Genomic DNA, 72,089 nt, shown 5'->3' on the forward strand with positions numbered 1-72,089 from the left:
TATCCTAACTTGGCACTTTGTTTTTATATGCCTACAGTTTTTTACACATGTAAACAGCACTTTTTATAGTTGTAGTTTCACTTGCCAGAACAAGGAATGTTTGTTTTTAGGGGCAAAGATGCTCCTTGCACTATACTGTTTGTGTGTTTACCTGTAAATGTTAATATGTTTACAACAAAGTTTTTTACATGTTTTAGCGTGTGTTGAAGTACACAATTTTAAACGGGTACACTGCTTGAACCAGAATAAACCTGTTTTAATATTTAAACCACAACTTTGTATTTGCATTTATGTTGACAGGAGTGAAGGAAGATTCATCATTAGAGCAGAGCGGATCTGTTCTGCATTCCCGCTATCATCCCCAACAAACTCTGCGGCATCCACAGAGGAGTACTCAAGTGGAGAGTCCTGTACAGCCCACTCAGGGAGAAATTGCTCATTACGAGCCTCACATATGTTGTGCAGTACACAACACGCTGCGACAACATCAGGCATAATCATAAGATCCACATAATTTTGCTTCATGACGCAGCGCCAACATCCTTTTAATCTGCCAAACGCATTCTCCACCACCATCCTAGCAGAGCTCAAGGTGTGGGTGAAGGCAATCTGTTCAGGGCTCAACTGCACATGTTGCGTGAATCCCTTCATCAACCAGTGGCGTAAAGGGTAGGCCGCATCTCCAATAATATGCACTGGTATCTCAACCCCATCAATAATCTTTGATTTCTGTAAACAAAGAGGAAAAGATAAGTATTTGTAACGTGTTAAAATTGCCTACACCACTGGTTCTTAACCTCGGTACTCAAGGACCCCCAACAGTGCATGTTGGGGGCCCTTGAGGACTGAGGTTGTGAACCACTGGCCTACACCATTGTTACCCTTCAGATGTTGGTGATCTACACATACAAGCATTCCTTGCACCACTTGTAGTATGACCTAATGTAAGGCAAAGCATGGCAGTATGTGTAGTTCATCAGCAGGTGGAGGTCCGCATTCGGCTCACTTCTGGTCTCCCCCACAACTTGACAAACGTGTAATTTCTTACCTCTCTTGGGAACAGCCAGCCACCTTGCTTTTCCTCCGCTAGTTGGAAGAGGTCAGAATTGGCGAGGACTCTGGAGTCATGTGCTCGGCCTGGCCACCCAATGAAGACATCAGTGAAGCTAAAAGGAATGTATGTTTAGTTTTGAAAAATGGTCTAAATGCACATAACATCAGACACACACTGCAAAAAACTAACTTACCAGTACTGGTGATCCACGACTGCTTGTAAAACGATGGAATGCCACCCCTTCCTGTTGTAATAGTCTGCTGGGCTGTCACGGGGTGCAATAATAGGGATATGTGTCCCATCAAGGGCCCCAGCACACTGTGGATACCCCCGCCTGCGGAAACCTTCGATGGTGTCCTCTAGGCGCTGTCCCTTTGGAAGGGAGATGGACCGCTGGTAGAGAGTATCCAGTATTGCCCGTGTGACTTGGTAGACTATGCTGCAGACTGTAGAGATCCCAACTCCAAACAAGCAGGACAGTGGCCCTTATTCAGATCTGATCGCAGTACAAATTTGTTCTGAAAATGGGAAAAACCATGTGCACTGCAGGTGGGGCAGATGTAACATGTGCAGAGAGAGTTCAATTTGGGTGGGGTGTGTTGAAACTGAAATCTAAATTGCAGTTTAAAATAATGCAGCCAATATTTACCCTGCACAGAAACAAAATAACTCATCCAAATCTAACTCTCTCTCTCTATACATGTTACATCTTCCCCACCTGCAGCGCACATGGTTTTGCCCATTTTGAGAACAAATTTGTACTGCGATCAGATCTGAATAAGGGCCAGTGTGCGGTACTCCCCAGGTGTAGCATACCACCACAAGGCGATGGCTAGCCTCCTGCTTGGCTCAATGGGTCTCCTGTAGTTGGTGGTCTTCATAGTGAGTGCAGGGGTCAGTACATCCAGGAGGTGTTTAAACGTGCCACCAGGGCCGGTGCTAGGGTGTTTGGCGCCCTCCTGCAAACTTTACATTTGAAAATGAGCCATCCACTGTTCATCTTGGAAAGCTTCCACAGCTAGCATGAAAGCTTGCCCATGACTCCGGTCTCTGGCCCACAATGTTCTGGCTGATGCTGTGTTCAGGTGTAGTGCGGTCGACATCGTAGACTAAATAAATGCTCTCCTCCTGCGCAAATAAAGGCGTCGCTCTTTGTTCATCTCTGCCCAGAACTGTGCACTTTTCCTCAGCATGAAATAAGTGTACAGCATGTTGCACAGTGTGACACTCTGCTGCATGCTAACACCTGAATCACACAGAATCAAAGCACGAACATCCATGAGGTCAGAGAAGTCTGCCATGCTGCTGCTGCTTCTGCTGCTGCAATGCTGTGAACTATCTCCGCCCCTTACTTTTATTTCCTTTGTGACATCATTATTGTGAGCCAGAAAAAAAGTCAATTTTTAATGACACACATAGGTTTTGCAGGCCGGACACGGGTTCAGTGTGTAAGCACCAATCCTAAGAAAACCCGGGTTGAAGTGCAGTGTGAAAGGGGTGTTTTAAGAGTCTGACACGGCTCTTCACAAGGACAAACCCGTGTTTAAAATGCAGGGTTTGACACGGGTTTGCGGTCTGAAAGTAGTATTAATGGTGCCGTGTCGACTAGTTGATCCAGTAGCAAACTCAAAGCGGGGGTGTTTGGCCCCCGAACACCGTCACGGTACCTTGAACATGTGGAGTCTGTAGGCCCTAGTGGGCATATGCGTAGTGTGATTAGGTTGTCACACCTTGTTGTCCTATTCGGTAAATACTAATAGTGCCAGTTCATAGTCATAACTATTGTTACTTGTTAATGTGCCTTAAGTCCCAAGTGCTGCTGTGCCGTGAGGGTCAGTGGGCATCGGTCGTCTTTATCCCATAATAAACCTGAGTTGTACTGCAGACCGTGTCTTCCGTCATTGAAGTGTCTCTCTTCGGTCCACCGGATAACAGAGAAGTGGACGAACCTGAGTCACCCTGAAGAGGCAAGGAAAGGGGAACCCGTTCCCTTCGTGCACCGGCCACCACACATACAGTACAGTACTGTGAATACAAAATTTTATGCAACAGTGCAATGAGCGACTTACTGTAGTCCATTTCAACAGTACCGTATATGCCTCCAATACACATTTCCTGCGGGCAAAAATGTACATTGCTGTAAAAATGACATTTGCAGTACAGTACAAGGAGTTTTGTTTTTTACAATGCTAAATATGGCAAGATAAAGGAAAGGTGTACAGTACTGTATGTGGACACATCTGTTCTATACTGTATGCACTAAATTCCAAATGCTAATTAAACTTGTTCAAATTCTGACTTCTCTGATCATCCTTTGAAAAACAAAGGATTTGTTTAACTTTGTTTTTGTTTTTTGGTTTCTTTAATAGGAGGCCCCTCCCTATTCTGTCAGTCTCGGGCCCCTCAATTTCTGATGACAGCCCTGAATATAAACTTCAATGAAAACTCATTGTTACGGTGTGATTCTTGCCATACAATACTACAATTATAACGTATAATTATTTCTAGTTATTATACTTTATACATAGTAATGTACTGTGTATAAAAGGGGAGAATATAGCAATGCGCTTATACATTACTGCTGGGTATATGTTTATGCTATGTATTTTTAGACGTACAGCTGTAAATAATAAGCTGCCGGTCATTACTTCTCCTTAACAGTGTGGACTCTCTGGGTGATAAATAAGTAATGGTGTTTATGGCTGCTGTTAGTTAAACCGGTATAATGTTATGCTGATCCTTCCTAATGGAAGCCAATTACTGGGGTCAGTGCTGCAGCTGCCACTTATAGATCATTGTGTTTTGTTACTTTCTGTAAACAAGCCTAGAAAAATATTTTAAGAAAAAAGTTTCCTTCAAAAATGAATGTCATATCCCCAATACACGTGTGCTATACAAACTTACTGGTTCTTTATACAGTATATTGGGATTACTATGGAAAAAAGAGGGCACATAGGAGAGAGACTTCCTTTCTTTTCTAAAAAGTCGTTGTTATATCATGGAACAAATGTAAGCGGGCATTGGGCCTTATTTTGGTTCATTCTTTCTGACAAAATCCTTCTTAGATGGGCAAAACCATGTGCACTGCAGGTGGGGCAGATGTAACATGTGCAGAGAGAATTAGATTTGGGTGGGGTTTTACTTCAAAGTGAGATCTATATTGCAGTCAGTATTTTCCCTGCACAGAAACAAAATTACTCACCCAAATCTAATTCTCTCTGCACATGTTACATCTGCCCCCCCTGCAGTGCACATGGTTTTGCCCATCTAAGAAGGATTTTGTCAGAAAGAATGAACCAAAATAAGGCCCATTGTGACATGTGTGACAAAGGTAAGTGTCCCTTTTGTATTCCTCCTTCCATTCAAGATGACTGTTTGTATTCTACAATGGACGATAAAGATGCAGCAATTTGAATCCATAATTAGCACAAAGCACATTTGTTGTATCATAAGTAGGTCCCTTAGGAGGCTAATCATGATGAAAAACTGTTGCATGAACTCATTGTAAGTATTGGAGGCATTAATCCCACATCTTTTACTTATCACTTCTGTAAAACTATACTTTCTATGGAGACAGCTCATTGGAGGTATGAGCTAGTTCCACTCTCCTGAGCTCCCTCCTCACCAGTGGTGTATTTATAATGGGTGCACTTAATTCTCCACGATTCTCTCTTTATTTATTATTTATTTATCAACAGTTTCTTATATAGCGCACACATATTCCGCAGCACTGCATACCTCCCAACTTTGGCAATTCAGCAGGCGGGACGCTGCCGCTGCGCGCCGGAGGCGTCCAGAAATTTTAGGGGGCGTGGTCTAATTTGGGGCGTGGCCTATACTCGCGGCTCTTCTGCGAGGGCACGCCCCCATTTTGCCGCTATGGGGGCATGACCCAGAGGCTCTGTGAGCCTCTAGCCATGCCCCCAGCCCCCTGGCTGCGGGAATAGACGCTGTGCGCATGCGCACAGCGTTTATTCCCCGCTGCTTAGCAGCTGACAGGGGGGACTCCCAACAGCCCCCCCACACCGCGGGACACTGCCGCCCGCGGGTGGGACAGCGGGACAGGCCCTGACAATCGGGACTGTCCCGATAAAATCGGGACTGTTGGGAGGTAAGGCACTGCACAGAGAATATTACCAGTTATTTATATAGCGCACACATATTAAGCAGCGCTGTACAGAGAATAGTTGAACATTCACATCAGTCCCTGCCCCAGTGGAGCTTACAATCTATATTCCCTACCACATGTACACGCGCACACAGACATTCTAGGGTTAGTTTTTGTTGGGAGACAATTAGCCTTCCAGTATATTTTTGGATTGTTGGAGGAAACCGGAGTACCCGGAGGAAACTATGCATTCATATCATCCTTTCCTCTGCTAGCAGGTCACTTCGATACCAGGATGAAATAACCGATGGGATACATACCATTAAATTCCCTACTTAGGGAGCCATCTAATGCCGTCCGCCAGGCAAACGAATGCCCAACCAACGCCACCATGTGAACATCCCTGCCGCATTGTGAATGGATGTTTAGCATAAAAATCCATTCTCACGGGATTGTACGGGGGTGAAATCATTCGATGGCCGCCGACGAGTCGTTCTCCCAGTATTTTCCTGGGCGCACCCACCATTTCTGTCCCCATGCGACTGCCCCCTCCCCCCCCCCCCCCCCATAAAAATGACTTGGCAACTGTGCATGTCGCCGAAGGCGTCCGCACACATGCGCATATGAGAATATATACGCATGCGCAGAGGCAAAACATCAGTCCACTGTGCCAATACACCAGGGAACGAGCGTTACTGAATCAGGCCCCATATTGGGCACAACACCAATACTCCTACTGTATGGCAAGGTACCCAACCCTGCACATATTTCATCTATTCCTCTCACCAGCCATCATTTATTGATTCATTCACACATTTCCTTCTAGGTTAATTAACTAATATATTTGCTTAAAATTGTGTTTTAATAAATACAGCAAATGTGACAGGATATCTATCCATACCATTGCAATCACCAATAACAGCTGTGCTCTTACAAACCTATATTTGACCTTCACATCAATCACAATCCTAAAACTCTTGCAGGTTAAGGTTCTGAGATCACTGTGGAATGCTTTGACACGGTACATCTTATAAGACATACCTCCAACATTGATGACCTGGGAGGCGTAGGAGCGTGCCCAAATTTACTGGGGGTGTGGCCTCACAGCAAGGGGGTATAGCCTATTTCCGCAAGGTCACACCCTCATTTTCGCCGCTGCGGTGACATGGCTAGTGGCTCTTGGAGCTGCTGGCTACTATGACCCCAGGCTGTGGGGCTGCATGCGCACAGCGTCTATTCACAGGGGACAGGGGGGACTCCCAGCTGACACCCCCCCCCCCCCCCACCACGGGACACTGCTGGCCACGGGAGGGACGCGAGAATGTCCCAAAAAAATGGGATGTTCCCACGATAAGCTGGACAGTTGGGAGTAGGGATGCCAATCCTGGGGTCGGAGGGATCTGCTGTCCATGATGGAACTTTACTTATACTTTCTATGCTGACTGTCCTGCATTCTGAGGAGGGGTTAAGTATGACAAACTACTTGTTTATGGACCTTGTACCGCACATGTTTGCTGGTTTTGAGTGCAGTCTCCTATATGGACCAGCACTCTCATTTTTTTAAAGGTGGCACTCTGCGACTTGGTCAAATTCAAGTTGTACTAATATAATGGCACACCTACGTTTCCGGGCACAGTCACCCCTGTCAAAGTTCACTTTTCTTTACGTTACTTTTTCATTCAGTGTAAGCTCTGTGTATACACTCACACTGGCTGACCAACATATACTGACTATTACCCCCTCCTCCCTCACTAGTTTCAAAATAAAAAAATTAAGTACAGTATAATGGCAAAAAAAAAAAAAATCACCTGGCCAAATCTGCCCATCGGTCTTGCAAGGCTATCATGCTAGCAGGGGCTGGCTGGCAACTTTCAGCCTGGGGGGCTACACAAGCAAGTGGCCCACCACCATCGCCATCATTTTACCACCCTACCCTCTCACTTCAAGTATGCAGCAAGGATTAACAATCATTTTCCCACACACACACATATACACCAGAAATGGGGACAGTGAGCACGGATGGCGTGGTGCAAAAATTTACAATGTAATGCCCATTACACATAATGCCAACAACGTAATGCCTATTAAACATAATTTTACACACTGTAATGTCAATTAAATATAATGCCACACACCATAATGCCCATTAGACATAATGCCAACTCCGTAATGCCCATTACACAAAATGCCACACACTGTAATGCCAATTAGATATAATGCCAGACACTGTAATGCCCATTCCACATAATGCCAACATCGTAATGCCCGTTCCACATAGTACCAACACCGTAATGTCCATTACACATAATGCCAACAACGTAATGTCCATTACACATAATGCCAACACCGTAATGCCCATTACACATAATGCCAACACTATAATGCCCATTACACATAATGCCAACACCGTAATGCCCATTACACATAATGCCACACACCGTAATGCCAACACCGTAATGCCCATTACACATAATGCCACACACCGTAATGCCTAATACACATAATACCAACAATGTAATGCCCGTAAAAAATGACACTCGCTGTACTGCCCATTACACAGAATGCCAACACCGTGATACCCATTAAACATAATAATGCCTATTACATATTATACCATTTAACTGCTGCTTACCTGCATGCTCATTATTAGATGAATAGCGCTCGTTGCCAGGGGTGACATGCTTCTTGCCAGGGGTTTCATTTGTTGCCATGGGGGATTTACATCCTAATTGCTAGTGGAAATGACATGCTGTTGCTATGGAGTGTTACATGCTTTTTGCTGGAGGAAGGGGCATGTAATGCTCCATAGGGTAAGTGCTGTTGCCATGGGGAGTGATATTATTTGTCAGGTGGGAGACAGGGTACTTGCTCGTTGTCAAGGGGTTCCATGCTTTCATCTAGTCTCTCTACCTTTAAATAGCGTGCCAGCGCTACCCGAATCCGCACTTCCGGGTAACGCTGGCTGCGCTGTTCTCATCTTACAGACACTAGAGGTATGGCAGTACCTCTAGTGTCTGTCTCCATCAAGGCGGCGGCCATTTTTGCAGGGGCCGTCGCCTTACATTCGGGCGGCCGGGAAGCACAGTGCGGCAGTGGACATGGAGCCTGGAGGAGGCGGCTGCGGCAGCAGGGGACAGCCCACCGGCCCGGGTCCAGCCAGTACATACCAGCCTGGGGGGCATGTGGCACCCTGCCCCCTGGCCCAGCCTGCCCCTCCATGCAAGTGAGCATGATATGAGCAGGATCTTTTACCTTAGGCTCGTGCCCCCACACACCTGTCCATTCCCCAACGACTAATCCTTGACCAAGTACTTTGCAGCCAAAAAATCTTCCAGCATTGTTGCTATGCTCAGAGCCATCCTTAGCTAATTTGGTCCCCTAGGCTAGCTAGTTCCACCCCTGACCTTTATTCACAATGTATTACACCATATTGTTCCTTATATACATTATACCACACTGTATTGCTCCTTATTTACAATGTGCCACACAGTAGTGCCCTTTATACACGTTATGCCTCACCATAGTGCACCTTATACACATAATGCCACAAAATAATAGAAAAGTAATTCCCCTTACACATTATGCCCCACATTAGTAATGTCCTTATACACATAAGGCCACACAGTAATGCTGCTTACACATATGCCACACATTATTACAACACAAACCTTGCCCCTTGCACACCCTGCACAGCACTCACCCGGTCTTGACTCTGCAGATATTGGTCTGGGCTGGCTGAAGGTAGTCAGTCTGTTGGACTCCACAAAGGCCAATCGGAGGAGGAGCTGCTGGGGCTGGGCATGCACAGCAGCCCTCCTCCAAGGAAGGTGGCCATTTTTATTACTTCGCACTACTGTCTCCTCTGGCTCAGCTCCCCGCACTGGCACTCCTGTCGCAGCTGGTTCTGTTGTAATGCCCGTCCTCAGCCTAGTATGCCTATGCCTAGTCCTGGCTCTGGTTATGCTGGAGGTATAACATTTTCTCTTTGTTATAGCATATTAATGATAGTGTAATTTACAGTGCAGCCTGAAAAACATTTCCTTTCATTAATGCTCCATCTGTTCTACTTAACACACTATAACTAAACTCACACCAAGCCGCTCACTGAACTCCTGTGTAAATCTATCACTTGCATCATTAACCGAGTGTGTATAGTACAATGTTCCGTTAAATTGCCGCAGCGTTAGATAAGTAGCAGCCATTAAAACATGATTGGCGCCGTTGGCAGGTGGCTTTGTTACCGTGTCACTTTGTTCCTGTAGATTTGGAAGGGATTTTATTTCAGTGTTCGATAAAAGAACCTCTCCGTTTTTTATTTTTTTTTCATACCTTTAGATGTTTTTAATCCACTTTCTTTCATCACAGACCTTACAGATATCATTACGTTTTAGGTGGGGAGAGGACAGGGTACTGGCGAGTAAATTAAGCTACACCGCGACTAATGAATTGCTTGGCCTCTTTATTCAACTAATAAAGAGGCCCTCTTCATGTTCCCAGATGAAGGCAAATCTTATTGAGTTTAATTAATTAAAGCATCTCCATGCTGGGAGTAGGGGCGGAGGTGGCTGCAGAAGTAAAAACTGCTCTCTTTAATGCTTAAATTCATTTTATATACTTTTTGCTACTTTCAGTTTTATTTCTTTTTATTTAACATTTTGGCAAAAAAGGTGGTTTTGAAGATACATATAAAAATACAATAACAGAAGCTGATTAGTTGGTAACAGTGGGCGTATCAATGGCTCTGCAGCCCAAGTGGTGGCTTGAGGGAGCCGGCGCTGTGGTGGGGCATGGTGGGTGAGTCATGTCGACCATATTGTGGCAACTTATTGACTGTCAACATAGACATTGTCTGACAGCCATCCAGCTTCCTAAAAACTTCCACCTCCGCTGTAGTACATAGTCCCAAAGAGGCTCATGTACTAAGCCTTGGAGAGAGATACAGTGGCCAGAGCTAAAGTACAAACCAGTCAGCCCCCAACTGTCATTTTTCAAATCCAGGATGTATTATGAAAATTAGGAGCTGATTGGTTGGTTCTTTATCTCTGGCCACTTTATCTCTGTTAAAGGATTAGTAGATAGTACATAGCTTAGTACATAGGAGTAAATTTACTAAGATGAGAGTTCTATTGGCGATGGAAGTTACCTATAGCAGCCAATCGGATTCTATCTATTATCTTCTTTAAGATGTTAAACATATAAGAAGTAGAATCTGATTGGTTGTTATGGGCAACATTCCATCTTTAATAGTACTCTGAATTTAGTAATTGCTCCCCATAGTGTTATACTGAATATTATTGCTCTCACAAGGGAATATTTCATTCCAAATTCTAGACACGACTCCCAGTGACAATATCACAGGGAACACTATCAATTATCTGATGTCATTTGTGAAAGGCAGGTAATGCATTAACAATATACAGCTGTGTCCTCATACGCCTCCTCATTCTGCTCTATACAGTGCGAGATGGAGCGGGCCTCGCTCTTGCTGGTGAATCGCCAGATTGTCTCCGCTGGCGATCTGCCAACGGGGCGGGGCGACGGGAACCATGTCCGTCTCCGCTTCAGGGAGATGGACAGGGTTAACAGGGTTAGGTGGGAGAGCGGGGAGGCGGCGGGGACCCCGGGTGACCGCCGGCAAGCTGGCGGGGACCAGGGCGAAACGCCATCAGAAGGGGATGCGCGCGCATCTCGTGCGCGCGCGCCCCCTTTCGCAGATTAGATGGCGGCTGGCGGGGGATGGCGGATGGCGAATCTTCCGCCATCCCCTGCAAGAGCGAGGCCCGCTCCATCTGTACAAATTAAATTACCGGACATCCATGCGGTTTCCCCAGATAAGCATCTTATTCACATCGTGCCTGCACACAAATCTGCCATAACAAACAGGATAGTTTGTCCCGGTCTTAAGTTTTAATGACTTCTCTGGAAAACTCCAGTCAAAGACAAGGATAAGTCTCCCCATAGCCTACACACACACACACACAGTCACACATACAAGAGAACCTCATGGGTGTGACTAATGCAGGGGTGGGCAATAACCGGCCTCTAGCTGTTGATGAGCTGCACATCCCAGCATGCCTTGCAAATGTTTCAGCATGGTAAAAAAGCGAAACTAAGGCAAGGCATGCTGAGATGTGTAGTTCATCAACAGCTGAGGGACCTTTTTTGCCCATCTATGAATTAGAGGGTAGTGCTTGGGTAGGTGGTTTAAATAGTCTACTCTTTGGGTCAGTGTGACCAATGCTGGACCAGCTGACCAGTGACTATTGTATCTAGGTGTCCAGTGTATAGTCAGTGACAGGGTGGTAGTTTGCTGATGTGACTGCTGGAACCACATTACCTGTTGGAGCCTCTCCAGTGAATGTCCCGGAACATATCGGATGAAATCACAGAAATGCGGTTTCGGCGACATGTCTCCATGAAGAAACTTTTTATTTGTTGTTCGTGTTCTAGGCCTTCTGGGATTGATCTTCATATCTTCAAATTAGGTTTACGGCCACTGAGACCCTCCAATTCAGACCCCGTTTGCACAAAAATGGGTCCGGCCACTATACAAAATGGGTCAGGGAAGCAAGATATCGCAAAGCTGCATAACATACAGGCGGCAGAGGACATGGTTTAAGAAAGCAAATGTGGCCAGATGCGGGAAACCGACCACAGAGATGTGTAAGCCGGGCACACAGTGGGCATGGGTAGCATGTTCAGTGCCTTCCGCTAGACGGATATGGACTTCAGAGAGGGATGGCAAATTGTCTGGGATGCCTACTGAAGTAACCAGGAGACTGTCCCTTGTCAAGATGGTGTACGCAGGGCAGACCTTTCACCCAAGGAGCGTGTTCTGTGCCTTCCACTAAATGGATTTCGATCAAAATGTCACAGACGGATGGCAAATGGCCTGGGATGCCTAACTGAGTGCTTGGGTTCCTGGTGTGACTTCCTGTTGGTTGAAGCCATGTAGAAAAATGACCAGTGGAGCCTGTTATGGACCTTTAGATGAAAACTTCACAGAGGGGTGGCAATTGATTTGGGAAGCAAAATTGGGAGGGTTAGGGGTTCAAGTGAGCTACAATGCCTCCTAAACGAAATCAGTCTCTGGGCAGAGTGTCCTCTGATGCTAAAAGACAAGGCAACAGCAAGAGCAACTGAGACTTGCTGATTCCTAAAATAATTTTAAAAAGTTCCAAAAATACCCCAAAAAATTACAAAATATGCATTGCCCCTCCCCCAGACCGGGTGCTTCCCTGCCCGTCTCCGCTTCAGGGAGACAGGCAGGGAGCGGCCAGGGGCGGATCCAGGATAAAATGACGGGGGGCACCATGATAAAAGAGGGTTTGGGTGGGGGAGGGGCGGTGTTAGTGGTGCCAGTGTACATGCTAAGAGAGCGGCAGAGAGAGGGTGGGAATGGGATTAAAAATAGACCCTGGCATTTAAAGTATGCAGGCCCACCATGGCGACAAAAGTGAAGGATGTAGTTGTGCGCGCGCTGAAGGCGCGCTCCAGAAAAGGGGGTGTGGCCACTCAACAGGGGGCGTGTCCTTGAGTGTAGTGTACCACACCATATACAACTTCTACACATTATGCAACAAAATACTAGACCCCATTATACTTGCCCCTTACTCATGATATTAATGAAAGGAAGAAAAAAGTACTCTCCTTTGTTTGGGGGCACGCTTAGAGAAAAAGATTTCTTAGATTTATGTAATGGGTTTAAAACATAACTTTTATTATTTATCTATAAAAAACTTGTTTTTTGACTGACTGACAAACAACACAAAAACAATTAAATGTGGAGTGCATCTAGGAAAATCTCAAATGAGTTCATTCAGCATTGGGTAGCTGATAGTAGTTAGAGATGCACCCTGCTACCACCTCAAATCTGAGATAATGAGTACTGTATAAATTTAGCCCGTAAATTTGGGTATTGGTACAGAGGTCTTCTCAGTTGGTGATAGCAGATTGAACACTGTTAAGTCTCAAAACATTAGCGAAATGTTAAACTTGTAATATGGTCACATCAGAAATTCTTATAATGGTATGTGGGTTAGACCTCAACACCTATTGTGGAGGTCGGCGTTACACAGTGCAGACAAAATGTAGCAGCTGCAGCCTATGTCGATTATAGAGGAAATTAAGAAATTTGAAAAGCAAGAAGAAAAAGCCCAGTTATATTTGCTCAGGTTGTAGTGACCCTCTAATAAGACAATGGGTAAAAATTACACACAATATTGAGTAAGTGCTACTTGTGCGCGGGTTCTCCACCCCAGTCCCCTTTCCCCACCCTTACACATGATGCCAAATAGAATGAGCCAAAATTCACATAATGCCACATGGATTGAGCAAAAATTCACATAATGCCACATGGATTGAGCCAAAATTCACATAATGCCACACGGATTGAGCCAGAAATCACATAATGCCACACGGATTGAGCCAGAAATCACATAATGCCACACAGATTAAGCCAAAATTCACAATACGCTTCATTAACAGGGACATTGTCCACCAAAGGCGCGCATTAAACATTTACACCAGACATGTCCATTACACGTTAAGTTACACGCCATTATGTCCATTATGTATTATGCCAAACACCATAATGCCTATTAAAAATTATGCTACATAAGTGCTGCTTCTCTACATGCTCATTGCCAAGGGTTCCATGCTCATTGCCAGAGGTTCCATGCTCGTTGCCATGTGGGATTACATGCTCATTGCCAAGGGGAAATACATGCTCGTGGTAAATGGGGGACAGCCGCTGCCAGGCAGAAGTGATAGCCACTGACAGTGGCAGAGTCAGGCCGTATTCAGGTCCCGGCTATTTGAAATAATACCCCTTTCACACCAGAAAATGCATTCCCAGGTTGGCCCCTTTTACACCAGCCTAGTCCCTGCATTTTATGGTGTGAGGGGGAGAGAAAACCACCCCTCCCCCCTTTAACCATTTATCTAATTTAACCGGTTATATCTTCGGAACCAACTGACCCATTTACATGAGACAAGTATCATATTGAAGAACTTTTGAGTGGGCTTTGAATGATTTTGGTCCAGTGAAACTAGAACATTTGGTTCCAGAGTAATCTGCCCTCAAAGAACATGAACAGCCTTGACATTACATTTCAAAAATAAAAAAATTGGTTTATCCGCAATATCTCTGGAACCGATTGACCAATATGGACCAGCCTGGTATTAAATTGAAGGCCCAGCGATTTGAAATTGAACAAGCTTCTGTGATGCCAGGAGAGGAACTGGCAGCCATCGGAACCGGGTGGGGGTCGGAATTAACGGGTCCCATATTATCCTATGGGGAAAAACATTACAGCTTTGCCAGGCGATATCTCGGGGGCTAGAGACACGGGGCTGGGCTCGTTGGAAAGCCCTGGTCCTCAGCTACAAAAGAAATGACAGGGGGGGCACGTGCCCAGGTGCCCCCCCCCCCCTGAATCCGCCATTGGGAGCGGCAGCGAGTGGGGAAGACCGCCAGCCGGATGCAGGGATTCCTACAGAATGGAGCGCGGGAGCGTCCTGTGCCCGCGCCCCCCATTTTGTCCGACTCTAATGAGAGCGGCTCCATCTGTAAGAACATTAACATCATTCAACATTCAATGCAGACCATTTTTGAATTAAATGCAAAAAAAAATTTTGGGACAGCAAAAGGTTAAACCTCACCCATTTTTAGGGGTACTCCACCTTATCCATTACTTATTATTCCTCTTGAACACTGAGAAATGAAAGCATTCAGAGATACAGTACGGCTTATATATATATATATATATTTTACCCTTTGAGTGCCAACATCTCTGTGAGAGATTTGCAAAATATCCGCTAAAATTGCCAGCGTCGCTCACATTTGTTATATAAATTCAAATACATGTATTTTTTATTTTTCCTATATAAGGTAATCGTTACAGGTCATTGAATGATGAAGAAGAATGTTTGTTTGACATCTTTCACTCCTATTTTGACAATTCGCTTGGCACTCAAAGGGTTAAAGTGGATATCAGGAACTTGTTGATAAGTCTCATACGATGGATCAATTTAAAATGGGAACTTTTATTACAGGGTAGCATTGAGGGCGTTGAGGTTAGCATACCTGCCTCATGGCACCTAGGGCAAGAGTTTAATTGGCCAGTCATTGGGCCAATTAAGCTGAACTCCATTAAGCTTCAAAAGTGATACAATGGAGAGTGAAAAACAACCAGCCAATCAGCTCCTATCTGACATTTTTCAAACACAGTCTGTGACATGGCAGGTATGAGCTGATTGGCTGGCTGTATATCACTCTTCATTTTATCACTTTTGAAGCTTAGAGATTCTGGCCCATGGTGTGGAGTTTATAGATTGTAGCCAGCAGTAGGAATCCCCACGCAAATCGCACATAATGCTTTGGTATAAAGCTGTTCCTATGGAAAGCATTGCTCGCAGCCGAATTACTGAACAAAGGAAAAATGCAGAAATGAGAATTTATTGAAAGTAGGAATGAATGGCTGAATAGACTCTATGCATTGGTATCAGACTTGTAATGCTTGAGTGTGCGGGCCGAGGGATCAGTGGCCTGGATCCAGCGGGGCATCCAGTAATGAGACAACCAATCAGCACGTCCTGGGTAGTACTTCTCAAAGATCTGCCGGTAGAAGTAGCCTTCCTTTGTCTTGGGAGGATTAAAGGGGAACGTGTCAGCAGCCTTCTCCAGCATACTGTCATCTACCTGCAGATTAAGGTTCGGTACACAATGGGAGGTCAATCAGTAACAGATACATCAATGTCCGTTCACTTAAATTCAATGCCCGGACAATGGATTTTCCCAGAGAGCACTCATACAGAACATTACAGATTATATGAAGAAAGCATCAGCAGCAATAGGCTGGTTCCCACAATCCACATAGCTGCATGGTTATTTCAGAAGACGCACAATATTACAGGTGGAATATCCCTTATACAAAATGCTCAAAACCAGAAGTATTTTGGATAACGGATTATTCACTATTTCTGAATATTTTTATATTTCAATGAGGGATCTTGCATTTATGTTGTATAAACACATCAAACACATGAAATGCACCAAATATATTTTATTTGTGCACGAAACAAGGTATCAAAACATGAAACTTTGTGTACAATCTCAGGCACTGACTTTGAGTGCCAAGTAATCATTTTCTTTATTATTATTATTATTATTATTCTTTAGTAGTTCCAGATACAGATGTCCCCAGTAGTGTCAGTTATAGATGTCCCCAGTAGTGTCAGCTGCAGATGTCGTCAGTAGTGCCAGATACAGATGTCCCCAGTAATGCCAGGTACAGATGTCCCCAGTAATGCCAGGTACAGATGTCCCCAGTAATGCCAGGTACAGATGTCCCCAGTAATGCCAGATACAGATGTCCCCAGTAATGCCAGATACAGATGTCCCCAGTAGTGCCAGTTACATACAGTATCATGTCCCCAGCAGTGTCAGATACAGATGTCCCCAGTAATGCCAGGTACAGATATCCCCAGTAGTGCCAGTTACATACAGTATCATGTCCCCAGCAGTGTCAGATACAGATATCCCTAGTAGTGCCAGTCCCTGACCCACATTGTAGCTGCAGGACCCCTTTTTTTGGCCCCCGGGTGTTAGTTGCTGTGAACTAATTGTGGATCCAATCAATGTCCTCTACCCCTCTGTGTTATGCAACTTTGCCACATGTTGCTTCACTGACCCACTCTGTGTTTGGGCCCCCGGGATCCCAGTGGGGGTGTGGTATGATTCACCGACAGTCGGGATCCCGACAGTCATTATCCCGACGTCGGGATCCCGACTGCCTGGTCTCAGACAGCGTAGCCAGCGCAACAAAGCCCCTTGCGGGCTTGCTGCACTCGCCACGCTGCGGGCACGGTTCTATTCTATTCTCCCTCTATGGGGGTCGTGGACCCCCACGAGGGAAAATAGCCGACGGCCGTCGGGAACCCGGCCGTCAGTGTTTTAACAGTCAGGATCCCGACGTCGGGTTAATGACTGTCGGGATCCCGACTGTCGGGACCCCGTCCGGCAGTCCCCAGTGGTGGGTGTTAGTGGCTGTGAGCCTAAACCGGAGCCAATTAATGTCCTCTCCACTCCTCTATGTTATGCAACTTTGCCATATCACGTTCCCCCCCCCACACACACACACACACAAATAGATTTGCGATTTGCTGACGATACCATGGTAGCGGGTCTGTTTAATTGTTAATTATTCTTAAATAGTTAAAAAGGCTACAGAGGTGGTAATAGATTTTAGAAGATTGCATGTCCAAACTATGGTCCTCCAGCTGTGAAACTACCAGTCCATTCATGCCTTGCCACAGTTTTGCTATTAGGGAATGCTAAAACTAAGGCAAGGCATGCTGGGATGTGTAGTTTCACAACAGCTGGAGTGCCACAGTTTGGCCACGCCTTATATAGGAGATCCACCATTGTTTCTGAATGGAGAGGAGGTAAAGAGGGTTAGTAGCATTATGTTTTTAGAGATGACCTTTACTGAGAATCTATCTGACATGTCCTCACATACCTCAATTGCGGTTGCGAAGGCTCAACAACGTATTTTCTTTGTGCGGAGACTCTGTGCAGCAGGGCTACTCAAGCCCACGCTTGTGTATTTCTATTGCTGTGTGAATGAGAGACTTTTGACCTACTGTATGCTGTTACGGTGTGGCATGGGAAATTAAGGTGTTCAGACCATGACCACCTAGTTAAGGCTGTGGAGAGAATCACTGGCCAATCTCTGCCTAGGATGAATGACATTTTTGCTAGGAGGAGTAAAGCTACGGCTAATAAGATCATTTCAGATCCAAGTCATCCTTGCTATTCTCTTTTTCCACCCTGTTTTCTTCTAAGAAACGTTACAGGTGCTTAGGATGCCGCACTGGCCAATTGCAGAATTTTTAATATCATTGTGTGATTTTTGAGTATTTATGCTTATGCATTGTCTCTAATGTTGTAGTGACAATAAATTATTTTACTTGACTTTAAATATTTCCAAAGAATATATCAGGGTTGCCTACATGACCCTCTCCTTTAGGGAGAAAATGCTCTGTTCCTGGTCTTCCCTGGTAATGTAGGATTGCCATCACCTGTGGTGAAACGCCTTTCTTATTAATTACCTAGCTCCCCACAGGTGATGGCAATCCTACATTACCAGGGAAGTCCAGGAACAGAGCATTTTCTCCCTGAAGGAGGGGGTCAGGTAGACAACCCTGTAATATATTAAGTTTGTTATTTTGGGATCTCTGACAGTGAGGGACACGCACATGTGAGTCACTGTGTGGTTGTGATGCTCAGGTAATAGATGGTAGTATACATAACAATGACAGGAAGCTTAGAAGACTGACCTAGTAAAACACGTGAAAAAATATCACAATGCAACATCTCCCCCTAGTGGTGTTCTTGAGTATTTCTCACCAGCAATACTGGATGATATGAGTATATCTTCTGTAGAAATATTAACTTAAATTTACACTTTAGGGCACAATTGCCCAGGTTCCTCTGGCGTATATGCCCTAATGTGTTCTAGGTAGAATTCTCCCTGCCATGTTTGCTCCATAAAGACATTTCTCTTCTTATACATTTAGACTGTAAGCCAGGCTTGCCTACCTGACCCTCTCCTTCAGGGAGAACACGCTCTGTTCCTGGGCTTCCCTGGTAATGTATGATTGCCATCACCTGTGGGGAAACACCTTTCTTATTCATTACCTAGCTCCCCACAGGTGATGGCAATCATACATTACCAGGGAAGTCCACATAGCATTTTCTCCCTGAAGGAGAGGGTCAGGTAGGCAACCCTGCTGTAAGCTCATTGGAGCAGGGCCCTCTTCCCTTCTGATCTCACAGCCCTCTTCTTGCATTTTAATTACAGCTCTATTAGGGGCTTATTAACTAACACTATTTTTAGTAAAATAATGTGAAAAAGTGTGTTTCCACACCCTTTTCACATTATTTTAGTTTCACCTGAATATAGTTAAGAGCTTTTGGAGCAGTTTTCGTAAAAAATTGCTCCAAACCCTTCAATTGTTTTTAGTAAGTAGATCGCGTTTCCAATACTTATAAGGGGAAATGTGATCTGGCCAAATTAACAACAAAAAAATGTGAAAAATGTTGCATTTGGCCCTGTGATAATAACGCAGGGTTGCTTACCTGACCCTCTCCTTCAGGGAGAAAATGCGGTACTTATGTAGTATCTGGGCGCCCGATTTTGAAGTCGGGACGATCGCATCGCATCCGACCAAATCGCATGCGATGCAATGCGATGGACCCGATTTTCCATAGGATTCAATGTAAAAATGATCCTGTTCATTTCCCTACTATCCAAGTGGGCATGGAGTTGGATATAAACCTGTGGCGAGTGAAGCGAGCCACCGAGCCCGAAGCGTGGCGAGCGGACGCGGATTATTTTGGTGACATGGAATACATTTTAAATAATCTGCGTGCGCTCGCCACGTTTCGGGCTCGGTGGCTCGCTTCGCTCGCCACAGGTTTATACAATCAAAAAATCGGGCGCCCAGATACTACATAAGTACCGAAAATGCTTTGTTCCTGGACTTCCCTGGTAATGTAGGATTTCCATCACCTGTGGGGAGCTAGGTAATTGATAAGAAAGGTGTCATCACAGGTGATGGCAATCATACATTACCAGGGAAGTCCAGGGACAAAGCATTTTCTCCCTGAAGGAGAGGGTCATGTAGGCAACCCTGTAATAAGCTGGTGAATCACAGGGCTCAGTTGCAAATTGGAAGCTTCTGCACAGCTTTCTCTGCTCCTAGGCAGAGTAAGCTGCACGGAGAAGGGGCCAGGGTGATCAGCTGTGTGTGTCTGACTATGTAAAAAAAAAAAATCATACTCACCTCCCCAGGGTCCAGGGTTCGCTGGTCCAGTTTCATGGAAAATACCCCAATAGTGCTGCTTTTCTCTATTCCACTTATAACATGCAACGTAAACCTTGCTCACTAATATTTGGCAACGTTTCAGCTTGAAATCAGCCTTGTCGTTACACCCCATGCCCCCACCCCAGGAATCCTGGGATGCAATCTTGGCCTTCGCTAGGGTTACCACATAGTCCCTTTAATTCCGGACACATATTAATTACACAGGTTCTGTGGCTGGCTGACTTCAAGACTCCACTTCACCTGATTTTAAACTGCCACAGAACCTGTGTAATTAACATGTGTCCGGAATTAAAGGTCCTAGGTGGTAACCCTAGCCTTCGCACAGACACTGTGTTTCCAGAAAGCGATATGTCAGCGAATTCTCTCTATAGAGACACTATTCATCAGAAAGTGACACATGCAGCATTCCTGGCATCAATAGGGCACCCAGCCTGGTATCTCACACTGGGGCAGATGTATTAAGCCTTAACTAAATATAAACGCAAGTGTGGTAAGGAGAGATAAACGTCCATCCAATCAGCTCCTTACTGACTTTTTTCAAACACAGCCTGTAACATGGCAGTTAGCAGGTGATTGGCTGGACGTTTATCTCTCTTTGGGGCAGATGTATTATCCGTCGTTATGGGGGAGAAGGGTATCAGCGCACGTTATGTGCACTGATACCGCTTCTCCCCCATGTATGATAGAGCCGGGATGCGGTAATGGACAGGGGTGCTATGCTCCCCTGTCCATATCGGCGCTGCTATCAAAATGATAGCAGGCCGAATGTATGAATGGTCAGCATCGCTGACCGTTCCGCACGAAGCCTGCTTTGGCTTCGCCAGCATCATGCTGGCGAAGCCCTATCTAAACAGCAGGGACAGAGCTGTCCCTGCTGTTAGGTCTGGGCTGCGCTGGGGATCTCGCGTGAACAGCGAGATCCCGCGCATGCCCAGTGCGGCTGGCCAGGGGACAGGAGATAGCGCATCAGTATTAACTGATGCGCTATCTCCAGAAAGGGACATCGCCGGAGGGGGGAGTTAGCGCTCTCCCGCTTCGGCAGACAAGATGTTAATACATCTTGTCGATGTCCCTTCCTGCTTCGCCTCGCTATTGAGGCGAAGCAGGAAGTATTATAGCGGCGCTTATCGCGCCGCTATGATACATCTGCCCCATTATCACCCTCACATTTATCTCTGGTTAAGGCTTAATACATCTGCCCCAGTGTGCGAGCCCAGTATCAATAGGGCACCAGGCCTTGTATCTAAGAGGTATTAATGATAATTTAATATAAATCATGCAGATTGTTTGTGGGGATGTTGGTGGACGCGGTGATGACTTATTAGTCAGTGTACCCCAGTACCAGGAGCTGGTTATGTGCATCCACCATGTAATGTATGGTTACCACTTGCTAGGGCCAAGGAGTGCCAAGGGGCAGATGTATGAAGCAGTGATAAGGGAGGAGAAGTGATAAAGTGCCTGGTACTTTATCACCGGCCAATCAGCTCCTGACTGTCCCTTTTTAAACCCAGCCTGTAACTTAACAGTCAGGAGCTGATTGGCCGGTGATAAAGTACCAGTCACTTTATCACTTCTCCTCTGTTATCACTGCGTCATACATCTACCCCTCAGTTACCAATACTGCGCCCAAGACGCCCCCAGGTCCCATGTTATCTACAAACATCAGATTTCATTAAAGCAATGGGATACGGTCACAAGGTCGCGCTATTTAGGTTGACATGCACTGGGTCGACACTGAAGGGCGACAGGGCTTAGGTCAACACCTGAAATAAACATGGATAAGGTCGACCGGGTTGGATGGTCGACACAAGCATTCGGTCGACAATGGCAAGGTCGACAGTCAAAATGTCAACATGAGTTTTCCCTTTCTTTCGTGCCGACATGTGCCGACAGGCGTTATTTCATACCCTACCATCCACTAGGGCGTGGTGGGAGAATCAAATAGTGCCTGAAGCATGGCGAGCGCAGCGGTACACTTTGATGGTGACCATGTCGACATTCGTGACCAAAAAACATGAAAACCGCATGTCGACCTTTTGTCTGTCGACCTTCTCATTGTCGACCTAATGCATGTGTCGATCTTCCAACTCTGACGACCTGTTTCATATGTCAACGTAAGCCCACGTACCTGATGTTCTATGTGGTCCTGCAGAATTGAAAACCAGGATTTTTTAACAGATGTCAGGCCGTCACTGAACGCCTCCTTAGGTCTCCACAGGATTTCTGTGGGTAGGAGGTTGGAGCTCTCGAACGCCTCTCTCAGGAGGTATTTTTCTATTCCATTCTGTGCGGAGGCAGAGGATAATGGAACCAGTCAGAATATAACAACACTATGGAGAGCATTATTAAGTACAGGTACATTTGTGGAGTTTATACCACACCTTGGGAATTCGGAGTTCTGGAGGCAGAGATAGATAGTAGGCCGTAAAGCGGTGATCAAGGAAAGGCACTCGGAGCTCTAGGCTTGTAGGGACACAAGGAGAAATGTTTCATTCCAACACACCATGGTAGAGATCTACCCTTCCTCATGTACCATTTGCCCCTCTCATTCCTCTTCCTCATATCACTTGTCTCTGCTTATGAGCCTTCACCCATACATTTCACTGGATCTCTGTGCTTCATCAGCTTCATCGCACCCTTAGTGTCCTACCTACCATTCACCTTCATCACCCTTCCTCTTTCCTTTTGCCCTTATCTCTTTCACTCTCTCTTGTGTACTCCGATACCATTCACCTTGGTCACCCTTCATATTTCCCTTTGCCCTTCTCTCTCTCTCTCTCTCTCTCATGTACTCACCAACCATTCACCTTGGTCATCCTTCCTCTTTCCTTTTGCCCTTCTCTCTCGTGTACTCCTCTACCATTCACCTTGGTCATCCTTTTCTTTTGCCCCCCCCCCCCCCCCTCTCTCTCTCTCTCTCCCTGGGGTCCTTCCTACCATTCACCCTGGTCACACTTCCCGCTTCTTTTTGCCCATCTCTGTCTCTCTCTCTCTCTTTGCCCCACCTCCCACCTTCCTTTTCCTTGCCCTCTTTCTCTCTTCCCTCTTACCATGCCCCCCACCCCCATGATGTAAACCTAACGTCCTACCCACCAATAACCCTTACATTTTTCTCTTGTATACTCTGAAAAACCATAGATATCATAGATACAGATAGCTATGGTTTTTCAAAGTAAACTAACCAAAGATGTGGGTGAGTTGGAAGGGTTGTTGGTGGGTAGGGAGTTAGGTTTACATCTCGTGTATTCTCCAACCATTCACCTTGTTCATCCTTCCTCTTTCCTTTTGCCCTTCTCTCTCTCTAAAAAAACATAGATATCTGTAATAAAATTTCCTCCAACCACAATCTCTTCATCTACAACTTATCAGACACCTTCTAAGTCTATCCTCCCCTTCTAGAGTTCTGTCCTAGCTCTTTTTCTTACAGTCCTCCCTTCTATTTCCTCTGCCACCTTCTCTTCTCCTTTCTCTTTGAACTCATCTTGGTCACCTACAGTACTTCATAACCAACTATGAATCAAACCATCTGGACATCTCCTGCCACCAGGATCTTCTAGCTCCACCAGCCAGCTTTGAAACACTAGATTTATTGACAGTCAATGAGGTCTGTCCAACCATATTTAAAACCATAAATTTACTTGGCCCCAATCAATTTAATTGCTCCCCTCCCGCCTCTGAAATCCTGTGAAGGGGTGTGGCTAACTCACCCATGTGCGGCAGTCGTGCGGTCAGCACGGAGCACATCGAATAAGTACAGTTCCCGTAGTAAACGCTCACTGTCTTCTGCAGCCTCTTCTGGGGATGGTGCCTGTAAAAGGTTTGTTAGTGGGTATGATGAACCAAGAAAGTCTCAAGAACCACTGGTTGGCTTCATAGGCGAACCCAACCCCCAGGGGTCATTTACTAAAACAAATTGGGTTAGGCTTTATTAATATGTAACAGCCTATGGGGCTGACACAGAATTAAGGGCAAGTTATAATTCCACCTGCACTGTGACCACATTGTTCAAATCATTTAATAACCTGTATCCATAATTTCCGGGCAGACCGCCCCTATCGGTACACTTAGGGGGTGATTCAGATCTGATTGTTTCGATGGTGGGGGGGTCAGTGCATGCACGTACTTGCGCATGTGCAGATCCCGGGAGCTCCAGAGAGGACAGGCCGGGGCAGACACATTGGGGTGGAGCAGGAGAACGCTCAGCGTTTAAAGGTGTCCCCCATAAGCGCTGGCCGTTCCCTGGGAACGCAGGCGGGTCGATGCCTGCTTGACCGCATGCCAGGGGATGTGTGCTACCGTATGTTACCAAGGCGATGCGAGCGGTGCTGACAACATGGAAGAAGGGCGCGAGCGGTCGGCGGGCGACGTATACCCACTCGCTAGGCAGCAGAAGAAAGCTGCTTAGCAAGCGGGTCTGAATCAGGCCCTTTGTTTGGTATAGTACCTGCCAGCAACATCTGGGCAAAGATCCACCTGAATGCAGATGAATTCATGCTTCCAGCAGCTGCACAGTCTGCAGATACGCCAACACAACCTCAGTAAACACCGGCTATGTGAGCAGCCCATTCAAGCTCAGTTATGTCCCTGCAATCACAAGCATAGATACAACTGAAAAGCAAACAACTCTGCATTTTAATATATGGGCACACTGGGCAGCTGCCCATGGGACCCACAATTCTAGGGGCTTTTAAGCATCTGCCACCAGAGCCTCTGAAGCTTCTTAGAAGGCAGGTAGAGATTGCTGCCCAGTCGCTAAGTAGTACACAAAGCATCCTCTGCAGCCAGAGAGTGTATGTCTGTCAGCGTGCTGGTTGGGGAACGGCTGGAGCTATCCACCAATCACAGCGCTGAAAGCCGTTCACTGTATGGAAATATGTTGGGAGACCGCAGGAGGTGCAAGTTGTTGTTTTTTTATTTATTCATGTGAATAGATGTGTAGGAACCCAATTACATTACTTTATCCAGAGCCTAAAATCAACCTGCATACTCCCAGTGTGAACAAAAACTACCTATGCTCCTGAAGATAGCATACACTCCAATCTGCACTGGCCTTTAAGCCTGATTCATTACCATTCGGAACGGGGCGAATTCGGCCCCGTGACGATGGTGGGGGCCTGGCTATGCACGAGTGCGTATTTGCGCCAGGCCATTCGTTGGGCATCCCCATTAAAATGCTGGTGGACCGAAGCCTGCCGGGTGGCGGGCAGCTGGTGTCACAGGACATCAGCGCCAGCCCTGTCTTTGGCGGAGACACAAGGAAATGAAAGTCAGGTGAGACTGGTAGGAGAGGAGAAAAAATGGTCGGCAAAATTTGATATTAGCAACCACATCCCCTCGCAAGGTACCAAGGGGATTCAGCAGGGGGGGTCATTCGGCGGGGCGGCATTTCAGCGAGCAGAGATTTGTGCTGCTTAACGAGCCCTACAGAATCACCCTCTTTGCATATACTTTTCCTAAAGGTGAATTGTTTTCTAAATGATGACCTCTATTAACATCACCGCTAACTTCCCATATTTGTGTTATTGCTCCGTTTTCAAAATTGTGATGGAGAAGAGCAGTAATTGGATTGTACATCTTGCTTTATTGCACTCGTATACGGTATTCCTGAGTGTCGTTGGCTCCGCTACTTAAAATGCACATTTGAAACAAACACCGCTGATTAATGTGCAATGATCCGGTTGGATTCTCTTTCTCCCCAGGACAGAGCGCGACCTCACGTGTGGAATCCGGGCATTACTGACTCCTCTCTGATGTCCATCTTATACCGGTCGGAAACAGTGACACAAATCCTGTAAATGTAATTACTGCTTTTGCCCAGTAAAACAAAGAAAGGAAAAAAAAAACAAATACTAACCTTGTGGTAATATATATAACCTTGGGTAAGCTCATCCGAACCCTCGCCGGAAAATATAACCACGCTATCCGTGTTTTTTCGTATGTACTTGGAGATCAAATACATCCCTGATACAAACAAGCAAACAAACAAATACAACAAAATCGTGTTACCAAATGCTTATTCTTAAATTCCTGTATAAACAATATTGCTCTGTTTGCAAATTCGGTACTTGTGTATTAGCCGGGCACCTGGTACGTAGTTAGCGTAGCGGCGCTGTTAGAATCAGCGTAGTGTTCCCGCGGCCAGCGTAGTTAGCGTAGTCAGTCAGAGCCAGCATAGTTAGCGCAGTCAGTCAGAGTCAGCGTAGTGTTCTCGCGGCCGTGTAGCCAGCGTCTCTGTCAGGATCAGCGTATATCCCGCATAGGGTAGTCAGTCAGAAGTAACGTACTGTTCCCGCTGCCACCGCTGCCAGACAGTCAACACCCTCACTATCCACGCCAGCCCGAAGCGTGGCGAGCGTTACACGTCCTCCCAACCTGTTCATACCCCCACTATCCACATCGGCGTGGAGTTGACTTTAAAAAGTGTGGCGAGCCCCGCGAGGGGACGTGGATTACTTCACGTGTTCCGCCTCCGATCGCCACGCTTCGGGCTCGGTGGCTCGCTGCACTTGCCACACTTTATAAAATCAACTCCACGCCGGCGTGGATAGTGGGGGTATGAACAGGTCGGGAGGACACGTCACGCGTCCGCTCGCCACGCTTTGGGATGACATGGATAGTGAGGGTTTGAACATGCCTCCTTTATTGTGCATAGGACACACTTGCCCCCGCATACCCCCTTTATGCATGAGGCGCACGTGCTAATAATTACTAAGACGCAGGAGCATCTGAGACGCAGGTGCGTCTCAGACAGCTGAAGCGTCTCTCCCTCGGCGCCCGCCAGCGCAGGGGATCTGGAGGTTACCGGCACTGTGTGAGAGGCGCTCAGCACACTTGGCATGGACGCCGGGGACAGAGCCATGGACGCCGGGGACAGAGCCGTGGAGTGACTACGCTAACTACGCTAACTACGCTAGGCATCCGTTGGACTATGCTGACAGCGTAGCTAGCCTATGCCTGCATACGTATGCTAATTGGGCGCCCGGCTAATAGACAAGTACCGCAAATTCTCTAATTAGTGGTCAAGTCTGATCCAGGCCTCTTTCACGTAAAGTCACGCGCTGCTGATTCATGTCACTAGAGTGGCTGTTTAACGGGAAAGGAGGCTAGATGTACAGTACGTGGACACATCTTTATTCTCCCAGATGTCCGTGGGTCTCCCCGGTAGTCCCCCTGACATTCCCGGATGAGTAGCCAAGCAGGTGGTTGCTCTGCATCACAGTGTTTTATATAATCAGAATATTTCATTCCACAGGTGACATTGTGGGCCTGATTCAACCCTGATTGTAGGGCTGCGAAATTGCAGCCCCGGCGAGTAGCAAACAACCGGTATGCGTAGGGTCCGCAGTGCGCTTGCATGAGCCTTCTCTGCGAACAAGATGAATGACAGGCGTCTGGCGTTTGGGGGCGGCACGCCGGCCCTGCCGTTGGAACGGGGGCTGCTGATATCTAGACTCACTCGCCGCTTGCGAACAGGGGAGGGGGGAGTCCGTTCGATGGTAAGTGACTGCTAATGGTTTTCCCCCTGTGTGCACGGCTGCGAAGGGATGGGGAGTTTGTTGGTCTGGTGGGGTTTGTTCGCAGGCCAGCAATCAGGTCTGAATCAGAATCAGAAATACTTTGTCACCCATCACGGATGTAAATTGCGACCTCTGTGCTGTAAAATCGTCGTACAATGACTGTTTTGGAAACTGAACCTATCCCCGCACATATTTAGATTATGCATGTACTGTATCGGTTCCACGCTGAGAACCATCCATCTGCTTTAGAAGCAGGCGGCGTATTACGGCTGCACAAATAAGACAGAACATCCCCGCTGCAGACAATGATGGGAATAATTCCTGTCGCTGAATCACTTAGGCGGCTGGGTCAGGGCAGTCTGATCTCGGCAGATTGCTGGAACAGGAATTCTACAAGAGATCCCTGAATACTTTTCTTTCTCAAGGGTGTCTGTAGAACTTCTGGGGTGAAAACACCTCCACCTAGATCTTACCAACAGACGCTCTCACTGTGGTGATGTCATAGGTTTCCAGGGAGAAGATGACCTCATCCACGGCTAGAATCCCCTCTTCTGAATCAAACATTACTTCATGGTGTTCGCTGCCGATGTAACTGGCTACCTGAAAAGAACACAGATATGGTGGCTGCTGTCGGTATAGGGCGAAGTGTCTAATAATATGATAATGAACGTCAGCATGTTTGGCATAGTGGTTAGCATTGCTGCCTCACAGCCCTGAAGTCATTCATTAATGACCAAGGAGCCATATGTGTGGTGTTTGTATGGACTCCCCTAGTTGACCTGGGCTTCCTAAAGGGAATACTGGTCTTTGATGTCCCCCCACGCACTCACACACACGATTTTTTTTTACGATTTTGTCGATTCCGATGCGTCAGAACGAAAAAATCTTCAAATGGTCCAATGTGTACACACTATGGGCCAGATTTATTAGTGATCGCTTGGGAGCGTGGCCGGGCTGATGCCTGGTTCGGGGGGGGGGGGGGGGGGGGCTTACGTCGCAGGACATCAACTTTGCGGAGGAAATAAAAGTAAGTTCAGACTGACTTTTATTTCGGAGGGCAGAAGAAATCATTGAATGGTTGCCGAACATCGATTGATTTCTCCTGTTAGCGAACACATCACCACGAATGGTACCAAGGGGATTCAGCGGTGGTGGGGGGGAGGGTGCAGTTGCTTACCGAGCCAACCTGAATTAGAAGCATTGCATTTGTCCCTATGTCGCTGACAGTGTGATGCTTGTAGCTCCATCGCTAGTGAGAGCCATGATACCAAACTGCAATACTTGTTATTCAAGAACCAAAACTCCATTGTCATATGAGTGTTAAGCCCTGTACACATGCATCGATTTTTCCAGATTTTCGATTCGATTTTGCTTCTAGAAGCAAAATCTAATCGAAACCTAAACGAAATCTAATGTTTTTGTGTCACTTTCGATCTACATTTGATTCGATGCGTGCTCCCGTTTTCACAAAATCGAACAGAAAAAAATCGGTACTTGTTTAGTTTCACGGCAACCGATATATCAGATGCGATATCGGCCGATGCGATTTTTTTACCTGTTCATAACTCCACTATCCACTACGCATGGAGTTGATTTTATATAGTGTAGCGCTCGCCAAACTATATAAAATCTACTCCATGCGTAGTGGATAGTGGGGTTATGAACAGGTAAAAATTTGCATCGGATCGGCTGATATCGCATCCAATATATCGGGCGCCGTGAAACTAAACAAGAACCGAAAAATCTACTGTGCAGCCAAGGAAATATCGAATTCGATCTAGTAAATCGAATGTGTACAATGTACCATGAATGTATATCGAATTCGATATCGAATTTGATATCTAATGCAAAAGTACAGATCTAATGCCAAATCAAATGGAAAGATCTAATGCCAGATCTAATAGAAAATTCAAATCTAACATCGAATCAAAAGCAAATCGATGTGTGTGTACAGGGCTTAACATTGGTCTGTGCGGGTGTTTTGTGTTTGATCTCTGCAGGCAGGGAATATATCTGGTGTAACTCAGGGTTGCCGACTTTCAAAAAATCCTCTCCGGGAAAAGCCTGGAGAGGAATCTTGCATTACGAGTTTTGGGGCGGGGCTTAACAGTGACGTCATTAAGCCCCGCCCCCATTACGGCAAATAGCCGAAATAACTGATATCCATGGAGGAGGCGGGGCTAAAATGTGCCGTTTTAGCTCCGCCCCCTCCCCTGAGACCCGCGGATTGCGGCATATAAATGCCGCGATCGGGGGGGGGGGGCTCAGTGGGGGTCCCCCTGATTCCGGGAGGGTTGCCCACCCTTCCGGGGGCTGGGAGGCAGGACCCGATTTTCAGGAGACTCCCGCAAATTTCGGGAGGGTCGGCAGCCCTGGTGTAACTTTGATGCAACCTTGAAAAAGTGTAAACCGGCGTATTGCAGAGTAGGTCATACACCACGTTAGACAAGGACCCAATAGCTGGCAGTGCCAGGAGACCGGTGCCCCAGCGAGTGGAGGTGTGTACAGTCTGGGACACCTGGCATCTTGCTTGTTCAGACCTGTTCCTCTTGTTTTGTATCACAGCTGCTGCACTTCCCATAAGCAGCGCCCAGTGTAACGGCGGCAATGCCATGTGACCTGCCAGTATAATACATGGGCAGAACCGAGGAATGAATCTATGGAGACAGGCAGCTGTACGTTTGGCTAGACTGTGGAAACGGGACAGTAAATAGGTCAACCACTATTGGTCGACTGGCAAAAGGTTGACAAATTATGTTGACATGCATTAGGTAAGTATGGTCAAAAGGTCGACACGCGCACTAGATCGACATAACCCTGAAAAAGGATCGCCATGGGTGTTTTCATTTTTGTGTGTCTACATCGACATAAGTCGGCACCGTATAAGTTTGACTGTCGACCGTCCCATTGTCGACTGAATGCTCGTGAGGACTTTCTAACCCTGTCGACCGTAGGCTTGTCTACCTATTTAATATGTCGACCTTCATACTGTCTCCCTAGTGACCGTATCTCCTCCGACCCCATGTGAATCAGGCCCAGCGAACGCCACATTTGATATCACACAAATAAAAGTGGATCCTTGCCCTTAGGTAGCCGCTATTTCACCAGGCATAAATGCTCCCAGTTCTTTACCTTTCTGGCCGCCATTAAATCAGGACTATCGTCCATTCCGATGGCAAATGTCTGCAAGGGGTACGGTATATTGCTTTCTTTCATTAGTTTGATCAAAGTTGCAGCAACCAGGCTGGAGTCCAAACCACCTGAGAGGAATAAGCACAGAATAATGGAACCGTCTGAGTTACCGTCTGGGCGCAATATAAATACTCAGAGACATAAACGCATCTCCCTCTATGTCAGCGGCTGTACTGATTGGCTGATCTTATCCTAGGAGGGAGAGAAACACAGATCATTTCACTTTTATGTAGCTGCGCCGCAGAACTGTACCCATAGAGGGCGATAAAGGTCATCGCGTTTTACAGGCACAGTGGGAGACAGCTCGTTACAATATGAAGCCAAGCGGAATGGCAATAATCATCTATATTGTATATGTCTAGTGTCCGTGATTCCCCAAAGAGTGAAACTACATCTTTTTCACACATGCACAAACACAGAAGGTAGCAGACTAGCTTTCGAAGCTTTTGCCTCTAGCGGATTTACTAGTGAGTTTATATTATGGATATCAGCATTTATGGAGGCTCTATCCGAAAATTAAGATAAAAAAAAAAAAAAACAGGTTTTTAGGTCCGACAGTTCTATAAAGTAATTAAAGGTGATTTCCATAACATGGAATGTCTGATATTTGCATGTTCTCTGCAATGGGGGGAAATCGGACATGGACCATTACTTCCAAGGAAATGCCATTTGCTACATTGGGTTCCAATGGGACGGCTGATTTCTGGTGTGTCTTTATACGGAGCCATACTGAGTACCCTTAGTGCCTGGTTCTCCGATGCAACTGCTGATGAATCGGGCCCTTTGTTATGTGTAAAATGAGTAACTGGGAAATTTACAAATAGCAAAGACTTTAGACCTGGATCTATGGCTGCCAAGGTGAACACAAAGCTGGGTGCACCAACATATCTGGGTAACCTGAACAAGAACACAGCGGAATCAGTAGAAATGGCACTTCAAGCTGCTGACACTTTAGCACGGGATCGGTATGAAATCCCGGCGGTCGGAATCCCGGCGGTCAAAATCCTGACGCCGGTATCCCGACAAGGGGGGGACCTGGTTTGTCCCCTCTTGTGGGCTCGCCACTAATTTATTCCCCCTCTATGGGTGTCCACGACACCCATAGAGGGAGAATAACTGTATCCCTTTAGCCGGGATACTAACTGCATCCCTTTAGCCGGGATACTAACTGCATCCCTTTAGCGGGGATACTAACTGCATCCCTTTAGCCGGGATACTAACTGCATCCCTTTAGCCGGGATACTAACTGCATCCCTTTAGCTGGGATACTAACTGCATCCCTTTAGCCGGGATACTAACTGCATCCCTTTAGCCGGGATACTAACTGCATCCCTTTAGCCGGAATACTAACTGCATCCCTTTAGCCGGGATACTAACTGCATCCCTTTAGCCGGGATACTAACTGCATTCCTTTAGCACAACCCCCTCCAACAATACCAACATAGGACCCAATTCAGTCATGCTCACTGGGCTGCGATTGTTCGGAGCCAAGCGAGTAGGGAAATGCCACCCCATGCCGCCATACCTGAGTGAAATCCTGCCCATGTGCACGGCTGAGAATGCATTCGTCCAATTCGTTCAGCCCTGCATGCAGGCCTGAATTGGGCCCATATCACCCACTAAAATCAACCCCGTGCACTGTTTAAATATATACCACCAGGTGATAACGGCACCTGCGCTGCTGGACCCACAAATCTGCAGTTTCGGGAATTACTCTTGCAAAGTTTTCTCCTGCAAGGTCAGATTAGAATTGGAATAACCCCACAATGCATCGGAATAAATTACAATCGTGTTATAAATGAACCTGGGCCTCTGCTAATAACAGCGACTGCATGAGACAAATATCTGCCAAGAACACAGGAAACTTCCTGCAAACAAAACAGATTAGGAGATCTACAATAATAAGAGAAAGTACAGAAGAGACAAATATATCATATAACAAAAACATGAAGTACCTGAGAGCAGACAGCCGATTCTTCTGTGTGCCATTAATCGCTTCCTGACAGCGTTCTCAAACAGGAGACAAATGTTTTGTTTAACCGTTTCGCGGTCCATTCCTGAACGCAAGAGGAAGAGGTCCTTAGCAAGGTTTATACTAGGGGTCATTAAGCTGAGTTCAATCACTGGGTTTCCATTCAACCCCCCCCCCCCCCCCCCCCCCCCCCAAAAAATGTATTTAGCGAGTGGTGGCATGTCAAAACTGACGCATTCCGCCATGTTTAAAAAGGCAATACTATTAATAGCAAAACATACGGTAATGTGCTTTTGTATTAATTCCTTGCTTCTTCTAAATTTTGGTCGGGGACATATACAGTCCAGGAAGCAGCGGCTTGCAAATCGTCCCCCCACATCCACACCAGTACCTTCACAAAATAATACAAGCAGAAGTCTTTGTAGAATAGATTTGAAAATAGCTGGTGCCTACCCTCCAACATGACCCATTCCATTAGGTACAAAATGCTCTGTTCCTGGACTTCCCTGCCAGTGGCAGTTACAGAGGTTGGACTGCACCACTGTCCAATATTCCAATAGGGGAGCCACACCTACTGCCACCTCAAACATCACTGTCCTGGACTCACTGGCAGTTGATGTGACCCCCCCCCCCTCTTTGAATTTTGGTCTGTGCTGGAGTCCAACCTCTGTAACTGCTACTAGCAGGGAAGTCCAGGAACAGAGCATTTTGTACCTAATGGAATGGGTCATGTTGGAGGGTATGCTGGTGCTATTAGGAAGGTGCTAACATTAATGACTGGGAGTACCAATACTGTGGTATTTATAATGTGATCATTAATGTACATCTTCACTTACTTATGCCGGACCATCTGATAGCCAGTACAGTAAAGTTTGACCCGGATGTATTGCGCAGGTACTGCCAACAGCGCTATTATGTACACTCTCATATAACCCCACAACTGACCAGCCTTGTCCCAGAAGGCGGATTCAGCCCTCATGGGGCCCTAGGCAAGATATCCATATGGTGTTCTCCTCCCCAAAAAATCTATAGAACTATATTTAACATTGATAGAGTACCTTGGCGCCTGCACAGTCTAACGATAAATACTCAGCAGAGCTTTAATTTGGGGTCTTTCAGAACATTTTGGCTTCACTAGAACACCATGAGAAGGTGACCATGCTGCAGAGAAGACATGTATAAGGATGAAAGAGGTTCTAGAGCCATGTTCTCTGTAAGCACTTTCAGGGTCACTATTCCTGTATAGTGTACTGTCCTTGCAGTCATCTGACTGAGGTAGGACTATCGGACTCAGGCGGAGATGTACTGTATCAAACCATCCAAGGTTTGATACATCTCCTATCAGTTTTGCTGGTAGTGGGCAGAAGATGGCCCGGTGGTTCTACATGTAGACTAGCCAACCCTTGCCAACATCTCTCATTACAGCAGCTTTGATCCTAGCTAAACACAACAAATGGGTCGTTATATGTTGGAACAGGTATCTGGATGATTAATGATCTACAATGTCTATAGGTCTGGTTCCCTTACTGACGCGGCGAGCCAGCACCGCAGCATTGATCCACTTACCGGCCTGTAGCTTTCCCAGGGAGTCGTACTCCGCGTGCTGAGGCTCCTCTTTGAAATTGTGGAATTTCACCAATTCAACGGATGCGACTTTCCCGCTAGGTTTCAAATCAAATACTTCACAGTGGCCCGGTGGGAACGGATCAACCCTGGGACACGAGGTCATTGAGTGCTTTATATGAATGAGGCCTAGGAATAAAAATAAAAAAAAAACAATACGCTAAGTCATCAAAGTACCATTTCCACATGGCTGGGCCCAGAGATCTTACAGGTCATAACGTGGGGTAAATAACAGACATATATTGTAACACTGTGCGATGAACCAAACACAATAATGATTAATAATGATTATTGCATTGTTGTGCAAATTCGCCAGGCGATCAATTATTGAATGACTGCGAAAGCATAAAAATCTCAGGGGTAGATTTATTAAGCTCGGTGAAGTGATAAAGTGTCTGGTTTTTATCACCGGCCAATCAACTCCTACCAGTCATTTTTCAAACCAAGCTTGTAACTTCACAGTTAGGAGCTGATTGGCCGGTGATTAAAACCAGACAGACACTTTATCACTTCACCGAGCTTAATAAATCTGCCCCATAGTGCGCTTGTGTAAGGTCAAATAGCAATTTATTTCAATCGCAATCCCCACGCAACTTGACTGACAGGAAGCCGGCACTCAGTAGGAAATTTTGCTCATGAGGTGATGTAATGAGCGATATCCAGCAATGAACGACTCGCGTTCGCCTAGGTCGTTAATGACCCCTTTCCTCATCTGTGCATGTACAGGGTGGCCAATCCTGTGATTGGGATTGGCGGGATCCCAGGATTTGGCCCTGTCCCTGGCCGGGATTTGAATCCTGGGATTGGAGCTTTCAATCCAGGGATTGGCCTGTGCATGCACAAATCTAATGTCGGGCAGCGCTGAGAGATCAGCTCACACGCTGCCCGAATGCTCCTGACCCCGGAGCGCTGCTCTGCAGAGGTCACACTGCACAACCCGTCTGCTCCACCTGCCACACCACCACCTGGCTCCTGCATTATTGCCCGGAACCAGACTGTCTCACCACCGCACCGATGCTGGGTTCATGCCACACCACCGAGGGGCTCCCACAACACCGTCGGCTACCGGCACCTCTGTCGGTTTCCCACACCGCCGCCTTGTTGCTGACCATGTAGGTGACACAGGTTTGGGGGGAGAGAGAGGGGTATTAAAGTTCGTCCTTATATCTCGGGAATAATGGGAATAGACATTTTTCAATCCTGTATCCCAGGATTTAAAAAATGACCTGGGATTGGCATTCCTAGACATGGCCAACACTCACTGCCGCTTTCGCCCCCATCCTCTACGACATCAGCGAGTGTGTATGCACTGGACAATACCAGCACCCCACCGGGTCTCTGTGGCTCCCAATATCGGCGGCCACAGGGATTGTATAGTGTATATAGGGCTTAAGGAGCAGGCAATGTAACCAAAATCTACACGGGTGACATCCTTGGTGTGCGAACTGTTACACATTATACAAATACAAATATTATTAAAATTGCAACTATATAGTAAGCATGATCAAAATCAGTATTTTATAAAAAGAAGCATCTAGTAGTTCTATCAGTTACACGTTGGAACATACCGTATTTGCCGGCGTATAAGACAACTTTTTTCTCCTGAAAAACATGCCTCCAAATGGGAGGGTCATCTTATACGCCGGGTGCACTTCAGTTTGGATAGACATAGCTGCCCATAGTGGCCTCCCGATGCCCGCCCACCTCATTCTACATACCATCCAGTATCGCGCGATATCCAGCGCGGCCGCGGTGAGTCATCAGCGTGGCCGTGGCGGGTCATCAGCGTGGCCGCGGCGGGTCATCAGCGTGGCCGCGGCGGGTCATCAGCGTGGCCGCGGCGGGTCATCAGCGTGGCTGCGGCGAGCATCAGCAGCGAGACAGGGGTGCTAGCCTTTTCAGCGTGACCGGCCCGTTCTGCTCAGCGGGAAGCAGCGGCGCTCCGGCCCGCCCCTTGTCTGCGCAGAGCTCACACTTGCGCACTAGTGCCGGTCACAGGGAGATGCAGGGGCGGGCCAGAGGCGCTGCGGTCGCGATGCGGCCATACAATGGTGACAATGACAGGTACTGTAATGGTACTTATACTAATGGTACTCATGTAATACCGGTATAATACGGTATAATATAAATTAACATGTTGAAATCAAATCTGATGTTCTTTTACGTTTTATTTGGTGTGTGGAAGGTGTGCGGAAGAGGGGTTAGTCTTATATGGCGAGTATATAACAAATTCTATATTTTGAGTGTAAATGTTGGGGGGTCGTCTTATACGCCGGCAAATACGGTAGTAGTTTTGGCCTCTTGCTGCCATTACCTTTTGCTTCCGAGCAAACCGCCAAAAACCCATCATCAGTGAGGAGCTTGAAGAGCGGTCTGACTCCGTACGAGTCTCTTCCCAAAAACACCTTCCTGTTGGCTGTGTCCAGAAGGATGAAAGAGAAAACCCCATCCAGCAAGGCAGCCGTCTTCTCTATTCCATATTTACTGTAGAGATGGAGAATAACCTCCCCGTCCACCATCGTCTGATACTCAAATCCAAGATGTTTCTGAAGCTGTTCCAAAAATAAAATGCAATGTTCCATGTTATTAATAATAATATCAAGGATGATGATGATGATAAAGATAATACATTGTTATTGTTGGACCTAGAAATCATAGTATACTGTAGATCACAGAAAGCACAGGCATAGGAGGGGGGGGGGCGAGTGGAATGCGGCGGCGGCCGGTGAGTGACTTCGGGGGTGGGTATAGTTGCCGACGTCGCTGCATACTCGCGTAGTTCCAGGGGCTGTGTGTGTGGATTTCAAAGGAGTCCCCCACCCCACCGGGGAGGGGGCGCGAGTGGGAATGCGGTGGCAAGTGACTTCGGGGAGGGGGGTGGGTGGGTATAGTTACGGCACCGCTGCTAAGTAGCTCCAGGGGGGGGGGGTTTGAAAGGAGCCCCCATCCGTGACACGCTGTGTGGCAGGTGGGGGGGGGGGTGTGGGCAGCAAGCGCTCCACTGGATGGTCTGTGTGTGTATAACGCTGGGAGGGGGTGGAGTTAACTGTGTAACTAACTCCGCCAAGCATTATATACACACATGATTGACACATATGGCTAAAAATATATAGGAGATACTATAGGCCAAAAAAAAAATTTAGTAAATAGTAAATTAAGTAGATTGTGTTTATATGTGATCCTCAGTTTCAATTATGTGGTAAAGGGCAGCATTTGCTTCTGTTTAGTATCCAGAACTGGTTTTATCCTAAATAATTGACCATACAGAATTTGAATTGGTACTGGACCAAGTGTCCTGCTAAGTGTCCTGATACACCCCAGGTAGCCACAACACACAGTTTGGGAACCACTGCTATAAGCACAGTCAGTGACAGAGAAAGCCAATACCTGCTTGTAGTTGTAAATCTCTCCATTGTAGCAAAGCCACAAATAAGGGAACTTCTTGACGCGAAGGGGTTGCATACCGTACAACTGATCCACAATGGCCAGCCGGTGGAAGCTGAAGCAGCAGTTGGTGAAGCCGTTGACATTTTCAAATCGAAACGCGTCGGGTCCCCTGTGTCCGATTTTCATTGCACTGAGGCATTGTACAGAGAGGCACTCATCACTGCCAAACAGGGCCCAGATACCACACATCCTGAACCCTTGCTTTCTGCAGATGTATGGAACACAAACACACAGGTAAGAGAAATACACAGAAGAACCATCATTATAATCCTAGAACATATGGGGTCATTAAGGAATCTGCTTCACTGCTGGTCTACAGTCTCCTATTCTGTGGAACATTTTCACACGTTTCTTCTTGTTCTCCGTGGTAAGGACGTGGCACAGGACATTTATGGAAGAAACTATGGGGTGGACAATATTCTCCACTAATCAGCAACTTTATACAGGCTTTGGAGAAGATTTATCAAACCTTCTAACGGACACAAGTTTAGGTATTGCCCATGGCAACCAATCAGAATTCAGGTATCATTTTGTAGAACTTACTAGATAGATGATAGCTACAACTTTGATTGGCTGCAAATGGGAAAGACGCCCACTTGTCCTCTTTAGAAGGTTTTAGAAATCTCCCCCAAAGAGAAAGAACAGAGCTATACATGCCAGAGCAGGCATGTCCAAACTATGGCCCTCCAGATGTCCCATCATGCCTTGCCACAGTTTTGCTATTAGGAATGCTAAAATGATTGCAAGGCATGCTGGGATGTGTAGTTTCACAACAGCTGGAGGGCCGCAGTTTGGACATGCCTGTGCTAGACCATTCCCACCCCAAACTCAAGGTAGACACCAGCATTAGGTTGACAATGGGAAGGTCTACAAGTTTTTTTGTCCCTAATGTCGACATGGTCGACATAGACACCGTCTAAGTGTACCACCTACCGTCGCATGGCTCGCTGTGCTTGCCATGCTTTGGGCACAGTGCCGCCCTACGCTCCGCATACTATTTTATTCTCCCGCCATGCCGTAGTAGATGGTAGGGCATGAAATACCGCCTGTCGGCACAAGTCGGCTTAAAAAAACATGAACCCATGTGGACCCTTTGACTGTTGACCTTCCCATTGTCGACCTAATGTTTGTGTCACCTTCAGACCCTGTTGATCTTAGCCATGTCGACCTTCTGTGGATAACCCAATGCATGTTGACCTTAATAGGGTTGACGTAATGACCATGTCCCCCATTATGCACCCTTTTCCCCAGCACGTTGGGGTAATGCGCACTAAACCATAACATAAATCCACACTCTAGGGCTTAGCGGGCAGGGTACCCGGAGCTTATTGAATCAGCGGCGTATTCAATTACCTGGTGGTAAACCATATTTGCTGACTTTTTGGCTACTCCGTATGACCAGCACAGCTCAACAGGAGGCGAAACGCAAAAAAGGAGGGTTCTGGACTTGTTTTGCAGCCCTTCCCCTCTCTATGGAATACCCGCTATGGCAAAGTGGGGCCAAAATTAACCATCACCCACCCACTTTTCAGCTGTGAGCGGTGGTGAGTAGTGAAGTGCAGGTATCACCAGTTGGTGAGCAGGGGTGCCGACAGGCTGTGGGAGACTTGCCCACTTTTTCAGATGGAAGCCACGTGATTTTTGGGAACTTCTTGGCTGGGTTAGGGTTAGGTTTAAGGTTAACACGGGATGACTGGCGACACGGGATGCAGTCAAAATCCCGACGGTCAAAATCCAGACTGGGTCAAAATACCGACAAGGACAAAATCCCGACAAGGTTAAAATCCCAACATTTAAAATCACCACAAGGTCAAAATACCGATATATAGAATGTACAGGTGAAACAGTCAACATGACTTTCAGTCGACAGGTCGCGAGTTCGACATGGGTTTTTTCACTTTTTCTGACCCGACATGTGCTGACAGGCAGTATTTCATGCCCTAGCATCCACTAGGGCGTGGTGGGAGAATAAAATAGTGTGGCGAGCGCAGCAAGGCACCGTGCCCGAAGCATTGCGAGCGAATCGAGGGGCTGCGGTTCACTTCCAACGGTGTGCATGTCGACTGTGTCGAGGTTCCAGTCAAAAACTGAAAAAAAACATGTCGACCTCGTGACCTGTCGACCGAAAGTCATGTTGACTTTTTCACCTGTACATTCTATATGTCGGTATTTTGACCTTGTCAGGATTTTAAATGTTGGAATTTTGTCCTTGTCGGGATTTTGACCTTGTCGGGATTTTGTCCTTCTTGGTATTTTGACCAATTCGGGAATTTGACCCTGTCGGGATATTGACCGTCGGGATTCTATACCGAATCCTCCCATACAAAGGCCCAAATGTAATAGGGTGTGTGAATCTGAAAGTGAGATTTGGGAGCGTTTTCCCATTTACATGGCAACATCGACCTGTTTTTTTTTTCAGTGTAAATGATTGCAGCTTTAAAAAAAATGGGAACGCTCTCCCAAAATCTCTCCTTTTCTGGTTCACACACCCTGTTACATTTGGCCCAATGTGTTGACAAGACGCTTCTAATGGCACATGTAAAATAAGGTATTAGTAGCTTTTTTTACCTTTACAAGCTTACTAGGGGCCTAATTCAAACCTGATTGCAGCTTTGCAGGGCAAATTTCTTCTCAAGACAAGACATTTATGCATTGCAGGTGGGATAGATGTAACAGGTGCAGAGAGTTAGATTTGAGTGGAGTGTGTTCAAACTGACATCTATGGGGGATTTTAATAGGATGAGAGATTCAGAAAGTGAGAGATTTGTTAAGAAATCTCCAGGTTTTTTAAAGCGGCAATCATTTACGCTGCAAAACCAGTTTGATTTTGCAGTGTAAATGATTGCCGCTTTAAAAAAAACTGGAGATTTCTTACCAAATCTCTCACTTTCTGAATCTCTCATCCTATTAAATTACACCCCTAATTTGCAGTTTAAAAATAAAGCAGGCGGTATTTACCTTATTTATTATTTATTAGCAGTTTCACATCGGTCCCTGCCCCAGTGGAGCTTACAATCTATATTCCCTGCCACATGTACACGCACACACAGACATTCTAGGGTTAATTTTCTGGGAGCCAATTAACCTACCAGTATATTTTTGGATTGTGGGAGGAAACCGGAGTACCCGGAGGAAACCCACGCAAGTACGGGGAGAATGTACAAACTCTGCACAGTTAGAGCCATGGTGGGTATTGAACCCATGACCTCAGTACTGAGGCAGTAATGCTAACCATTACACCATCTGTACTACCTTGCACTGAAACAAAGTAACTCCCCCAAAATCTAACTCTCTCTGCACATGTTACATCTGCCCCACCTGCAGTGAACATGGTTTTGCCCATAATGAGAACAGATTGGTCTTGCGATCAGATCTGAATTAGGCCCTGGAGGATACAGTACTGTAAACTCTCGTTCTTAGTAATCTTGCAAACAGATTGCATCAGTATTAGGAGAATATTAGCATAAATGGGTGGGATTTAGATACATTTAACCAATCAGATGTGTGAATGCCTTTATTGTACTTTGACCATGTTTACACACCCCCTTGCATTCATTATAGTTTCTATGCCAATTTAGGGAATATTAGCTCAGGGCCGTCTTAACAGCAGTGTGGGCCCCTGGGCAAAGCAATGCACTGGGGCCCTTACCCATTCTCCCCTCCTAGGGGTGGGGGGTGCTATCAGCAGCAGCTTTGATGTCCCATGGGTGGCAGGGGGTGCTCTATCTTCCACTCAACATGTAGGACCTGGAGCAGTAACTTCTGCTAATTACTCCTTTACGGCACAGGTGGTGGGAGGGAGAACACTAACGTGTGGAAGGGGGCACTGAGCTGAATGAAGGGTCCCTTGTAAATTACTTCCAGGGAGGTAGGGGGTGTTTTATACGCAGGGGAGGGTTGGATAATGGAGTGGGCTAAATATTCGTCATTTTCCGGTGGAAGGGCAGCTTGTTTGACTGCAGATATCGCCATTATCTGGAAATAGATTTCTTAGCCTTCAATAGTATAAAAACCTAGAGTCCCAACTTTCAGGAGGTGCTGGGAACTTGGGGATCAGAGATCAGGAGCCAGAGCAATCCATTGCCAAAAATATAAAACTGTACACCAGACGTTTGGAGCTGGAGCAGGGACCGGCTGCTGGAAGGCTGATATCTCTGGTTCTGGGCATGATAGAGACAAGGCGCTAGTGTTGACAGAAAGGGGAGAGTCCAAGCTAAGTTAGAGAGAAACTGAGAAATATGACTGGGAATTGCAATTAACAGGTCGCATGTGGACTGCTGCTTTGAAGTTGGATATCTCCAGTTCCCCAGGGCCGATTTTCAAAATTCTGGTATCCCTGGAACAAGGGTATCCTCAGCTATCAGCATAGGGCCCTTATACACCTGGGACCCTTGGGCAAGTGCCCATTAAGCCCATACGAAAAGACAGCCCTGTATTAGCTGTTGCTAGGTGGCAATCCTATTCCCTAGAACAGCGGTTCTCAACCTTTTTTTCTCCTCCCGTACTCCTGATTAGGCTTTTCATTTAAGAGTACCCCCTTCTCTCAATTTGACATATCCACAGTATATACTTATGAGTGGAAGTGAGCGGTATTCATGTTCTTATATTAAGGAGTAGCGGAGGAGTAGTGTGCGGTCAGGAATCGGGTCCCTCTGTGTCTGGCCGCTGGCTGTGTACTGTCTCCGGTAGCGGAGGAGTAGTGTGCGGTCAGGAATCGGGTCCCTCTGTGTCTGGCTGCTGGCTGTGTACTGTCTCCGGTAGCGGAGGAGTAGTGTGCGGTCAGGAATCGGGTCCCTCTGTATCTGGCCGCTGGCTGTGTACTGTCTCCGGTAGCGGAGGAGCAGTGTGCAGTCAGGAATCGGGTCCCTCTGTGTCTGACCGCTGGCTGTGTACTGTCTCCGGTAGCGGAGGAGCAGTGTGCAGTCAGGAATCGGGTCCCTATGTGTCTGGCCGCTGACTGTGTACTGTCTCCGGTAGCGGAGGAGCAGTGTGCGGTCAGGAATCGGGTCCCTCTGTGCCTGGCTGCTGGCTGTGTACTGTCTCCGGTAGCGGAGGAGCAGTGTGCGGTCAGGAATCGGGTTCCTCTGTGTCTGGCTGCGTACTGTCTCCGGTAGCGGAGGAGAAGTGTGCGGTCAGGAATCGGGTCCCTCTGTGTCTGGCCGCTGGCTGTGTACTGTCTCCGGTAGAGGAGGAGCAGTGTGCGGTCAGGAATCGGGTCCCTCTGTGTCTGGCTGCTGGCTGTGTACTGTCTCCGGTAGCGGAGGAGCAGTGTGCGGTCAGGAATCGGGTCCCTCTGTGTCTGGCCGTTGGCTGTGTACTGTCTCCGGTAGCGGAGGAGTAGTGTGCGGTCAGGAATCGGGTCCCTCTGTGCCTGGCCGCTGGCTGTGTACTGTCTCCGGTAGCGGAGGAGTAGTGTGCGGTCAGGAATCGGGTCCCTCTGTGTCTGGCCGCTGGCTGTGTACTGTCTCCGGTAGCGGAGGAGTAGTGTGTGGTCATGAATCGGGTCCCTCTGTGTCTGGCTGCTGGCTGTGTACTGTCTCTGGTAGCGGAGGAGCAGTGTGCGGTCAGAAATCGGGTCCCTCTGTGTCTGGCTGCTGGCTGTGTACTGTCTCTGGTAGCGGAGGAGTAGTGTGCGGTCAGGAATCGGGTCCCTCTGTGTCTGGCCACTGGCTGTGTACTGTCTCCGGTAGCGGAGGAGTAGTGTGCGGTAAGGAATCGGGTCCCTCTGTGTCTGGCTGCTGGCTGTGTACTGTCTCCGGTAGCGGAGGAGCAGTGTGCGGTCAGGAATCGGGTCCCTCTGTGTCTGGCCGTTGGCTGTGTACTGTCTCCGGTAGCGGAGGAGTAGTGTGCGGTCAGGAATCGGGTCCCTCTGTGCCTGGCCGCTGGCTGTGTACTGTCTCCGGTAGCGGAGGAGTAGTGTGCGGTCAGGAATCGGGTCCCTCTGTGTCTGGCCGCTGGCTGTGTACTGTCTCCGGTAGCGGAGGAGTAGTGTGTGGTCATGAATCGGGTCCCTCTGTGTCTGGCTGCTGGCTGTGTACTGTCTCTGGTAGCGGAGGAGCAGTGTGCGGTCAGAAATCGGGTCCCTCTGTGTCTGGCTGCTGGCTGTGTACTGTCTCTGGTAGCGGAGGAGTAGTGTGCGGTCAGGAATCGGGTCCCTCTGTGTCTGGCCGCTGGCTGTGTACTGTCTCCGGTAGCGGAGGAGTAGTGTGCGGTAAGGAATCGGGTCCCTCTGTGTCTGGCTGCTGGCTGTGTACTGTCTCTGGTAGCGGAGGAGTAGTGTGCGGTCAGGAATCGGGTCCCTCTGTGTCTGGCCGGTGGCTGTGTACTGTCTCCAGGGTTCCCGCTAAAGCCTGTAGGATTAATCCCGCTGCTTCCTCCACCTGTGTCAATGCAGACAGATGAGCACTGATATCTGAGGACAGCGCAGGTAGCTAGCAGTGGATTGCTGGTCACACAAACGCACAAGGAGACACAGATGACGCTACAGACAGAACCGGAGGTGACGCCACGTGGTTCATCTCAACAACAATGGGAGACTTCTTCCGTCATCGGGAGACTTCTTCTGCCATTACCAATATTATTCTCAAGTAGCCTTAACCGGTCTGCAGTGTACTCCCAGGGCTACTAGTACCCCAGGTTGGAACAGTTTGCAGATCATAGATAGTCACACAGAATAGCCGCAGGAGCTGAGACACTACCCCCATGTTTTCTGTGTACGAGATCGCACTTGTGGGCTCAAACATGCCCAAAAGTGGTTGCGACATACCTGGGTTTTTGCCGCCACTCCCCATAACTGCCCCCAAGTGGTCCCTGACTGTCAATCTCTTTCTAATCAACCCTTTGAGTGCCAACATCTCTGTGTGAGATGAGCAAAATATCCGTTAAATATGCCAGCGTCGCTCACATTTGTTATACGATTTGTCAAATAAAATATGTTGTGTAAAAAATGTATATTTTCCCTATATAAGTTAAGCATTTCCATTATGATGGAAAAAAAATTCTTGGCAATTTTAACACCAATTGTGCCAAATTCACTTGGCACTCAAAGGGTTAAATGCTCACTGCAGGTGACTTTGCAAAGTTACCTTGGCACGTGCATGGCCGATAAACTGTGTTATTATGGGGTGCTGGATGAAGATTGGACAGTCGGAGTACCTGCAGTCGGGATTCCGATGTCTGTATACGGTACTTGTGTATTATCACGGCGCCCGCGATTTCCTGCTGATTTGCATGCTATTCCATCCTTGCACACCCCCACTATCCAAGTCAGACCGAAGCGTGGCGGGCGGACGCGGTACGCGTCCTCCGGACCTGTTCATACCCCCATTATCCACATCGGCGTGGAGTTGATTTTATAAAGTGTGGCGAGCGTAGCGAGCTCGAAGCTTGGCAAGCACAGCGTGCCCCACGAGGGGACGCGGAAAACGAACCGGAAGCATGATGAGCGCAGCGAGCCCCGCGAGGGGACACGGATTACTTGACGTGTATTCCGCGGACGCTCGCCACGCTCCGGGCTCGGTGGCTCGCTGTACTCGCCACACTTTATAAAATCAACTCCACACCGACGTGGATAGTGGGGGTATGAACAGGTTGGGAGGATGCGCACCACGTCCGCTCGCCACTTGTAAGGATGGAATAGCATGCAAATCGGCCGCTAAATCGCATCGCGGATCGAAACGCCCGCAAATCGGCCGTTAAATCGTATGTGATTTAGATGAAATGGGCCGCCGTGATAATACACAAGTACCCTGTATACTGACCATCAAAATCCTGACTGTCGGAGCGTCATACGACACCAGTAATTATTGGCATTGTGTGTCTGCCATCAGTAATGGGTAAGGTCAGGTTCCTCAGCCCAATACCACATAGCATCTGTATGACAATGTCACAGCTAATGATACAATGTAATTGGGTACTGACAGCTGGTATTATCGGTAGGTACTGCAGCTGGCTGATATTTGTTCCAGCATCTTCCCAGCTGCTGAGAACTACACGTCTCAGCAAGCCCTGCCAGCCAGCATCTCCCCAGCTGTTGAGAACTACACGTCTCAGCAAGCCCTGCCAGCCAGCAGCTCCCCGCTGTGGAGAACTACACGTCTCAGCAAGCCCTGCCAACCAGCAGCTCCCCAGCTGTGGAGAACTACACATCTCAGCAAGCCCTGCCAGCCAGCATCTCCCCAGCTGTTGAGAACTACACGTCTCAGCAAGCCCTGCCAGCCAGCAGCTCCCCAGCTGTGGAGAACTACACGTCTCAGCAAGCCCTGCCAGCCAGCAGCTCCCCAGCTGTGGAGAACTACATGTCTCAGCAAGCCCTGCCAGCCAACAGCTGTTGAGAAAATCCTTGCTGACTATATGAATGAATGTGATCCTTCTGCATTAAGTTGGCGGTTCCTGACATGCAAGCTATATACTTCCTCAGCACACTTCATGCATATATACGGTTATGACAAATGCACAATATATTTTCTATATATAGTAGATGTCAGCTCTGATTTATATGCAGCAGACACAGCCTGTGACATATGTCACTGCACTCGCTACACAGCCTGTATATAGCTACAGCATGGCGATGTACAATGCAGACACACAGGCACCATAATCACTATCACATCATACAAGGAAGAGGATTACTGAATTACCAGGACTTTCCCAGCGACCGAGCCAGCTGTACTTTCGTGTCTCCCTAGGCAGTGTGGCAGCAGCAGAGTGTGTAGCACATTGTGTCTCATGTAAGGATGGCTCCCATTGAGTGCCAGACAGAGCCCCTGATTGGTCACTGAATTCACCTCTCCTCATTGGTTACTCTAACACCTCTTTCACTTCTCCACTAATATTCCCCATTGCCTCTATTTCTGTGTATGACAATCTGATTGTCAGGTTCTTTCTGCCACAGGGATAGGCACACTAGTACGCACCAGGGCCCACCCCGGGGGGGCTTCACCCTTCACAAATGCTGCACATTACACTGTATCTCACTAGTCATTTAATGTATTACATTTAATCAATGAAAGAGACAATTATCTGTGGTACGTGTCGTTATAGTTACACAGATAAATGCATATAGGGAACTAAGTAAAAACCAGAACCGGACCAGACCCTGGATCGCCGGACTGGACAGGCTCTGTTCATCAAACTCTGCATTCTGAAACTTGTAGTGTCTGGTCCGCGGGGGTGCCTGTCCTGAGGAGTGTCCTGCGGCGGGGGTGATGCCTGTGAGCTTTTACCGGGGACACAGGGAAGGGGAGATTACAGCCTCCTGTATGGTTTGGAAGCTTTACTCTCTCTTTACTCTTGTCCCTGGTGACAGGTGTCACAGGCAGCCCCACTGGATGGGACACTTTCCGGACCAGACACTACAAGCACCAGATTGACAGAGATTGAGAAATGGAGACTGTCCAGTCTGGCATTCCAGGGTATCGTCCGGTTCTGTTTTTTACTCTTAAGGGGTGTACACACGGTGAGATTTTGGCAGATTTTGACTAGATAGACAAAATCTCTTAGAAGTTTAAATCTCACAGTTTTTCTCCTGCTTAGTCAATATTGTCTAGCATAGATTGCTTAGCATAGATTAACTGTGCAGGCAAGGCAATTTTAACTAGATCATAGACTATCATTACTTCAAAATCGCTTAGTTAAAATCTCCAGTGCATCTAGTCAGAATTGTCTATTAGCCAATATCTCACTGTGTGTCCGAGGCTTTAGATAGATAGTTTAGTATAGCTGTCGTTGATAATATAGTCAGGATTGAGCTGTATGTGCAGACAACAGAGGGGGCATCGTTAACGATGCACATTAAACACTAAAATACCATTAACAATGATTATTATTAGAAATATTGTTTCTTTTATCGTCTAATATGTACCCAGCTCAGTGCCAGATTAAGCCTTCGGGGGGCCAGGGGTACTTTAGACAGGGGGGCCCCCTTGCACTTGTTATTACTGGCCGCAAACTGCATGGGTGAATATTATACTGTCAAAACACAGAGTAAAGGCAGAATAAACTTGGTCAATGGTTAACTGCAGGGTATGTATGTATATATATATATATATATATAAACGAACATACATACATACTGTACCACATGAAAAGCCTGTGTTTGTCGCTCTGCCCCTTACGGAGACCTCACAGTCCTAGTGCTGCCTCTGATTAAAAACCCTCCCATGACTAAGCTGCTGCTGCTGTTCTCCATGGACCTGAGAAGCATGTAATGAGCTCCACCAATCAGAGCTCAGCACAAACCTCTCAGCCTCTGCCCTCTGGTGCAAAGTGTCATGGGACTTAGTCAACTCCCAGTAATGCACTGCACACTTGTGCAATCAGTGTGCCTTGGCTCCCGATGCTCAGCACCATTAATCATTGTCACATTGGCAGATAGGTGAAGCTGCAGCACTACACCACTCCCATGCACAAAACCTTTAGCTAAAAAAAAAAAAAAAAAATGTATGTAAAAAATACATGCCAACCACAGGGGACCCCTAGCTAGAGGGGGGCCCAGGGGCACTGACCCCTTGTGCCTCCATTATAATCCGGCCCTGACCCAGCTCATGATAGATAGATTGACCATACTTTGTCCCCACATACGTGGAAGAAAGGTATAGGAGATCAGACAGTACAGAGAATGGGTGCCGGACGGGTTCCCGACAGTCGGGATCCCGACAATCATTTACCCGACGTCGGGATCCCGACTGTCAAAACGCCCGCTATTTTCCCTCGTGGGGGGTCCACGACCCCCATAGAGGGAGAATAGAATAGGTGACTCGCGTAGCGAGCCACCGTGCCCGCAGCGTGGCGAGCGCAGCGAGCCCACAAGGGGCTTTTTTGCACTCGCCATGCTGTCTGACTCTGGCCAGTCGGGATTCCGACGTCGGGATAATGACTGTCGGGATCCCGACTGTCGAAGTCCCATACCACACCCCAGGGAATTTGCGTCATTTAGCCCGGCCACACCACCCGCAGTAGCAGACAGAGGAGATGCATGCAGGAAATAGCTGATGTGAATGGTAACTAGCTGTACCACAAATGATAGGGCTGGCAGCATTCTGCGCTTGCATGAAAATGGTCCACACAAATGTGGAGTTATACCATCAATGGCTAATTCATTAGTGATCTAAAATCTTCAACCATTGATGGATTATCAACTGCAAACTACACCAAAGAGGTGTCCCAGCATTAACTCTCTCTGTGCCTTATTCTAGTTCATTCTTTCTGACAAAATCCTTCTTAGATGGACAAAACCATGTGCACTGCAGGTGGGGCAGATGTAACATGTTACAGAGAGTTAGATTTGGGTGAGTTATTTTGTTTCTGTGCAGGGTAAATACTGGCTGCTTTATTTTTACACTGCAATATAGATCTCACTTTGAAGTTAAACCCCACCCAAATCGAATTCTCTCTGCACAAGTAACATCTGCCCCACCTGCAGTGCACATGGTTTTGTCCATCTAAGAAGGATTTTGTCAGAAAGAGTCAACTAGAATAAGGCCCAGAGAGAGAGAGAGAGAGAGAGAGAGAGAGAGAGAGAGATAAAGCATCGGCCAATATATTACATGATCATATATATATGTTTATATGTATACCAAATTCTTTAGTAATCATCCGCTAAATTAGCATTCTTTGTTAATGCGGTAGGTTACCATAATATTCCCTTATCCTGTTTCTATGAGATGTTACTTTTTCGATGAATTTTCCTAGATAACACTGCAGAAACATGTCGCTACATTAACCTGTTTTACAGGGCAGGCTGTCAGCAGAGGATTACATTACGTTCCAATGCTTTCTCACCCTAGCAACAGTAACTAAGATGGGCGGGACGGTATGAGTCTGTCTTGTAGCTGACCAATCAGAGGGTGGCTTACATCTGTACACTATCAGGCTGTCTCATGCAACTGCAGCCTGGTGTTTCGTAAGAGACGAGTTCCAGAGCAAGTGCACAGAGTTTAGTAAAGCAATAGCAGTTGCCTAATATTAAGGCCTTATAACCGTACAGAGTAATACACAGTAATACACAGTAATATAATAATAATTATCACAGCAACACAAACCTGCCACCATGTCCAATTTCCACTGTTCTGCTCCTTATTTTCCTAATAACTAAAGTGATTTAACCATTTCATAAACATAAAAATATTTTAACACCAATGTGACCCCTGGGTGTTGCATTTGGATTAGTACATTTTCAAATATGTCAATTATACAGAGAGAAAGTGAACTTTTTAGTGACTCTCCTATCGGCGGCGGCGGTGCTGCACAAACATCCGGTAATGGCGTGGCGGCCATCTCCCCAGCAGGCCCCCTCCTCTCAATATACCCCTGTTTTGGGATACCCCCCTCTCTTTTCAATGGCCAGGGAGATAATGCCATAGCAGGGGGCACACACGGTTGGGTCACAAACTGTTCAGCTCAGTGCTACGATCCCTAAGGGGGAAAAAAGGGTGCCCCCTCCCCAGAGTCAACCAACTATTACCACATCAATGCTGGTGGTGGGCATGGGGTTAATGGTAATTAAATAGTTAATTACTATGTGGGGTTTATTTTTACAGGCAGCCTACAAGTCCCATAAAGCCTGTCCCAGCAAGATGCTCCACCTGGTCCCAGGATGCCGTCAGTAACGCATTATAAATAGAGGAATGTGCAGGGGTAAAATTCCAAGGGCGTAACTACCTTAGGTGCAAGGGGTGCAGCTGCTATGGGGCCCAGAGCTGAAGGGGGCCCATTTTACTGTATAAGTAATATGTTTTACATACATTTGTCATCATCAACTGCAAAATAGGGGGCCCTTAAAAACTTCTGCTATGGGGCCTACGAATATCTAGTTACGCCCCTGTATAATTCTGTATATCAAACGGGATATAACATGTCTGTATTCGGAATGGATTTGTGGCGTGAGGCCCCCTTGGTTATATATTGTATAACAATTAATCTAACACTTTTTTTGTCAATTTAACTGTGTTTCACTATTGTAACACTTTTAGGGGCGCATTTATGATATAATATTAGTTTTTTTTAGGGGTCCAATCTCCGCTGCGATCCCTCCTGCTCCCCTCGAAGCCGCTTCCGCCATAGGTTACTATTGTATCAACATCGGCAGTAGGGATGCCAATCCCAGGGCATTTTTTCAATCCTGGGAATCGGGATTGAAAAATGCTCAATCCCGGGATTCTCGGGATCCCGGATTGTCATCTCTAAGCAGTTTAGGCAGGTAGCATGCCCCCCACTACGGCCGCCCCGCACATTCATTTACTGACATGGGAGGGCGAGCAGGCAGCCGGGAGCAGGGCAGACATCAGCGGGTGTAGGGAGCAGGTCAGACAGGAGCAGGCGGGCTGCCCAGTGTTTAAACACTTCTGCCGCCACTGCTGACTGACCCCCACCGCCGGTTAGCACTAGTGCTTCTTGCGCTACATAACGCCGCCCTCTGCCCGCCCTCTTCCAGCACCCGATGTGCAATCTCAAGATGGCATGCGACATCGGGTGCTGCAAAGGGGGCACTTTAGCACCACAAGATGCGATCGGGTTCGATGAACAACGCACTGCAATGTCGCATCGAATCCAATCGCACAAGTGTATGGGCAGCATAAGTATAATGATCAGTGTTAAACAACTATAAACACTAATAATATTAATGTACAAACAAGTTTTACCCAAGCGTATACCCACCTAGTATTTATAGTCCTTCCTTAATAAAAAGAGAAAAAAACAGAAACTGGCAATAGGAATCAATAGCAAAAACAAATCAGTATGATGGTCAGAAGGCCGTAACCATACTGCCCTGTCCGCTCAACAGGACCAAAAGTGCTAAGCGCAAAAACAGGGTTTTTACAACATTTTCACTTTAGCTGAGTGGGTGTGGTATAGGACCCCGACAGTCATTAGCCCGACGTCGGGATCCCGACTGCCCAGACAGTGGGGGGAGTGCAACGAAGCCCCGTGCGGTCACAGTGACTCGCTACACTCGCCACCTACTCTATTCTCCCTCTATGATGAGGTCATCTGGCCATGGTAGGTGGGCCCATATGTTTTATTCTAATTGATTTGCTTGTCAGTTCTTAGCTTTGTTTACGTTTTCTATTTTCCCTACGTAGCAATACAACATATCTCCCATCTATTCCGATTTTGGGGGGATAGTGGACCATATGGGGTCATGGCTCGCTGTCATTCCATAATGGATCTGCTTGTGAATTTGCACAACAATGATCAGCTCCGAATAACCACCACTGATGGCACGCTGGCACCAAATGAACTTTATTATTTTAACAGTTTTATTTTAGTTTTTAACACATGGTCTGCACTGAAAAACACAGTGCCTCACAGTCAGGGCCGGACTGGCAATCCGGCACTTCTGGCAAATGCATACCTCCCAACTGTCACGATTCCGTCGGGACAGTCCCGATTTTCGGGTCCTGTCCCGACGTCCCACCCGCGGCAGGCATTGTCCCGCTGCGGGGGGTGGCAGTTGGGAGACCCCCCAATCTAGTAGAATAGACGCTGTGCGGACTTCCGGCTCCGCCCCCGAATGCAGCGGTAGCGGGGAAGGGGAGCTCCGACACCAGGGCACTCCACGCCGCATGTAACGCGGCTAACAGCCCTTCAATTACCCGCCCGCCACCTCCTAACCTTGTGGGAAGCCCCCCGCTGTATGAAGCGCTACACCAGCGCGATGCCCAGCACCTCCAGCCGCACAAAACGGGAGAGAGAACGGCCTGCTCCGATTTCCAAGATGGCGCCGGACCCGGACATAAGAAAACCTCCCCAGCTTCACCCTCCTCTGTCTCCAAAACCTCCTCTGCATGCAGCAACCCAAGCTCCCCACAAGCGGACACTGATGCCCAGCGCAGTGAGTACTGTCCCCCTGAGACACCCCTACCACCACTGACTGCTCCAGTTACTTATGGGGACATGGTTACAGCCATAAGGGCAGCCATAGGACCCCTCTTAAAGGAACAGACTGCGGACATTAATCGACAGATTGCCCAACTACAGCAGAGAGCACAGATCACTGAGCAGACAGTGGGGGCAAACTTCGCTGATATTGCAGAATTAAAGGACACAGTACAAAGTGCTCAGAAAGAAATATTATACCTGCACAATAAAGTGCAGGATTTGGAGAATCGCTCCCGCAGATGTAACCTGCGCATTGTTGGATTACCAGAGGCTGTACATGGGCAAGCACTATTTGACTTTATCAGGGGGACACTTCCAGAACTGCTGCAAATTTCAGATAGATGCGAAGACCTCGTGATAGAGAGGGCTCACAGGCTGGGGTCCACTCGGCCTCAAGATGGCGCCAAACCACGTGCAGTAATTTTCAAACCCCTAAATTTCCTGCACAAGGAATTAATATGGTCAGCATCCAGGAAACAGAGGGACATCCAGTGGCAGGACAATAAAATCCTGATTTTTCAAGATTTCTCCGCTGAGCTATCTAAGGCCCGCAGAGACCTTGCACCCACGTGTGCGAAACTAATAAGGGATGGTGTAAAGTTTGCCATGCTATATCCAGCAAGACTACGTGTCTTTCAGGGCAATTCCTTCAAAGACTTCAGCTCACATCTAGACGCCGAAGCTTACCTGCAAGAGCGGGAAGAATCATCCAGACCAACTCACTCCTGGGCAGACGATCCATCATGATCACTTCCAACGACAAGTTTATAAAAATCAGACATGCCTGAAGGGAGATGCCCCATACGTACATCATTGGTTATGCAAGTTTTCCCTTTTTGATTCACTCCTCACATGAACGCTTTGGAAAACTGATTTCCCTTGATCCAGGAGAACCCAGAAGCAAATTTTTCACCGAACCCCATACACCTATATGTCTTTCTTTAACTCCTACTCCCTACCCTAAGATGCCGGTTTTTGAAACTTCCAAATCCTAATACCCCCCCCCATCCCCCTCCCCCCCCCCCCAATTCAATCTTCAAGTAAAATGGGACTGCTCAAAGCTGGAAAATACATAGAGAACTCTTTGGCTGGGCCCACCTGGCCTCTCGAGTAACCAGATCCTATCGTTCCCACTTATATGTCAAAATGCTTTCCCTGTCAGTCTTTCCTAAATCCCCTAACTTCCTTTACCCCCCCACCCCCCCCTCCCCTATCCCGACTTCACTTACAGAAGTCCCCCTTCCCATTTTTTACGCCTGTGGCGGGCGTGACACTCACTTGGTTTAGTCACTTTAAATTGATGTTGGCTGTTGTTGTAGCCATTGTTACTATTTGCATAATATTAATAAGTAAGGTTGTGTGCGTGGAGCTAGTGCTTTGGTGGAGGCACCTCTCCAGATTCTCCTCTCTCAGACCCGAGCTACCAGTGATACGGTATGGTTGCTGGGTCCTTATTTCCGGAAGTCTATACATTACTGTTTTTTCTCCCCCCCCCTCTCTTTATCTCTTCCTACCCTATCCATCTCCATCCCCACAAACCCCCCACTTGCAGTTACAAGTCCTTCAAAATGATTGCATATCTCGCTGATAATGTTATTACTATGTGCCACTTTGTCCCGCTCCCTTCCAATACGTACCCATGTCCACGTTGACTGTGGGTAGCTGGAATGTGGGCGGGATAAACTCCCCTCAAAAGAGGAAGCGTATCCTGATGTACCTTAATAAATTGCATGTCGATATTATGTGCCTGCAGGAAACCCACCTCACACAGCCTGAGACGGCCAAGCTCCGGATGCTCAACTGGCAGGTTCTAGCATCAGCTTCCCTAAACTCCAAATCCAGAGGAGTTGTGATTCTTGCGAAGAAACAAACATCGCTCACGGCCGAACCTCTGTCTTCAGATCCGAACGGTAGATATACCCTATGCCGCATCACCATAGCACAGACTCAGTATGTAATTTTAAATGTATATGCCCCCAACACCTACTCTAGACAATTTTTCCTAGATATCATACACGTTCTCACCCCATACCTCCACTTACCCATCATATTATGTGGCGACCTAAACCTAATCTCTGACCCAGACCTAGACAAACAAAAACCGACCTACAGATCACTACCCAGACTGGGGGTTCCGGCCCTGGCGGCCAGATTGCAACTGATGGATGTGTGGAGAGTATTCCACCCCACAGAGAAAGAATACACATGTCTCTCTGCCTCCGCCGGAACCCTATCACGAATAGACTATATACTCCTCTCAGCCTCCCTGTTTCCAGCACTCATAACTTCCTTTATCGAACCTATTGCCCTGTCCGACCATGCAGTAACATGGCTTAAAATCCGCCTATCCCCTGAAAAAAGATCGATCATCACTTGGAGATGCCCCTCTCACCTTTCGACTTCCCCCTCCCTACAGAAAACTGCACAGGCAACCTGGGATGATTATGCATCCCATAACCACCCTACTGCTTTGAACAATCCCTCACTATATTGGCAGGCCTCCAAAGCCACAGTGAGAGGAGCAATAATTTCCCAAACCTCCTTCCAGAAGAGATCCATTGCACAGGAGTTTGCCCAGGCCCAAACGGTATTATCTGCCAAATACATAAGCTATAAAAACTCACCGTCACCAGTCACCAAACTAGAGTACCAACAAGCCAAATCAACTTTTGAAGGCTTATTTATCAAATCGGAATCTCTTCACACCTTTGCCTCTAACGCCCGATTTTATAAATTTGGGAATAAGTCCAGCAAGCTACTCTCTAACCTGCTCAAGGGACATCACGCCCCATCTGTGGTGCATCCTTTGAAACGCTCTGACGGGACTATAACCACCTCCAACTCTCAAATTGCCCAAGAATTATCCTCCTTCTACACTAACCTTTATACTGCTCCCCAACCAGATACAGACCAAGCTAGACAATTCTGGGAAGGCCTATCTATTCCCCAACTATCTCCCGAAGATGCAGAAACCCTTTCCGAGCCAATCACACTAGAAGAGGTTCAAAAAACTATAGCAGGCTTACATTTGGGGAAAGCTCCAGGACCTGATGGGTTCACCCCGGAATACTATAAATTAATGTCCCCTAAAATATCACCTGCCCTAGTAAATATGTATAACCAAATTATGCAGACCAATGTGGTTCCATCCCATTTTAACTTAGCAACTATTAAAGTCCTTCCAAAAGAGGGACGCAACCTATCCGACCCAGGGTCGTACAGACCTATATCCCTATTGGATATAGACTACAAAATTTTAACCAAGATTCTGGCCGAGAGACTTAAAAAACTATTGCCCTCCCTGGTCCACCCAGACCAAACCGGCTTTGTCTCAGGTCGAAACCCAGTGACAAATATTAGAAAGGTATTGTCAGCCCTCCACATCTCCCAGGGGACCAGGTCGGACGCCTCGATGGCGGTCCTATCTTTGGACGCAGAAAAGGCGTTTGACATGGTCCTCTGGGACCACTTATTCGACACCCTCAGAAAATTCTCCTTCCCGAATACATTCATTAAATTAATACGCTCTTTATATAGCAACTCTTCATCACGAATCATGTGCAATGGATCTCTTTCGGACCCCTTCCCCATATCTCGAGGGACGAGGCAGGGTTGCCCCCTGTCACCCCTCCTTTTCGCACTGGCCCTTGAACCCCTGGCCACAGCACTGCGTCAAACCCCAACCTTTGGGGGGATCAGGGTGGGGAAGGTTGATCTCCGTGTCTCACTGTTTGCTGATGACATGCTCTTGTTTCTTACTTCCCCAATACACTCCCTACCCGTGGCCCTCAAACTAATCCAGAGCTTTAGCTCATTCTCGGGCTATAAAATAAACATAACAAAATCAGAACTCATGATGTTAAAAGGCCCCCCTCCGCTCTTCCCTGCCGGCTCAGACCTCCAATCTATTAAATCACAAACGTCCCAGATAAAATATCTGGGTATTCAAATCCCAAATAGGCTAGATAAACTGTATTCCAGCAATTTCGACCCCCTGCTATCCTCTATGGCTAATTCCCTGGTAGCTTGGGCGAACCTGCCACTGTCCCTGCTCGGAAGAGCGGAGGTAATTAAATCTATGATTATCCCTAGATTACTCTATATTCTCCAGATGCTCCCTATGAAAATATCCAATGCGGATGTCAAAAAACTTAACTCCAAGATCTCCAAATTCCTTTGGAACGGGAAAAAGGCCAAAATATCACTGCACAAACTCCACCTCCCCAAAGCCATGGGAGGCCTTAACATTCCTGACTTAAATCTATATTCCAAATCCCTACTGTGCAGGATAGCAATAGGCTGGCTGACGGAACTAGGAACTTACTCAGACTATGACTTAGACTGTGCTATCTTTGCCCCGTACTCCCCAAGTGCCCTCCTCCACACCCCAAAAACCAAACTACCCAAACACATAGCCCAAAATAGACTCTTCATTGAGATCCATGCGGCATGGTGGTCGGTATCAAAAACACTAGGCCACACACCTCAGATATCTCCCTGGCTGTCCATATGGGGCAACCCCTTACTACCCCCAAGCGTAGACTGTGCAAGCTTCAGACGCCTATTCCATAAGGGTCTAAAACGCATTTCCCAGGTCTTTGATCCGGGAGGACGCCCTTATACTATTCCTGAACTACAGCAGAAATATAACTTGCCCTACGCTTCATTCTTCCCTCTTGTCCAACTAAGCCACTACACCCGCTCATTACCTCCACTTAACCCCAATGAACCTGCCACGTTGATGCTATCCGGAGCCTTGGCCAAGTTTCAGCAGGGTAAGTTTAAGTCAAAAATGTTATATGATCCCATAGCAGCGCTCCCAGGAGCCAAACACCAGGAACAGGTCTACAAGTCATGGTCAAGAGACCTGACAAGTTTACAGGATTCCAACGCTCTATTTAAATATCATCTCAAAATATTAAAAATTCTAAAATCATCTGTGCTACAGGAGGTCCATGTGAAATGCATCCATAAAGCATATATATCCCAACACCAACGTAGTTTCTTTGTCCCAGTGGAGGATGGCAAATGCTTGAAATGCCACTCCCCTAAGGCCTCATTGGCCCACAACTTTTGGTCCTGCAGGCACATAATGCGATTCTGGAATAAGATTGTGACATATATCAGACTTCACTTCCACTTCCAAGCAACCCTTGATCCACTACCCCTATTATTTGCCAACTTCGACTCCTGGCCCATTCCTCCCCCAGCCTCTAAGCTGATTCCAACTCTCACCCTTATAGTTACAGTGGCAAAGAAAATTATACTTAACGCATGGATAAAACCCCATCTGCCCACGACTCTGGAAATGGAGTCCCTCCTACTAAAATACCTTTATTATGATAGATATGATCTTCTGAAACACCCCTCCCCTTCCTCAACCAGGAAATTTTGCTCCACATGGGGCCCATTCATAAACAGTCGTCCGCCGTCGCAGAAAACTGAGATTTGCACAACCCTTGAGATTTCAGAAAATTCATTGTAAATGTATACCAAAGATGTATCGAAAAATGTGATGATTGAGGTAACTGCATTCCCCCCCCCTCCCTTTCCCTCCCCCCTCTCTCCTCTCCTATCCCCTCCCCCCCCTTTTGTCTTATTCTTTCTTCCTGTCCCACCATTTAGACAAAGAAAAATAGAGAAAAATGTAGGATAAAGAATGTTATTGGTTTATTTCGTGTTCAATGGGATGTATGACAAGTGCTATCATTACATATTAATGACCCAGTTGAACTGGGACTATATTAACACCTGATGAACAACTGTATTCAAATGTTTTTGATGGTAAACTCATTTTTGTCCTCAATAAACATATTTGAAAAAAAAAAAAGAATTCTCGTATGAAAATGAGGTCGCGGCTAATTAGCATAAGCCGCGCCCTCATTTGCATACGCCCCGCCCCCTTTTCGGGCGCTCGCGCGGCGAAGGGTCCCTATTTCCTCCGGACTGAAGTTGGGAGGTATGCAAATGCCCAACCAGGACCGAATTTTTGAGACTGGCAGTGGCATCACCACCTCCCGATCGGCACACAGAGAGAGCCGCTGGACTCACCGCGAGTCCTGCATCTCTCTCTGTGTGCACCGATCGGGTCCAGGAGAGATGGGGGCGGAACATGCGGCCATTCCCCTAACTCATGCACGCCAGGATCAGCAGCGTACTCAAGTATGTAACAGGGGCGTGCGCATCCCTGGTTTGTGCATGTGCGTGCATAAATGCCAGGGCCGATTCGGAGGCCCAGCCCGTCCCTGCTTACAGTGCTGCATCCCATAGGCCATCACAGTCAGTAGTGCTTGCACCCCATAGCACTAAGGTCGACACCTGAAATAGGTTGACATGAATAAAATGTTGACATGAGCATTATGTCGACAGTGTCTAGGTCGACATGTTTTTTTTTACTGAATGTCGACATGGCCACCGTATCGGCCACACTATTCTATTCTCCCTTGGCTATGCAAAATATCTAAACTAAATCTTCACATTACTGTTATAGTCTAAATGCAAGGAATGTTTCCAACACAAGGTGGCGCTAAAGAACCTCAAAAGGAATTGAACCATCCAGTTATCAAAGTCAAATACTTTTCAGATGGCCGCTGTACTCCAAATTCGGGGCTGACGCTGATGTCCCATGTGAAGCCACGCCTGTATGGGGAATACCCAGCTTTTTTAAGGGGATGCCCATAAAACGCTGGGCATTGTCTGCTACCAGTTATAGAGAGACAATACCCGCACCAGGACTAAATCACAGTGTATTTATTATTTTTCGGATCTGCCCCTTGTTGCTTATTGTTATTATAATTTATTGTATTTTCACAGGGGGTGCAGCCTCAGACTATTGGGTTAGAAGTAGAGGAGGAGAGAACAGAAAGAGAGTCTGTTTGTGGCACACTAAAAATAGTAATAAATGTTTAAAAATGTACTTTTATTAGTTTATATTAAGATTGTAGTCTATTGCCACAACAACATTTTTAAAAACTATTCGTAGATAAAGTGTAAAGGTCCATACACACTGAGCGGCTTTCCCCCGGCCCAGCGCCGACGGTAGGGTTACCACCTAGTCCCTTTAATTCCTGACACATATTAATTACACAGGTTCTGTGGCTGGCTAACGTCAAGACTCCACTTCACCTGATTTTAAACTGCCACAGAACCTGTGTAATTAACATGTGTCCGGAATTAAAGGTCCTAGGTGGTAACCCTAGCCGACGGAAAGGGAGAGGACGGCGTTGCATAGCGCAACGCTATGCAAAGCCGTCCTGAAAGCCGCTCATCTGCTGGTATAACCAGCAGATGAGCGGCTTTCCCGGCGATGATGCGGGAGCGCGCAGCACCGCTCATCGCCGGGCCATACACACTGGGCGGCTTTGAGCTGAAAGCCGCTCAAACCTCCTGTTTTGAGCGACTTTGAGCTCAAAGTCGCCCAGTGTGTATGGAAATGGCCCGGTTTCCCGGTGAGCCAATCCACCCCTGGTACTAGCACTGTGTTGTTATCCCTCGGACTGTACTGCTGGATCTCAGTCCTTTTATCCGTTACCCCGGTTGTCTCAACAGTTAATGAGCTATGCTTACATTGTTGGGATTTATTTGCTAATATAATTCCTGCAGTGCACCTGGGCCGATGCTACCTGCTAATGTAATTCCTGCAGTGCACCTGGACCGATGCTACCTGCTAATGTAATTCCTGCAGTGCACCTGGACCGATGCTACCTGCTAATGTAATTCCTGCAGTGCACCCGGACCGATGCTACCTGCTAATGTAATTTCTGCAGTGCACCTGGACCGATGCTACCTGCTAATATAATTCCGGCAGTGCACCTGGACCGATGCTACCTGCTAATATTATTCCTGCAGTGCACCTGGACCGATGCTACCTGCTAATATAATTCCTGCAGTGCACCTGGACCGATGCTACCTGCTAATATAATTCCTGCAGTGCACCTGGACCGATGCTACCTGCTAATGTAATTCCTGCAGTGCACCTGGACCAATGCTACCTGATAATATAATTCCTGCAGTGCACCTGGACCGATGCTACCTGCTAATGTAATTCCTGCAGTGCACCTGGGCCGATGCTACCTGCTAATATAATTCCTGAAGTGCACCTGGGCCGATGCTACCTGCTAATATAATTCCTGCAGTGCACCTGGACCGATGCTACCTGCTAATATAATTCCTGAAGTGCACCTGGGCCGATGCTACCTGCTAATATAATTCCTGCAGTGCACCTGGACCGATGCTACCTGCTAATGTAATTCCTGCAGTGCACCTGGGCCGATGCTACCTGCTAATATAATTCCTGAAGTGCACCTGGGCCGATGCTACCTGCTAATATAATTCCTGCAGTGCACCTGGACCGATGCTACCTGCTAATATAATTCCTGAAGTGCACCTGGACCGATGCTACCTGCTAATATAATTCCTGCAGTGCACCTGGACCGATGCTACCTGCTAATATAATTCCTGCAGTGCACCTGGACCGATGCTACCTGCTAATGTAATTCCTGCAGTGCACCTGGACCGATGCTACCTGCTAATGTAATTCCTGCAGTGCACCTGGACCGATGCTACCTGCTAATATAATTCCTGCAGTGCACCTGGACCGATGCTACCTGCTAATTAGCTAATATTTTAACTGTATGTCTCTCTTTTTCTGCTACAACCCTCTACCCATCCCCTTCCTTCCCCTCCTGAAGCGAACGGCCCGGCGAGTGTGCAACACGTCGAAGCCGCTCTCTCCCGAGGTATGCGCAAACCCCAAACATCGGGGAGAGGGACGAATTCGTCCCGTAGCGAATGGGTCTGAATCGGCCCCATTCTGTATTAGATTGCAGCTGACTGTAACTATCAGAAAGATAAATAGAAGTTTCTCACGAAAATGTCAATTAAAAAAAAAAAAGTATCGGAAAGATCTGCGCGATTATATGAACTCTTTGACTTCTTGACATTTATCTCCCAAAGCAAACATTCCTCATGAATGACAAAGGTGCAGGACATAAATGTCGCTTTGTCATTTACACAGGTGTGTACACTTCCCTCCATGACACTGTGCAAAGGCGTGTGTACACGTGAGAAAGAAGGGGGTGTCATATAATGAATGGAACTCAGCTTACTACAGGTACTAAACCGATGTTCCGGCACCTGATAGTCCTAGGATTCTGAAGGGTTCACAGGGAGGGGGTCACGCTGAGTGTGGGAGAAACGGCGCTGCGGACACTGGGAGTCGGGCTGCGGGGGTGCGGTGTGTGTGGGGGGTTACGGTATATTACATCTACAGTCAAAAGGTCAACCACTATTGGTCGACAGGGTCAAAATGTCGACAGGGTCAACTTGACATGAGTTTTCATGTTTTTTTGTGTCGCTTATAGGCTGATTCACATGGCTCGCTGCACTCGGCACACTAATCTCTTTCTATGCCCACATGGATGGTAAAGTATGAACAACTCAAGTCAACCTTTTTCATGTAGACCATTTCCATATCGACCTTTTGGCCATGTTGACCCTTTGACTGTCGACCTAGGCCCTGTATAGATCTAATGACTGCATACGGGGACTGAGGGGGGGGGGGGGGGTTGGCCTGCAGGAGAGAGTCGCACGGGGTGAGACAGGTGTTGGGGGGGTAGAAGTGCAAAGGAGAGTCACTCTATGGGAGGGGACACACCAGATGTGGGGGGCAGACGCGATGCAGGGACACCACTGATAATGTGGTAAAATGGGTGATCCGTCACGCTGCTGGAAACCAGGGTGCCGGATTATCGATGTTGTACCTGTACAACCATAGGCTCTGGCAGTGCTGCCACAACTACTCAAATACAATCACAGGTGATCTTGTTCTCCTTACCGGCTTCCTAGCCCCCACTGGGCTCTGACTGCACAGTCCTATCTACACACACACACACGCACATACATGCACCAGGGTTGCCGACTTTTTCTGTCTCCTCTCCGGGAGAAGCCCGGAGAGGAGACATCCAGCTGCAGTTCAGGGGGGGGGGGGCTTGAGCTTTACATCATTAAGCCCCGCCCCCATGATGTTAAAACCCCAATTCACGGATCTCCATGGAGGGGGCGGGGCTAAAATGACGTGATTTTTAGCTCCGCCCCCTCCTCGGAGACCCGCGGATTGACGATTTCAATCCAAAAGGTATGTGGAAGACGCCGCAATCGGGGGGTGGCGTGGGGGTCCCCCGGAATCCGGGAGGGTTGCCTACCTTTCCGGGGGGCCGGGAGGAGGACCCGATTTTCGGGATCCTCCCGGTAATTCCGGGAGCTTCGGCAACCCTGACATGCACACACACACACAGCAAGCACCAAGATAGCGCTTATAGTTAAGTAATGAGGCATACACACGGGGTGATATGAGGCTATTTCTAATTGTGCCGGATGACAGAGCGACAGCCGGGATTCCGACGGTCAGTACACCGACATCCCGACTGTAAAATGTCCAACATATAGGATCCCGACTGACAAGGGCTATTCTTCCTCATGGGGGTCCAAGATCCTCATAGAGGGGTAATACTACCTGTAGCGAGCCACCGAGCCCACAGTGTGGAGAACACAGCGAGCCAGCAAGGGGCTTTGTTGCACTCGCCCCCCCTCTTGCCCGAGTACAGTCGGGATTCCGATGTTGGTATATTAACTGTCGGAATCCCAACTGCATACCACACCCATTTCTAAGAATCCCGACCGCCGAAATCCCCACACTTTCTCCCTCTATGGGTGTCCACAACACCCATAGAGGGAGAATAAATTAGTGTAGCGAGGCACCGGGCCCCCTGCGTGGCGAGCGCTGTGAGCCCGCAAGGGGGGGCGATCCACGTCCCGCCCTTGTCAGGATTTAGACGGTCGGGATTTCGTATCGAAAACCCATCCATCTACCTCAGTGCAACTATTGGCCTAAAAACAATATTTTGAGGTGTGAGGTGTTCAGAATAGACTGGAAATGAATGGGAAATAATCACTAATTCTGTGATTTTAGCTGTTTTTATGCTTTTTTGAAAAAAAAAAATACAGATCCAAAACAGAAAACAAAGAAGGGTGGTGTTTCAAAACACATCCAGATCCAAAACACGGCTGGAGATACAGACCCAAAACGTGAAAAGTGGCCGGTGCACACGCCTAATTTAAATATTCTACAGTGTTTTTTCTGGAATTATATCTCCTAGATTCCTCTCCAATGTTGGTAATGTTATATAACAATACAATATTATATTTGTGTGTCTACAACAAGCATGTAGACTATAAACTATAAAACCGCATGTTGCCACGTAACAGGGACTAGTGTTAATTACCAGTGGGTGAGCGTCAGACTGCTTGGCAGACGGCATTATGTATCTATGTGGGTGTGTGCTTTATGCTCAGCTGCCAAATGTATTCATCAACTGTTCCACTGAATGCAAAGCCACTATAGTGCTACAGCAATGCATTATATTCTGTAGTATATCTGTATGTTTCTCTGCTTAATAGCAAAATACACCTATACTAAAAATTACTGAACATGGCTGCTAAATTGCAGAGCCCAGCGACCAGGTATACGCAGGGCCAGCGCCACCACTAGGCAGCATTAGGCATTTGCCTAGGGCGCCGGCCACTGGAGGGCGGTAATGAGCAGCAGAAGAAGATGCAGCAGCAGCGGCAAAGATCCCGCAGAGGAGAGCAGGAAGAAAGGAGCTGGGAGTAGGTGAGTGAGACGAACACAAACACACACACACACACCCTGGGTATACGTCACCCTACCAAAGTAATATCCCACCCAGTGAAAGCCACCGCGGAATTGCTTACCACGGCTTGCTAAAAAGTAGCTAGATTGGGAATTGTCTGCAAATCCATAAGGCGCCCATAACTTATTGTGACCAAAAATCATGGAGGGGCTCAAGACCGCCACCTACCGGCGGAGCTGCATTGTGCGGGACTCACCACCTGGCAGAGAAATGGGCGTGCCCCACAATTACCTCTTATGCCATGCTTTGACCACTGGCTGGTAGTGACTTCCCGCCAATCTGGCTGTAAAAAGCAGAGAGCAATCGCACCCAAAACCTGAATGAACCCAAAAAATATCCGGAGCGGGCGGGAGGGGTTTCCTAAAGGCAAAGCGGAAGAGGAAACACCTGACCAGAAATATATACCCCTTTAAAGGTAAACTCCCCTTATACTCCTCATAGGCTGCTTCCTTATCACTAGACCCACAGTACAACCCACCTGAAACTGAATCTAACCTTACACTTGCTTCTAACTAATTGTCCCAAAAGATACATCTAGGGATGTAGATGTAACAATGTAACAGTGTAATGTGGGCTAGGTGACATGAGGGAGATTGCTAGACTATTGAGGGAGAGAGGGAGATTGATGCTATGTCAGGGAGTCTCTTGCAGAATGCAGGAGGGGAGGTAACTATGATGTTACAGTGTAATGTGGGCTAGGTGACATGAGGGAGATTGCTAGACTAATGAGGGAGAGAGGGAGATTGCTGCTATGTCAGTGAGTCTCCTGCAGAATGCAGGAGGGGAGGTAACTATGATGTAACAGTGTAATGTGGGCTAGGTGACATGAGGGAGATTGCTAGACTAATGAGGGAGAGAGGGAGATTGCTGCTCTTTCAGGGAGTCTCCTGCAGAATGCAGGAGGGGAGGTAACTATGATGTAACAGTGTAATGTGGGCTAGGTGACATGAGGGAGATTGCTAGACTAATGAGGGAGAGAGGGAGATTGCTGCTATTTCAGGGAGTCTCCTGCAGAATGCAGTAGGGGAGGTAACTATGATGTAACAGTGTAATGTGGGCTAGGTGACATGAGGGAGATTGCTAGACTAATGAGGGAGAGAGGGAGATTGCTGCTCTTTCAGGGAGTCTCCTGCAGAATGCAGGAGGGGAGGTAACTATGATGTAACAGTGTAATGTGGGCTAGGTGACATGAGGGAGATTGCTAGACTAATGAGGGAGAGAGGGAGATTGCTGCTATTTCAGGGAGTCTCCTGCAGAATGCAGTAGGGGAGGTAACTATGATGTAACAGTGTAATGTGGGCTAGGTGACATGAGGGAGATTGCTAGACTAATGAGGGAGAGAGGGAGATTGCTGCTATTTCAGGGAGTCTCCTGCAGAATGCAGTAGGGGAGGTAACTATGATGTAACAGTGTAATGTGGGCTAGGTGACATGAGGGAGATTGCTAGACTAATGAGGGAGAGAGGGAGATTGCTGCTATTTCAGGGAGTCTCCTGCAGAATGCAGGGGGGAGGTAACTATGATGTAACAGTGTAATGTGGGCTAGGTGACATGAGGGAGATTGCTAGACTAATGAGGGAGAGAGGGAGATTGCTGCTATGTCAGGGAGTCTCCTGCAAAATGCAGGAGGGGAGGTAACTATGATGTAACAGTGTAATGTGGGCTAGGTGATATGAGGGAGATTGCTAGACTAATGAGGGAGAGAGGGAGATTGCTGCTATGTCAGGGAGTCTCCTGCAGAATGCAGGAGGGGAGGTAACTATGATGTAACAGTGTAATGTGGGCTAGGTGACATGAGGGAGATTGCTAGACTAATGAGGGAGAGAGGGAGATTGCTGCTATTTCAGGGAGTCTCCTGCAGAATGCAGGAGGGGAGGTAACTATGATGTAACAGTGTAATGTGGGCTAGGTGACATGAGGAAGATTGCTAGACTAATGAGGGAGAGAGGGAGATTGCTGCTATTTCAGGGAGTCTCCTGCAGAATGCAGGAGGGTAGGCAAGTATGCTCTTAACCTCAGCTGTGTTGTGTTCTCCTATCACAGCTAGGATATCCACCATGACACACTATACGAGGCCTGGGGACACCGGGAGTAATTGGTTTATTACTAATGTTCTCCCTGTACTCTGTAATCTGCTTTGGGATGATCCTGTAACCCTTCCTATAGGACAGGTTGCTGCTACGCCTTACCGGATAAATAACAAAGCTGCCTTCAAAATGAATGAAGTGGCAAATCCAGTTTTCCTTATCCTTATAAACCCTGGTATTAGCTTCCTTTCATGCCATTGACAACTCTGGGTGACAATGGGTGAAATGTAATAGGGTGAGAGTTTCAGAAAGTGAGAGATTTGGTAAGAAATGTCCAGTTTTTTAAAGCGGCAATCATTTACACTGCAACATCAAACTGGTTTTGCAGTGTAAGGGCCGCATTTATCAAGTAATATTTGCAGCTAAATCCCCGAAAACACCCGTTTTAGGAGGTTAACCACAAATATTAAGTATCCCCCAAATGTATTAATGGGGGACCGCAGTAGGAATCTCCGATCCTGGGGGATGCGAAGCTGCCCGATGTATCAACATCGGGCAGCCCGGCTTCGCACCCCTGGGCTATTGACATTTTGATATGGCGATTGCCCATTGTATGGCTACACATCGCACTGCCCGAGCAGCGGGGGGGGGGGGGGGGGGGTCAGCGCATATCCACGCATGAGCAGACCACCTGGCTTCCGGGTCAATATTCTGCCCAGATCGCATTGTATATGCAATCCTTGTTAAATGGGCCCCAGAGTCACATACTGTGGTGATCTCAGTGAATCCAACAACACGTATATGACAGCGGTGTGCGCACGTCCCTGGTATATAATTATAGGAGTCTGTGGCTTTAAGCAGGATATGACTGGGGTGTATCCTGCTTGCTTATTACCACTAAACACAGCAAAGTGCCAAGTTGCTTTGTTCACTGTTTGTGAGAGTTTTAATAGCTTAAAAAACAGAATATGTTTCTGATATCTTGTAGAAGAATAATAAGTCTGATGAAAGGATTGATGTTTGCTAACCTGTAATTACACAGCATGATAACAGTCCCATAACCGGACATCTGACAGCTTGAGCAAACCGCGGTATGATACTAATGTATGACCTGTACCTGCCATTTAGTATTCAGGGAAAGAAATCGAAATAGTACTAATGCTGCCCATACATATGTGAGATATTGCATGCAATCATTCGATTTCGGCCACATCTGGCATGCTCAGGCAGGCCGTCGAATATCGCATCGATAGATATTATGTGCTGCACATAATATTTATCGAATTGCATGAGCAATCACATGTGGTTTTTAACCACATGCGATTGCTCAAATGCAATCAGTGTGGGACCGGAGCTGGCAGCGGGGACCGGAGCTGGCGGTGGCGGCAGCGGGGAAAGGAGCTGGCGGTGGCGGCAGCGGACAGCAGCGCTGGCAGGAACCGGAGCTAGCGGTGGCGGAGGACATGAGCGTTGGCGGGGAGTGGGGTGTATACCTGGCTGGGGACCGGAGCTGTCAGGCGGCGGGACTCAGCAGTGGCAGCATATGACTTTGAACCACTGGATGGCTCTCTGATTGGCTTATCTGAGGAAGCCGCCGACACACCAGAGGCGGAGAAACGCGTATGTAAGCCTCTAGTCTATCACCAGGAACCGCTGATTATCGCAAAATCTATAGCCATTTGGCTAACAAAGACTGTGACTGATATATGGATCTGAACAACATTTAAGCCTGGGAGTGTGGAGTCCTGTTGGATACAAGGAAAGGGGGCATCTATACCCCACAAGGAGAAGACTGCCAAAAGCACACCAGGGAGGAATATTTCCAATAACCATAATATATGGTCACAGATGAGATCGATTTTCTGAAATGCGGGACTGGTAAATATATCCATTGCCTCATATATATTGCAAAAGCCTAAATTACCAAAGCCTCATTAGTCAATATTATAGCCTCAAAATGAATTCAGTTATATGTTATATGTAGTTTGTCTTGTCTGTCTATTTTATTAAGAAGTGCACTTCGAATAATTGTTTTATGCTATGTGGAAAATAAATTTGTATTTTTGAATATATACCAATTGTGTTTATTGCTCTGGGTGTAGCTGCGCCTCCTATAAACAGAAGTTGGTGGCTTTCACCAATCTTCTACCCCCAAAAGCCTCTGAGAGAGAGCTCTCTCAGCCAATCAGCGGCCGCCTGAATGTGAGGCCGCTGAGAAAGCTCTCAGTCTCAGCGGCCTTGGCCAGTTAGAGGGCCGTCCAGTGTTTCAAAGTCCTGCTGAGTCCTGCCACCTGCCTGATAGTTCCACCACTCTGGTCCCCAGCCAGGTACGTACCCAGCTCCCCGCCAGCGCTCCACAAAGCCACTTCCAGCCCCCGATGTCTGGCATGCAACATCGGGTGCTGCACTGGGCACCACTTGATGCGATCAGATGCGATGAGACATCGCATTGTGTATGGGCAGCATTACTCCAGTTCCCCCCAAGGGTATGACTAACAGCCCCAATACACTAGTAATATTTGACCCGATTCTGGATGATCTTATGTGTTTGGCATTGTGTCTGACCCGATGCGTGGTCCTATGCACATCGGATCAGAGTTGGAGGTCAGACAGGCTTGGGTGGGGGGAGCTGGGAGCCAACGGAGGCACGCAGAGAATCGGGCGGGAAACGCCACAAGCCAGCGAAGGGATGCAGAGAGGCAGGCAGGAGGAGCCAGATGGCAGCGAATTAAAAAAACAACAACATACAAATGAATGGGCAGTCACTGATTGGCTGAGAGCTCTCTCAGCCAATCAGTGGCTTCCAATTTATTTGTATGTGGGTTTTTTGCAGCTTGGCTCTTGGCTCCCCCTGCCCGGCTCTCGGTATCCCCCAGCCCCTGGCTCACTTCGCCTGCAACTTCCTGGGAGTTGCATGTGATAAATTGCATGATTTATCACATGCACAACTTTTCACATTAAGTGCCTAATCGTATTTGAGCCCTCCCGGTGAGCTGCTGGGGAAATCACGTCCGACTTGTCCTGCCTAATATATGGGGGTCTTAACTGGGGTCTGCATCTTCAGGATGTGTCCTCAGCAGTAAACTCCAAATACTGTGGAATTGGTGTTCGTATAATTAATATATTGCACACGATGGGGGAAATTTTCTAAGAATACGAATACGACCGTACAAAAAAACCCCATAATGCCGGTACGCGATCCCTACAGACACTGGGGAAAACCCGCAAAAGGTTTGTTTACATTCTGCGTCTCTTTCCCCGAAAAGCTCCATTGGCCGCCTATCATTCAATCAGGAGTCGAGTTGGCAGCTAGGCGGCCAGTAGCACTATTTGGGGGGAGGAGCCGCAGAATGTAAACAAACCTTCTTCAGCTACTTCCTAGTGTCTGCAGGCATTGTGTACAGGCATTTCGTTTTTTTGCCAAGTACATGGATACCTACAGGGAACGAAGAGGACGCAATCCACGCCTAGGAGGTGGTAAGTATAGTTTCCTTCCCCAGGCACCCACCAATTGGATTATTTCTGTAGAAGTGGACCGATACCTATGTGTCAAATAGGTAAGTTGGTATATGTGTGCTGCAGTGGCGTAAGTTTATTCCAGTTGCCCAGAGGCAAGATATATATTGGTGCTCCCCCCCACACATACAGCCCTATATAACCGTATATAAAATGTATATTTCTGTTCAGATAGATAGATAAGATAGATAGATTAGATAGATAAATAAATAGATAGATAGATAGATAGATAGATAGATAGATAGATAGATAGATAGATAGATAGGAGAACACATATATATTTCAGAACTCAGCCACAGAAGCAATATCGTTGGCTTTAAATAACTGATTTCAACTTCCAGGGGAGGAGAGGTGCCCCCTTGGGAGAAGGAGCCCGGCGGCAGATGACTCCATTGGCTCCCAGAGTTCTGCCTCTGATGTGCTATGTATGTAATAAAGTTTTATTTTTCTGGTGTCCGTGTTTGTTTGTTTGCCTACTGGTTCTGCTGTGGAACTAAGAGTCTCAGCACACCCATTAATGGGCTGCATGCTGGGACTTGTGGTTCTCCAAGTCCCAGTATGCAGCACAGGCTTGCTGGGACTCATAGTTTCACAGCAAAACCTAATAGGTTTATCTATTTTTTACACAAACATTAGCCCGGTGCCCACAGCACAGGGGCACTGGGAACAGCCCTGGGCTTCAGCCCAGTCAAGGTTAACTCTGGAGGGGGGACCCCTTCATTGGGGGGTCCCAACTTCCCCAGGGTCCCAGCCCAGGCTGACAAGTCAGGAGGTGAATGCTTTGGCCAGGGGGGTTTATTTCATCCCATAGGCTTCTATGGGGCATTTTCCTGGCGATGCTCCCCTTCGTGGTAACCCTGCTTAGAGCATCCCAAAATGCGGTAAAAACCCTGATAACAGGGTTTTTACTGCATTTTTAGTTTAGAGAATCTCCCCCTGTATCTGAAGAATCATCTCCATAGTCAATCTCATGTATCCTTGGGGATGATATCTAAAGAGCAAATGCTACAAACTATAGGACATTGCTAACAAACAGCTCATCTAGTCAAAAGATGGAGTATTTCACAGGACAGCACAAACTAAAGAAAAGCAGGATATCCTACCATCAGAATACCTGTGATGCTAGATGTGTCCCCCAAGGACATTAATGTGAACTTAGCAAACCTTTGCAAGGAATGACTGGACAGAATGCAAATCTGCAGTACATAACAGGATCACACCATCACTGGAATCTGCATGCTAAAAGGCAGGGCAGCAATGGTGGGCGGGGTGGGGGTTCACTGCGGTGATAAAGCAGATATTTATCTGATAAACTTAGATATGATAAATAACCCAAACCAAATTTATTTACTTTATTACCTTTAAATATAACAGCAACGCTGAAATGATTGCACACCCACACAACCTTATTATAAAATGTATGGCAATGCTTTACTTAAAGAATAGCGTCATTACAGGTATTTCCAAATGCAGACTAACACAAGAAACATAAAATTGATTAGCTAATACTTAAACAGTAATTCTAAATCAAATCAAAATGGACACCTTTCAAGGACAGTGATCAGCCATGATTAAACCTCCTTCATAATTACCTCCAGCCCCCTGTGCTTCCTTGTTCTTTCTCAACTGCCTTTTCCCTCCCTCTATCACTCTGATATTTAAACCTTTATCACATTAATTAATTAATTACTCATAAGCATTGAGTCTTATTGGAAAGCTCTGCTTTTAATCATGATGTCATAATTAACCCAACACCCAACTTCAGTGGCCTTGTGGGTCTACGCATGTGTGGCCTTGTTCCCATATTATTCAGTTTGTGGAGACTAGGTGTCTGTCCTTGCTACATTATACTGTCAACATCACATTCTTAAGCTTCTAAAACCCAAAACAATTCTCAACAAGAAATCACTTTTATAGCACTGTTCTGAATGATCGGCCATTTTAATAATATTATTATGCAAGTCATGATTCAACAAAATGGCTGCTGCTTCTAACAAACACCTGCTGCTTAGCGCAAAGGGAAGGCCTCATACGCAGTGAATAGTACATTGTGCAACAAGCTAAAGTCATCTGCAGCAATAATAGCAATATTTGAGAAAACAGAGTATAACAAAAGTATATAATTATTGATGCGTTATTTCAGTTTTAACA

The 72,089-nt window shown here is 47.2% G+C and overlaps 1 protein-coding gene and 1 long non-coding RNA gene across 2 annotated transcripts; both read right to left on the minus strand.

The window, feature by feature from the left end:
• Positions 1 to 601: 601 nt before the first annotated feature.
• On the minus strand, positions 602 to 1,362 carry LOC146079765 (uncharacterized). The gene is made up of 3 exons (XR_014474739.1): positions 1,248 to 1,362; positions 1,049 to 1,166; positions 602 to 729 (listed from the first exon to the last, which is right to left on the minus strand). It is a non-coding gene; the product is annotated as an uncharacterized LOC146079765 (long non-coding RNA).
• A 14,243-nt stretch (positions 1,363 to 15,605) lies between these two features.
• Positions 15,606 to 46,572, minus strand: ASNS (asparagine synthetase (glutamine-hydrolyzing)). The gene is made up of 12 exons (XM_083189477.1): positions 46,445 to 46,572; positions 37,746 to 38,010; positions 36,673 to 36,910; positions 34,302 to 34,487; positions 32,719 to 32,820; positions 30,704 to 30,831; positions 28,045 to 28,171; positions 25,909 to 26,015; positions 23,762 to 23,862; positions 22,436 to 22,517; positions 22,183 to 22,338; positions 15,606 to 15,864 (listed from the first exon to the last, which is right to left on the minus strand). The coding sequence occupies exons 2-12, from the start codon at positions 37,992 to 37,994 to the stop codon at positions 15,655 to 15,657; spliced, it is 1,686 nt and encodes a 561-aa protein (XP_083045603.1). The 5' UTR covers positions 37,995 to 38,010; positions 46,445 to 46,572; the 3' UTR covers positions 15,606 to 15,654.
• Between the last annotated feature and the right edge of the window lie 25,517 nt (positions 46,573 to 72,089).

This window comes from Crinia signifera, chromosome 5, assembly GCF_055691185.1.
Source record: "Crinia signifera chromosome 5, ASM5569118v1, whole genome shotgun sequence".
Classification (NCBI taxonomy): Eukaryota; Metazoa; Chordata; class Amphibia; order Anura; family Myobatrachidae; genus Crinia; species Crinia signifera.

Excerpts from the sequence above, each read along its gene's own strand:
- ASNS (XM_083189477.1), bottom strand. The coding sequence starts at position 37,994 with ATGTGTGGTATCTGGGCCCTGTTTGGCAGTGATGAGTGCCTCTCTGTA. Across the intron at positions 36,911-37,745 it reads AGATTTACAACTACAAGCAG|CTTCAGAAACATCTTGGATT; the intron begins GTATTGGCTTTC and ends TTTTTGGAACAG. Across the intron at positions 15,865-22,182 it reads AGGACCACATAGAACATCAG|GTAGATGACAGTATGCTGGA; the intron begins GTACGTGGGCTT and ends CTTAATCTGCAG.